Consider the following 72,089-nt stretch of genomic DNA (forward strand, 5'->3'; position numbering starts at 1 on the left):
AACAGCCGTGGGTGGAGCGGTGTTAACCAGTTAGATTCCACTGCCAATCAAGACAGCGAGATTTAACACACACAGGCCCGGAAGTGTGTCATTTGTCCCACCCATCAGCACCCCTGTCATGTGACCTCAGGGTGCCAATGGGTTGTAATGAGAGGCGGGGGTCTGCTGATGACCCCCATGCCTGTCATTATGATATACAGTATGTATAGCACAAGTGATCAGACGATCACAGCTTCATTTCTCCAAAGGAGACAAACAGTAAAATGTGATTAAAAAAAAGTTTTAAAAAATGCAAAAAACTCAAATGTTCAAATCACCTTAGCTTTTGCCTAATTACAAATAAAACAATTAAAAAATACACATATTTGATATAGCTGCTATCATAAAAGTTTGATCTATCAAAATATAAAATAAATTTATCCGATTGATAAACAGCGTAAAGAGAAAAAATAAAAACAATAGCATAATGTTATTTTGAACGTAGCAATATTGCAATAAAATGCAATAAGACGCGATGAAAACATCACATCTATCACAAAATAGTATCAATAAAATCATCAGCTCAGAGAACAAAAAATAAGCCTCAACACAGCCTCAGATGCTAAAAAAAGAAAACGCTACAGGTCTCGGAAAATGGTGACTATTGCGAAAAAAATATTTCTTATAAATGTCTGATTTTTTTTCATCACATAAATAAAAAATCCCTATACATGTTTGGTATTCGGATACTCGTACTGACTGAGGGAGTCATATTGCCAGGTCAGGTTTACCATATAGCGAACATGGTAAGTAAAAAAAAACAAAAAGCAAATGTGGAATTGCACTTTTTTTGCAATTTCAATGCATTTGGATTTTTTTCCCACTTTCCAGTGCATCATGTGTTAAAATGAATAGTGTAATTCATTTCACTGGCACTGAAATCCCCTGACCTTTCATGTTGGGCCAGGTGTTCTGAATTTGGTGAAACCCAGGAAGACTCAACGTATGTGTCCACAAAGTCACGATGCACGTCATGACGTCATGATACCGTGACCTTTTGTGTGCTTGCACAGAATCTTCCCATTCCTCATCAAAGCTGGAATTCCTGATCCAACATGAGCGGCACAGGGTTTCAGTGTGAGTGTGGCTTTCTAAAGATTAGGTGAGGACTAGTGTTGAGCCACCCCCGTAGTGTTCGAGTTCGGTTCGGTTCGTCGAACACCCGTGTGTTCGCCGAACTGTTCGTTGAACTGTTCGTCGAACACCTTCGAACACCGTTAAAACCAATGGCAGGCAAACAAAAACACATAGAAACACATAGAAAACACCTTCAAAGGTGTCCAAAAGCTGACAAACTGCTCAGAAGACACAACTAACACATGGAAAAGTGACAAGTACATATAGTCATGCGAAAAGAAAAGAGGTGGAGGAGTAAAAGGAGGGGGAGACACAGATATAGGCATGTCATGCCCTTCTAAAATCCAAAAAGTGAGAAGCCGAGACGGCCAGTCCGCTCCTGCCCGTGCCACCTCCGTGTCGCCGGGTTTGTGCCAGAGCCGCGGTGAACCCTGACGGCCAGCCCCCCTCTCCCAATACTGGTGCCTGTCCGCTGGTGGGTCGAGAGAGCCCCCCTGTGGTGGAGGCAGCTCTAAGCTTTTTAATTTAAATTGTCCCTCTAATTTGAATGAATACACTTTAAATCCATTTACAAGGATCTATTGGAGGGCAAGTCTCATGCCAGCAGCCGCGTAATTCCAGCTCCAGTAGCGTCCACTAAAGCTGCTGCAGTTAAAAAGCTTTTATAAGGATCGAGCTCGGCTGTCCACCGCAAGGCATCCTAGTGCCAGTCCCAGCCCCTATGCCTTGGGGTGCCTCCTGATGCTCTTCACTAAGTATCCCGTGGTCCCGAAGCATTTCCTTTGAAAAAATTAAGTGTCCAAACTACAGGTGGTGTAGCTTGCTTAACAGCCGGGATAATCCGCTGACTAGCAGACACTGCTACTAGGCACAAAGTATTTCCTGGGCTAGATGCAGTTAAAAATTTGTAAGTAGATACTCTCGTTGGATGCTGAGAAAGCATTCCATAGAGTCTCCTGGCACGCCATATATGATTCTCTTAAAAAGCTTGGGGTAGGGGTCTAGGGGACCCTTTTATAGCCAAAATCACGGCCCTGTATCACAATACGTCACCTAGGCTGAAGATAAATGGAACTGTAGCACCGAGGGCTCGGTTGCTACAGACGTATTGCACCTCACCCAGAGGTGTGATATCTCACTCTCAGATAAGGATGGAGTGTGGATCAGGACCCGACACCTGCATGCATTACACCACATTGCCGTGGGGCAGGGCGACCAATATGCCCCTGAGATGGGCACGACAGTCCCTGTCCCTGGCTGGAGTGGGGGGAGGGAACACTGAGGAAGGGGAACCCTGCAGTGCAGGAGCAGGGAGGAAGCAGTTCCTCGGTGCATTGAGAAGGGAGTATAAAAGGTGGGCACCATCTTAGTTCAGTGCAGAGAAGTCTGAGCAGAAGTGGAAGGGAGCAGGGGCTCTGCATGAGCTCTGCTCCGGAGGCGGGCCTAGTAACAGAGGCCCAGGCCTGCAAGAGGGAGAAGGAAGGAAGAGGAGCGGAGAAGGCTCCAGGAACGAGGAATGAAGGGATCCCAGGGGTGCGGACGGGCGAGTCGCCACCGCACGCCCGAATCCACCTGCGTGGAGGGGTCAGGCCAAAGGGGGAGACCGGTCCCCGAACTAGTGGAGGCAGGAAACGACCCTCAGCTAGAAACCGGAGGCTCTGACATTTTATGTGGCGCAGCCCCTTGCTCCACCCGCTAGGAAGGCACCACATAGGGTCAGGGAAACTGGCGCCAAGTTTACCAAGAGGAGGCCCGAGGCAGCCGGACAGAAGTGTTGGTAAGAAAGGCCAGACAAAGGACACACAAAGGGGGTCCTGTGAAGCGCTCCAAAGTTATCTGGGAGTTGTCTGAGCCCCTCACCTGGTGAGCACAGTACGACGTGGGCAGCCGTTACCTGCAGACGTGGTCTGGATAATAAGAACTGTGAGTAAAGGCCCTGAACTGCATCACTGACTCCGTGTCGTTACTGCTGCTGCCCTGCACCATCACCCACATCCTCCGCATACACTGCCCTGAGGCTATACTCCTCCCGTGGGGAGTTATGCTACGCTCTGCTGCACCCACAACACCAGCCTTAGCGGTCTGCCCTGTAGCGGCGGTTCACTCTGACCGCAATCCACGGGTGGCGTAGTCGGACATTTAAACATCAAAACCACATAAATAGTTCCGCCACTGGTTTGACCGCCCTGAGCCACGGAACCGGATCGCCGCCACGAAGACTACAACCACCAGCATCCACCAAAAAGGGTCCGGCTCCGGGTGTCCCAAGGCCCAGGGGGTGCGTCAGAACATTTTCATCACCTTTCACAATCACCAATGGGACAAGGCAGGGATGTCCTCTGTCCCCTCTCTTATACATCCTAGTGACGGAGCACCTGCTCTCATCAATTCGCCATAACCCCAATATTAGGTGGATTGAGGTGGGAGGCACCGAGTACAAGTGCTCTCTATTTGCTGATGATGTCCTAGTATATATCACTCAATCACATATATCCATCCCTGCTGTTATGGCTGAAATAGATCACTTTGTTACATGGTAAAATTTTAAAATCAATGCAGCGAAGTCTGAGGCCCTCGATGTCTCCCTCCCTAAATCCATATAGGATTCCATCCAGTCCAACTTTCCCTTTGCCTGGCCCTCACAGGGTATCCAATACTTAGGAATTCCTATTCATAGAGACCTCTCCCATCTATGTTATCTTAATTTTGGGCCCTTTATTGAACAATTCCATACAGACCACGGTTGGCAAGTTAGAACTGTAAGATTCACTACGTGAACCACTGGTGTTTTGTGGAAAAGCACATGTACACCGCGTTCCAAATTATTATGCAAAAAGTGTTTAGGAGTGATAAGGGAAGAATTTGTTTGTTTGTCAGTTAAACTCATTGATGGTGATGTGTGTCAGGGCTCTTTATATCACTGTAAGCAATTGCAGTTTGGCAGGTGTGTCCAATGAAAGGCAAGACTACTTAAGAAGGCTCTCTCACATTATTAAGCAGCCTACATTTTCTGCCAAAATGGGAAAGAAAAAGGATGTGTCGGCTGCTGAGAAGCAACAAATTGTGGAGTGTTTAGGTCAAGGCATGACTACAATCAACATTGTGCGATGATCAGGATGAAGTGTCTTGGCAATCAAGAAGTATGTAGCTGATTCACAGTACACACGTGTGCGTGCTGATAAGGGCAAATTGAGGACTCTTTCCTACAGGCAATTACGTCAGGTTGAAACAGCAGCGGCAAAAAAGCCTTGTCATAGCAGCAGACAAGTTTTTGAAGCTGCTTGTGCCTCCAACGTCCCCCGAACAACAAGATGCAGGGTCCTTCAGAGGTTTGCAGCTGTGCATATGCCATCCTGTCGACCTCCTCTATCCACTTCACACAAGCAGAAACGGCTCCAGTGGGCCAAACATTACATGAAGACTGATTTCAAAACTGTTTTGTTCACGGATGAGTGCCGTGCAGCGCTCGATGGTCCAGATGAATGGAGTGGAGGATGGCTGGTTGATGGACACCCCATGCAAACACGGCTACAGCGCCAACAAGGAGGAGGTGGAGTAATGTTTTGGGCTGGAATCATGGGGAGAGAGATTGTCGGCCCCTTTAGGATCCCTGAAGGCGCTAAAGATGAACTCCATAATGTATTTGGATTTTCTCAAACAGCACTTCCTGCCATGGTTCAAGAAGAAGAACCGTGTATTTCACAGCAAGATCATTTTTCTGCATGATAATGCACCATCTCATGCTGCACATAAAACATCTGCATCTCTGGCTGATATGGGCATAAAAGGGGACAAACTTATGGTGTGACCCCCCATGCTCCCCTGACCTCTACCCCATTCAGAACCTTTGGAGCATCATTAAAAGGAGTGTCTATGATGGCGGGAGGCAGTTCACATCTAAGCAACAGCTCTGGGAGGGTATTCTGTCCTCATGCAAAACAATTGAAGCAGAAACCATCCAAAACCTGACAAATTCAATGGACGAGAGAGTTCAGAAGCTCCTTTCGAACAAGGGGTCCTATGTGAAAATGTAACATCACCTAGAATAAAGTTTTGAGTTGAAAACTGTTTGATTTCAGTTTCTAACAACCTGCTAATGCTTATAATTTCAAAAATGACCATTTTTTTGGTCTTTATTAAAATGAAAAGGTTGATCGAAAAGTTTGGGGGATCTAAGAGTGTGGCAACCCAGTAGTCATGATTACTTCGAATTCTGACAATATGAGGGTCATGCTGCAGGTAGTGCAGCAAGAAGGCACTTATGTGTCTTGCGCATCTCGGAGCCCCAAAATTATTTTCCGGGCTAGATGCAGCTAAAAATTATTTTTAATTTTAAATCTGGTGAAGCTTATTATAGATGGCCTAATAGGATCAGTGCTGCACACTGCTACAAAACCCAAATTATTTTCCAGTCAAGATACAGATAAACATGATTAGTAATTTGAAAGCTTAAAACGGTTGGTAGGGTGATTTTAACCAATCATCAAGCTTTTACTCTCCCCAGGATGACACAGGGGTAGAAAAGTCGTTTCGGATCCATGATTTGTTCATCTTTATGAACGTGAGTCTGTCTACATTATCAGTGGAGAGCCGCGTGCGCTTATCTGTCAGCACACCACCAGCAGCGCTGAACACACGTTCAGACAGAACGATGGCTGCGGGGCATGACAAGATCTCCAAGGCGTAAGTGGCTAGCTCCGGCCATTTATCCAGATTGGAAGCCCAAAAAGAGCAAGGGTCCAGTGACACAGTCGTGGCTTCAATGTTTACTTGGAGATACTCCTGTACCATCGTCTCTAGGCGTTGACTATGTGTCAGACTTCTTGTCTCCTGTGGCCTTGCAAAGGATGGGCTAAAAAAGTGGTGAAATGATTCCGCAAAATTAATGTTACCAGCAGATACTGTGGTTCTGTTACGGTTTGAGTGCTGAACACTTGACGGTCCCACGGTTGGCAAGTTGGAACTGTGAGATTCACTACGTGCACCACTGGTATTTTGTGGAAAAGCACATGTAAGATTCTGCAACAGTCTCTGCTGATACTCCTGCATGCGTGCATCCCTTTCTATGGCAGGAATAATTTCTGCAAATTTACTTTTGTACCGGGGATCTAACAGTGTGGCAACCCAGTAGTCAGGATTATTTCTAATTCTCACAATTCGAGGGTCATGTTGCAGGTAGTGCAGCAAGAAGGCACTCATGTGTGTTGCGCATCCAGGAGCACCAAGTCCCTGTTGTGTTGGTGGCGAGGTAACAATCATGCTTCCTTCCTCTGTCCTCTCCCCCCAACCTCGCACAACAGAAATGTGATCAAGGTCTCCCTCATCTGATGAGTCTTCCATCAGTTCGTCCTCCACTTCTTCCTGGGCTCCTGCACCTTCCTCACTAGTTTGGCTGCTACCATGCGCCCTGGTAAAACCATCTCCCCCACCCTCACATGCCTGCCGCCTTGGTGCTGCCGACCGTCTGTACCTTGCAGATGTTAGCCCTTCCGCATACAACTCCTCCTCCTCTACTTCCTCCACTTCCTCTTGTGCCACCACCTGACTCCGAATTCTGTTTAACATGTGCTCCAGCATGTAAATCACCGGAATAGTCATGCTGATAATGGCATCGTCAGCACTAAACATCTTCGTCGCCATTTCAAAACTGTGCAGAAGGGTGCATAGGTTCCTGATCTGAGACCACTCCTCCAGCGTGATTTGCCCCACCTCTGAATCTCGTTGGCCCAGGCTATATGTCAGAACGTATTGCACCAGGGCTTGTCGGTGCTGCCACAGTCGCTGCAACATGTGCAGAGTTGAATTCCACCGGGTAGGCACATCGCATTTTAGCCGGTGAAGTGGCAGGCCCAACGACTTCTGTAGAGATGTAAGTCGCTGAGCTGCGGGATGCGAACGGCGGAAGTGAGCACACAGCGACCGTGCCCTCTGCAGAAGGCCATCTAGTCTGGGATAGTGGGCTAAAAATTGCTGCACAACCAGGTTCAACACGTGAGCCATACAAGGCACGTGTGTGACATTGCCCCGGCGAAGGGCCGCACCCAGGTTTGCAGCATTGTCGCACACGGCCTTCCCTGGTTTCAGGTCCAGTGGAGACAACCATTCATGAAATTGGTTCTCCAGAGCTGACCACAACTCCTCAGCTGTGTGACTCACATTTCCCAGACATTTCAATGTAAAAACCGCCTGATGACGTTGAGCCCTACTGCCTGCATAGTAAGGAGGTGTGCAGGATCCCTTCTACGCAGTTAGAAAGCTTGTGGCATGACCAGACAGGCTTTGGGTGCAGGTGGAAGACCGAGAGGAGGTTGAGGAGGCAAAAGCAGTGGAGGAACTTTGACATAAAGAGGATTGACGCACAACTCGTGGGGACGGCAAGACTTCGACAGCAGCCCCTTGTCCTGCTGTCACCATAGTTACCCAGTGCCCAGTCAGCGACATGTAACGCCCCTGTCCATGCCTACTCGTCCAAGTGTCTGTGGTGAAATGCACCCTGTCACACACAGAGTTTCTCAAAGAAGCGGTGATGTTGTGTGCGACATGCTGGTGGAGCGCAGGCACACCTTTCTTTGAGAAGTAGTGCCGACTGGGCATCTGGTACTGGGGCACTGCGACGGACACAAGGTCTCGAAAATCCTCTGTGTCCACCAGGCGGAAAGGCAGCATTTCTGTAGCCAAGAGCTTGCAGATGGTGAAATTCAACCTCTTAGCTTTCTCATGGCTAGGAGGAAATGGTCTTTTACTTGTCCACATCTGAGGGACCGAGGGCTGGCTATTGTGCTTAGACGGGGTTGATAAGGGTGTCCCCGGCAAACTGCCGGTCTGTGAGGAAGATGCAGGCGGACATGTTAGGTTGCCTTGATCCAAAGGTGGTGCTATCGATGTCGGACAGCGCTCAACACCAGCTGGTGTTACCACCTCCAAAGAAAATGATGACCTGCCAATCACGCTGGCTGTTGCGGGTAAAGAGGTGGCAGGTCTGCGCCCCAAAACAGGTGTGACTGCTGTCCCCCCAGTCACAGAGGATGAAGAGGCCGCGGATGCACAAGATATGGCAGACGGTGATTGGCCCGGCCGGCTAGGCCGCATTGTAGCACACTGAGCTTCCCACTGCAACTTATGCTTCATGTCCATGTGCCGGTTCATGCATGAAGTACTCAAACTATGTATTTTTTGGCCTCTACTTAGCTTTTGCTGACAAATGTTACAGATAACACGAGTTGGGTCATCTTTATCGATCTGAAAAAATGCCCAGGCTATGCAAGGCTTAGCACCCATGCGACCTGAAGAGCCACCACGACTTGTGGTGAGAGGCAGAGTTGTGTTTGAGGATGCAGTTGTTGACGTGCTTCCAGTACTACGTCTCTGTCCAGGAAGGCGCAACCTGACCTCGTCGTCACTAGCATCTTCCTCCACCTCCTCTGCTGACCTCATCTCTTGGCTGACTGTGGGTTGACAGTAAGTGGGATCTCCGACCTCATCATCATCACCCTGTGCGTTATCACACCCGTCGTCCTCAGAGCAAACCTGTTCCTGCCCTGACAAAAAACTAAAGTTGTCGCTCCAATCAGGTATTTGAGTCTTATCATCGTCTTCCTCATTGTCTCCACCAACAGGAGTTACAGTTTGGGAATGAGGGTCTACATTATGGTCAGAACCTTCTGCGTCTGGTTCTGGATCCGACTCATAAAACATTCTGGGCATCAGTGCAGATCATTTCCTCGTCTGGATTCACAGAAGCGCTGGAGTCGACCTCTGATTCCCAGGCTATAGTATGAGTAAACAGCTCTGCAGACTCAACCATCTGTTCTACCTCATACTCAGACGGGCAGCTGGAGATTTGGGAGCTGTGAGGAAGCAAGTGCGATTTGGGTGACACCTTTGAGGACTGGAGTATTTGTGATGTTGAAGTTGATGTGGAGGAGAGCCCACTTAAAGGAGCACTTGATATCCGTTGAAGCACCTGCTGTTTTTGTGCCTCATCTGGAATTTGTAGCGATTGGCGTGGCCGTAAGAAAGGGATCTTATCACATTGTCCGCTAAAAGAAGTAGACATTTTAGTTTGGCTGGAAGATGGTCTTTCTTCTGCACCTACCCCACGGACACAACCTTTTTTCCCCTTCCCAACACTCCTATTCCCCTTTCCACCAGCAGCAGGCCTTTTTCCACTCATTTTGGTGGTTAACTAATTCACAACTCTGGAGTTGTTTGCACAAAAAAACAATGGATGGTAACCGAGCAGAGCTGAGTGGCCAAACTGTGGTATTAGGCCAAAACTATTGGCTGGGCTAGATGCAGAAAAAAATTATTTTTAATTTGCAACCCGATGGAGGTCAGTATAGATGGACTAATAGACCAAGTCCCACACACTGCTAGAAGCCCAAATATTTTTTCAGAGCTAGATGCAGAAAAAAATTATTTTTAATTTGCAACCTGATGGAGGTCAGTATAGATGGACTAATGGACCAAGTCCCACACACCGCTAGAAGCCCAAATATTTTTTCAGAGCTAGATGCAGAAAAAAATTATTTTTAATTTGCAACCTGATGGAGGTCAGTATAGATGGACTAATAGACCAAGTCCCACACACTGCTAGAAGCCCAAATATTTTTTCAGAGCTAGATGCAGAAAAAAATTATTTTTAATTTGCAACCTGATGGAGGTCAGTATAGATGGACTAATAGAACAAGTCCCACACGCTGCTAGAAGCCCAAATATTTTTTCAGAGATAAATGAAGAAAAAAATTATTTTTAATTTGCAACCTGATGGAGGTCAGTATAGATGGACTAATAGACCAAGTCCCACACACTGCTAGAAGCCCAAATATTTTTTCAGAGCTAGATGCAGAAAAAAATTATTTTTAATTTGCAACCTGATGGAGGTCAGTATAGATGGACTAATAGACCAAGTCCCACACACTGCTAGAAGCCCAAATATTTTTTCAGAGCTAGATGCAGAAAAAAATTATTTTTAATTTGCAACCTGATGGAGGTCAGTATAGATTGACTAATAGACCAAGTCCCACACACCGCTAGAAGCCCAAATATTTTTTCAGAGCTAGATGCAGAAATTTTTTTTATTCAATTTGCAACCTGATGGAGGTCAGTATAGATGGACTAATAGACCAAGTCCCACACACTGCTAGAAGCCCAAATATTTTTTCAGAGCTAGATGCAGAAAAAAATTATTTTTAATTTGCAACCTGATGGAGGTCAGTATAGATGGACTAATAGACCAAGTCCCACACACTGCTAGAAGCCCAAATATTTTTTCAGAGCTAGATGCAGAAAAAAATTATTTTTAATTTGCAACCTGATGGAGGTCAGTATAGATGGACTAATAGACCAAGTCCCACACACCGCTAGAAGCCCAAATATTTTTTCAGAGCTAGATGCAGAAAAAAATTATATTCAGTTTGCAACCTGAAGGAGGTCAGTATAGATGGACTAATAGAATGATGCTATGCCCAAAAGATTTTACTTCACTAGGTGCAGTAAAAAAATTGGTATTCTATACACAGGTGGTATATCTTGCAACACAGATAGGCTACTCCACTGACTAACACACTCTGCAATAGGCCAAAAAGGATTAGCTTTGCTAGATTCAGCCAAATGCTGTGAAAAAAACTTGCACAGCACTGGCACAGACCTGCCTGGCAAAAACTGATAGGAACTGATGTAACCTAGTCCTGAAAAGGACTCCAATTACAATTAGTCTTTACTCCCACAATCTATCTATTTAAGAGCACAGACCTGCCTGATAAAAGTCGTAGGAAATGCTGTAACCTAGTCCTTAAAAGGACTGCAATCACAACTATTCCCTACTCCCAAGCTATCTGTAGATTTGTGCGAAAATTGGCTTGAAATTAACAAGGTATAGCGCACACAGCAACAGCGGTGTCGTCTAACACGCAGCTGCAGCAGTGAGAAAATGGTGGCGACGGGGAAAATGGCTTGGTCTTATAGGGCAAGGACATGTGACATACACTGCCAATCACACATGCCCTTGCTTGTGTGAAAAAAAGCACTTCGCTCCGTGTGTGCGCTGCTGATAGGCTGACAGATTGCACCTCCCCACTGCAAATGCGGGAAAGAGAAAAAAAAATGGAGATCTTCATTGTTCCTGCAGAGATCCATCCCCTGCCCCTCCCCCCGCCCCGCTGTACACTCAAACTGCGTATTAACATTAATTTTCATCATTACTGAGAAAAAATCCAGTTATGATTTTGGTGCACGAACAGTTATCGAACATAACCTCGAACAGCCGAATTTTTCTCAAATTGTTCGTGTTCGCCGACCGGCTCGAACACCGCCCAAAACAGCTCGAATTTGAGATTGGCGAACAGTTCGAGTAGAACAACGCTCATTTCTAGTGAGGACCAGACGTGACGCAGAGGTGCTGGAGAGATGAGCGATAAAGGTGAATGTAAGATTTGTTTCTAATTTTTAACATTTTGATGGCCTCTTATGGTTTATAAAAATGGTGGCTATCGGCCACCATTTTGCTAACTCTGCATAGAAGCAAATAACAAGAACATACACATTTTGGTAAAAGCAGGGTTTTTGTAAAATTTGAGCAGAATTCAATTCCAATCAAAATTATTAACTCATCTCTAATATAGGGATATTCTCAGGCTATGAAATTTAAAGAAATAAAAAACAAGAGGCGCTCCTTGTGTAACACTGTGAGCAACAGGTAAGGATGAGCTGGACACTCACCTGAACAGGTTGTGCACGGCACAACTGCGTAAGGAGTGAAGTATATTCCATACGGCAGCACCTGGGATCCACAGCATTTTTCTTTCCTTCACTTGTGATGAAATGGGTATTGTTAGGTAGACAGCATGGAAATAAGCAAGTTTGCATGTGACCTGCTTTCTCTAGCTGCTGATATTCTCAAGCTATGAGAGCTTTTATCTTACATAATGCGCAGCTTGTTGCCAAGGCGATCGACTACCAGACCTTTCCAAGTATGTGCACTAGGCTAAGGAGTTAAATCCTCAGATACCTGCCACATCTTTCTAGCCCATTGATTTCTATACAGCATTTAGGTGCTCATCTCTTTCCCCATATCTTTCAGCTCTTGACCTGTTATAAGTCCTGCAAAATAACGAGACCCCAACCCCCATCATTGAAAGTTTCAGTTTCCAGGGCAGTTTTCCTAATCACTTTCCCAAGCCATGTGTTTGTCCAAAGAACCCATTATCTCTACATGTGTATATATAGTGATAGACTTCAGAAAAAAACAAATAAATGCCATTAATATTAGTGTTGAGCCACCCCCGTAGTGTTCGAGTTCGGTTCGGTTCGTCGAACACCCGTGTGTTCGCCGAACTGTTCGTCGAACTGTTCGTCGAACACCTTCGAACACCGTTAAAACCAATGGCAGGCAAACAAAAACACATAGAAACACATAGAAAACACCTTCAAAGGTGTCCAAAAGCTGACAAACTGCTCAGAAGACACAACTAACACATGGAAAAGTGACAAGTACATATAGTCATGCGAAAAGAAAAGAGGTGGAGGAGTAAAAGGAGGGAGAGACACAGATATAGGCATGTCATGCCCTTCTAAAATCCAAAAAGTGAGAAGCCGAGACGGCCAGTCCGCTCCTGCCCGTGCCACCTCCGTGTCGCCGGGTTTGTGCCAGAGCCGCGGTGAACCCTGACGGCCAGCCCCCCTCTCCCAATACTGGTGCCTGTCCGCTGGTGGGTCGAGAGAGCCCCCCTGTGGTGGAGGCAGCTCTAAGCTTTTTAATTTAAATTGTCCCTCTAATTTGAATGAATACACTTTAAATCCATTTACAAGGATCTATTGGAGGGCAAGTCTCATGCCAGCAGCCGCGTAATTCCAGCTCCAGTAGCGTCCACTAAAGCTGCTGCAGTTAAAAAGCTTTTATAAGGATCGAGCTCGGCTGTCCACCGCAAGGCATCCTAGTGCCAGTCCCAGCCCCTATGCCTTGGGGTGCCTCCTGATGCTCTTCACTAAGTATCCCGTGGTCCCGAAGCATTTCCTTTGAAAAAATTAAGTGTCCAAACTACAGGTGGTGTAGCTTGCTTAACAGCCGGGATAATCCGCTGACTAGCAGACACTGCTACTAGGCACAAAGTATTTCCTGGGCTAGATGCAGTTAAAAATTTGTAAGTAGATACTCTCGTTGGATGCTGAGAAAGCATTCCATAGAGTCTCCTGGCACGCCATATATGATTCTCTTAAAAAGCTTGGGGTAGGGGTCTAGGGGACCCTTTTATAGCCAAAATCACGGCCCTGTATCACAATACGTCACCTAGGCTGAAGATAAATGGAACTGTAGCACCGAGGGCTCGGTTGCTACAGACGTATTGCACCTCACCCAGAGGTGTGATATCTCACTCTCAGATAAGGATGGAGTGTGGATCAGGACCCGACACCTGCATGCTTTACACCACATTGCCGTGGGGCAGGGCGACCAATATGCCCCTGAGATGGGCACGACAGTCCCTGTCCCTGGCTGGAGTGGGGGGAGGGAACACTGAGGAAGGGGAACCCTGCAGTGCAGGAGCAGGGAGGAAGCAGTTCCTGGGTGCATTGAGAAGGGAGTATAAAAGGTGGGCACCATCTTAGTTCAGTGCAGAGAAGTCTGAGCAGAAGTGGCAGGGAGCAGGGGCTCTGCATGAGCTCTGCTCCGGAGGCGGGCCTAGTAACAGAGGCCCAGGCCTGCAAGAGGGAGAAGGAAGGAAGAGGAGCGGAGAAGGCTCCAGGAACGAGGAATGAAGGGATCCCAGGGGTGCGGACGGGCGAGTCGCCACCGCACGCCCGAATTCACCTGCGTGGAGGGGTAAGGCCAAAGGGGGAGACCGGTCCCCGAACTAGTGGAGGCAGGAAACGACCCTCAGCTAGAAACCGGAGGCTCTGACATTTTATGTGGCGCAGCCCCTTGCTCCACCCGCTAGGAAGGCACCACATAGGGTCAGGGAAACTGGCGCCAAGTTTACCAAGAGGAGGCCCGAGGCAGAAGTGTTGGTAAGAAAGGCCAGACAAAGGACACACAAAGGGGGTCCTGTGAAGCGCTCCAAAGTTATCTGGGAGTTGTCTGAGCCCCTCACCTGGTGAGCACAGTACGACGTGGGCAGCCGTTACCTGCAGACGTGGTCTGGATAATAAGAACTGTGAGTAAAGGCCCTGAACTGCATCACTGACTCCGTGTCGTTACTGCTGCTGCCCTGCACCATCACCCCCATCCTCCGCATACACTGCCCTGAGGCTATACTCCTCCCGTGGGGAGTTATGCTACGCTCTGCTGCACCCACAACACCAGCCTTAGCGGTCTGCCCTGTAGCGGCGGTTCACTCTGACCGCAATCCACGGGTGGCGTAGTCGGACATTTAAACATCAAAACCACATAAATAGTTCCGCCACTGGTTTGACCGCCCTGAGCCACGGAACCGGATCGCCGCCACGAAGACTACAACCACCAGCATCCACCAAAAAGGGTCCGGCTCCGGGTGTCCCAAGGCCCAGGGGGTGCGTCAGAACATTTTCATCACCTTTCACAATCACCAATGGGACAAGGCAGGGATGTCCTCTGTCCCCTCTCTTATACATCCTAGTGACGGAGCACCTGCTCTCATCAATTCGCCATAACCCCAATATTAGGTGGATTGAGGTGGGAGGCACCGAGTACAAGTGCTCTCTATTTGCTGATGATGTCCTAGTATATATCACTCAATCACATATATCCATCCCTGCTGTTATGGCTGAAATAGATCACTTTGTTACATGGTCAAATTTTAAAATCAATGCAGCGAAGTCTGAGGCCCTCGATGTCTCCCTCACTAAATCCATATAGGATTCCATCCAGTCCAACTTTCCCTTTGCCTGGCCCTCACAGGGTATCAAATACTTAGGAATTCCTATTCATAGAGACCTCTCCCATCTATGTTATCTTAATTTTGGGCCCTTTATTGAACAATTCCATACAGACCACGGTTGGCAAGTTAGAACTGTAAGATTCACTACGTGAACCACTGGTGTTTTGTGGAAAAGCACATGTACACCGCGTTCCAAATTATTATGCAAAAAGTGTTTAGGAGTGATAAGGGAAGAATTTGTTTGTTTGTCAGTTAAACTCATTGATGGTGATGTGTGTCAGGGCTCTTTATATCACTGTAAGCAATTGCAGACACCTGTGCTAATTAGTTTGGCAGGTGTGTCCAATGAAAGGCAAGACTACTTAAGAAGGCTCTCTCACATTATTAAGCAGCCTACATTTTCTGCCAAAATGGGAAAGAAAAAGGATGTGTCGGCTGCTGAGAAGCAACAAATTGTGGAGTGTTTAGGTCAAGGCATGACTACAATCAACATTGTGCGATGATCAGGATGAAGTGTCTTGGCAATCAAGAAGTATGTAGCTGATTCACAGTACACACGTGTGCGTGCTGATAAGGGCAAATTGAGGACTCTTTCCTACAGGCAATTACATCAGGTTGAAAGAGCAGCGGCAAAAAAGCCTTGTCATAGCAGCAGACAAGTTTTTGAAGCTGCTTGTGCCTCCAACGTCCCCCGAACAACAAGATGCAGGGTCCTTCAGAGGTTTGCAGCTGTGCATATGCCATCCTGTCGACCTCCTCTATCCACTTCACACAAGCAGAAACGGCTCCAGTGGGCCAAACATTACATGAAGACTGATTTCAAAACTGTTTTGTTCACGGATGAGTGCCGTGCAGCGCTCGATGGTCCAGATGAATGGAGTGGAGGATGGCTGGTTGATGGACACCCCACGCAAACACGGCTACAGCGCCAACAAGGAGGAGGTGGAGTAATGTTTTGGGCTGGAATCATGGGGAGAGAGATTGTCGGCCCCTTTAGGATCCCTGAAGGCGCTAAAGATGAACTCCATAATGTATTTGGATTTTCTCAAACAGCACTTCCTGCCATGGTTCAAGAAGAAGAACCGTGTATTTCACAGCAAGATCATTTTTCTGCATGATAATGCACCATCTCATGCTGCACATAAAACATCTGCATCTCTGGCTGATATGGGCATAAAAGGGGACAAACTTATGGTGTGACCCCCCATGCTCCCCTGACCTCTACCCCATTCAGAACCTTTGGAGCATCATTAAAAGGAGTGTCTATGATGGCGGGAGGCAGTTCACATCTAAGCAACAGCTCTGGGAGGGTATTCTGTCCTCATGCAAAACAATTGAAGCAGAAACCATCCAAAACCTGACAAATTCAATGGACGAGAGAGTTCAGAAGCTCCTTTCGAACAAGGGGTCCTATGTGAAAATGTAACATCACCTAGAATAAAGTTTTGAGTTGAAAACTGTTTGATTTCAGTTTCTAACAACCTGCTAATGCTTATAATTTCAAAAATGACCATTTTTTTGGTCTTTATTAAAATGAAAAGGTTGATCGAAAAGTTTGGGGGATCTAAGAGTGTGGCAACCCAGTAGTCATGATTACTTCGAATTCTAACAATATGAGGGTCATGCTGCAGGTAGTGCAGCAAGAAGGCACTTATGTGTCTTGCGCATCTCGGAGCCCCAAAATTATTTTCCGGGCTAGATGCAGCTAAAAATTATTTTTAATTTTAAATCTGGTGAAGCTTATTATAGATGGCCTAATAGGATCAGTGCTGCACACTGCTACAAAGCCCAAATTATTTTCCAGTCAAGATACAGATAAACATGATTAGTAATTTGAAAGCTTAAAACGGTTGGTAGGGTGATTTTAACCAATCATCAAGCTTTTACTCTCCCCAGGATGACACAGGGGTAGAAAAGTCGTTTCGGATCCATGATTTGTTCATCTTTATGAACGTGAGTCTGTCTACATTATCAGTGGAGAGCCGCGTGCGCTTATCTGTCAGCACACCACCAGCAGCGCTGAACACACGTTCAGACAGAACGCTGGCTGCGGGGCATGACAAGATCTCCAAGGCATAAGTGGCTAGCTCCGGCCATTTATCCAGATTGGAAGCCCAAAAAGAGCAAGGGTCCAGTGACACAGTCGTGGCTTCAATGTTTACTTGGAGATACTCCTGTACCATCGTCTCTAGGCGTTGACTATGTGTCAGACTTCTTGTCTCCTGTGGCCTTGCAAAGGATGGGCTAAAAAAGTGGTGAAATGATTCCGCAAAATTGATGTTACCAGCAGATACTGTGGTTCTGTTACGGTTTGAGTGCTGAACACTTGACGGTCCCACGGTTGGCAAGTTGGAACTGTGAGATTCACTACGTGCACCACTGGTATTTTGTGGAAAAGCACATGTAAGATTCTGCAACAGTCTCTGCTGATACTCCTGCATGCGTGCATCCCTTTCTATGGCAGGAATAATTTCTGCAAATTTACTTTTGTACCGGGGATCTAACAGTGTGGCAACCCAGTAGTCAGGATTATTTCTAATTCTCACAATTCGAGGGTCATGTTGCAGGTAGTGCAGCAAGAAGGCACTCATGTGTGTTGCGCATCCAGGAGCACCAAGTCCCTGTTGTGTTGGTGGCGAGGTAACAATCATGCTTCCTTCCTCTGTCCTCTCCCCCCAACCTCGCACAACAGAAATGTGATCAAGGTCTCCCTCATCTGATGAGTCTTCCATCAGTTCGTCCTCCACTTCTTCCTGGGCTCCTGCACCTTCCTCACTAGTTTGGCTGCTACCATGCGCCCTGGTAAAATCATCTCCCCCACCCTCACATGCCTGCCGCCCTGGTGCTGCCGACCGTCTGGACCTTGCAGATGTTAGCCCTTCCGCATACAACTCCTCCTCCTCTACTTCCTCCACCTCCTCTTGTGCCACCACCTGACTCCGAATTCTGTTTAACATGTGCTCCAGCATGTAAATCACCGGAATAGTCATGCTGATAATGGCATCGTCAGCACTAAACATCTTCGTCGCCATTTCAAAACTGTGCAGAAGGGTGCATAGGTCCCTGATCTGAGACCACTCCTCCAGCGTGATTTGCCCCACCTCTGAATCTCGTTGGCCCAGGCTATACGTCAGAACGTATTGCACCAGGGCTTGTCGGTGCTGCCACAGTCGCTGCAACATGTGCAGAGTTGAATTCCACCGGGTAGGCACATCGCATTTTAGCCGGTGAAGTGGCAGGCCCAACGACTTCTGTAGAGATGTAAGTCGCTGAGCTGCGGGATGCGAACGGCGGAAGTGAGCACACAGCGACCATGCCCTCTGCAGAAGGCCATCTAGTCTGGGATAGTGGGCTAAAAATTGCTGGACAACCAGGTTCAACACGTGAGCCATACAAGGCACGTGTGTGACATTGCCCCGGCGAAGGGCCGCACCCAGGTTTGCAGCATTGTCGCACACGGCCTTCCCTGGTTTCAGGTCCAGTGGAGACAACCATTCATGAAATTGGTTCTCCAGAGCTGACCACAACTCCTCAGCTGTGTGACTCACATTTCCCAGACATTTCAATGTAAAAACCGCCTGATGACGTTGAGCCCTACTGCCAGCATAGTAAGGAGGTGTGCAGGATCCCTTCTGCGCAGTTAGAAAGCTTGTGGCATGACCAGACAGGCTTTGGGTGCAGGTGGAAGACCGAGAGGAGGTTGAGGAGGCAGAAGCAGTGGAGGAAAAATGACATAAAGAGGATTGACGCACAACTCGTGGGGACGGCAAGACTTGGACAGCAGCCCCTTGTCCTGCTGTCACCATAGTTACCCAGTGCCCAGTCAGCGACATGTAACGCCCCTGTCCATGCCTACTCGTCCAAGTGTCTGTGGTGAAATGCACCCTGTCACACACAGAGTTTCTCAAAGAAGCGGTGATGTTGTGTGCGACATGCTGGTGGAGCGCAGGCACACCTTTCTTTGAGAAGTAGTGCCGACTGGGCATCTGGTACTGGGGCACTGCGACGGACATAAGGTCTCGAAAATCCTCTGTGTCCACCAGGCGGAAAGGCAGCATTTCTGTAGCCAAGAGCTTGCAGATGGTGAAATTCAACCTCTTAGCTTTCTCATGGCTAGGAGGAAATGGTCTTTTACTTGTCCACATTTGAGGGACCGAGGGCTGGCTATTGTGCTTAGACGGGGTTGATAAGGGTGTCCCCGGCAAACTGCCGGTCTGTGAGGAAGATGTAGGCGGACATGTTAGGTTGCCTTGATCCAAAGGTGGTGCTATCGATGTCGGACAGCGCTCAAGACCAGCTGGTGTTACCACCTCCAAAGAAAATGATGACCTGCCAATCACGCTGGCTGTTGCGGGTAAAGAGGTGGCAGGTCTGCGCCCCAAAACAGGTGTGACTGCTGTCCCCCCAGTCACAGAGGATGAAGAGGCCGCGGATGCACAAGATATGGCAGACGGTGGTTGGCCCGGCCGGCTAGACCGCATTGTAGCACACTGAGCTTCCCACTGCAACTTATGCTTCATGTCCATGTGCCGGTTCATGCATGAAGTACTCAAACTATGTAGTTTTTGGCCTCTACTTAGCTTTTGCTGACAAATGTTACAGATAACACGAGTTGGGTCATCTTTATCGATCTGAAAAAATGCCCAGGCTATGCAAGGCTTAGCACCCATGCGACCTGAAGAGCCACCACGACTTGTGGTGAGAGGCAGAGTTGTGTTTGAGGATGCAGTTGTTGACGTGCTTCCAGTACTACGTCTCTGTCCAGGAAGGCGCAACCTGACCTCGTCGTCACTAGCATCTTCCTCCACCTCCTCTGCTGACCTCATCTCTTGGCTGACTGTGGGTTGACAGTAAGTGGGATCTCCGACCTCATCATCATCACCCTGTGCGTTATCACACCCGTCGTCCTCAGAGCCAACCTGTTCCTGCCCTGACAAAAAACTAAAGTTGTCGCTCCAATCAGGTATTTGAGTCTTATCATCGTCTTCCTCATTGTCTCCACCAACAGGAGTTACAGTTTGGGAATGAGGGTCTACATTATGGTCAGAACCTTCTGCGTCTGGTCCTGGATCCGACTCATAAAGATTCTGGGCATCAGTGCAGATCATTTCCTCGTCTGGATTCACAGAAGCGCTGGAGTCGACCTCTGATTCCCAGGCTATAGTATGAGTAAACAGCTCTGCAGACTCAACCATCTGTTCTACCTCATACTCAGACGGGCAGCTGGAGATTTGGGAGCTGTGAGGAAGCAAGTGCGATTTGGGTGACACCTTTGAGGACTGGAGTATTTGTGATGTTGAAGTTGATGTGGAGGAGAGCCCACTTAAAGGAGCACTTGATATCCGTTGAAGCACCTGCTGTTTTTGTGCCTCATCTGGAATTTGTAGCGATTGGCGTGGCCGTAAGAAAGGGATCTTATCACATTGTCCGCTAAAAGAAGGAGACATTTTAGTTTGGCTGGAAGATGGTCTTTCTTCTGCACCTACCCCACGGACACAACCTTTTTTCCCCTTCCCAACACGCCTATTCCCCTTTCCACCAGCAGCAGGCCTTTTTCCACTCATTTTGGTGGTTAACTAATTCACAACTCTGGAGTTGTTTGCACAAAAAAACAATGGATGGTAACCGAGCAGAGCTGAGTGGCCAAACTGTGGTATTAGGCCAAAACTATTGGCTGGGTTAGATGCAGAAAAAAATTATTTTTAATTTGCAACCTGATGGAGGTCAGTATAGATGGACTAATAGACCAAGTCCCACACACTGCTAGAAGCCCAAATATTTTTTCAGAGCTAGATGCAGAAAAAAATTATTTTTAATTTGCAACCTGATGGAGGTCAGTATAGATGGACTAATAGACCAAGTCCCACACACCGCTAGAAGCCCAAATATTTTTTCAGAGCTAGATGCAGAAATTTTTTTTATTCAATTTGCAACCTGATGGAGTTCAGTATAGATGGACTAATAGACCAAGTCCCACACACTGCTAGAAGCCCAAATATTTTTTCAGAGCTAGATGCAGAAAAAAATTATTTTTAATTTGCAACCTGATGGAGGTCAGTATAGATGGACTAATAGACCAAGTCCCACACACTGCTAGAAGCCCAAATATTTTTTCAGAGCTAGATGCAGAAAAAAATTATTTTTAATTTGCAACCCGATGGAGGTCAGTATAGATGGACTAATAGAACAAGTCCCACACGCTGCTAGAAGCCCAAATATTTTTTCAGAGATAAATGAAGAAAAAAATTATTTTTAATTTGCAACCTGATGGAGGTCAGTATAGATGGACTAATAGACCAAGTCCCACACACTGCTAGAAGCCCAAATATTTTTTCAGAGCTAGATGCAGAAAAAAATTATTTTTAATTTGCAACCTGATGGAGGTCAGTATAGATGGACTAATAGACCAAGTCCCACACACCGCTAGAAGCCCAAATATTTTTTCAGAGCTAGATGCAGAAAAAAATTATATTCAATTTGCAACCTGCTGGAGGTCAGTATAGAAGGACTAATAGAACAAGTCCCACACACTGCTAGAAGCCCAAATATTTTTTCAGAGCTAAATGAAGAAAAAAATTATTTTTAATTTGCAACCTGATGGAGGTCAGTATAGATGGACTAATAGACCAAGTCCCACACACTGCTAGAAGCCCAAATATTTTTTCAGAGCTAGATGCAGAAAAAAATTATATTCAGTTTGCAACCTGATGGAGGTCAGTATAGATGGACTAATAGAATGATGCTATGCCCAAAAGATTTTACTTCACTAGGTGCAGTAAAAAAATTGGTATTCTATACACAGGTGGTATATCTTGCAACACAGATAGGCTACTCCACTGACTAACACACTCTGCAATAGGCCAAAAAGGATTAGCTTTGCTAGATTCAGCCAAATGCTGTGAAAAAAACTTGCACAGCACTGGCACAGACCTGCCTGGCAAAAACTGATAGGAACTGATGTAACCTAGTCCTGAAAAGAACTCCAATTACAATTAGTCTTTACTAGTGTTGAGCCACCCCCGTAGTGTTCGGGTTCGGTTCGGTTCGTCGAACACCGGGATGTTCGAGGAACTGTTCGTCGAACTGTTCGTCGAACACCTTAGAACACCGTCGAACACCGTTAAAACCAATGGCAGGCAAACAAAAACACATAGAAACACATAGAAAACACCTGCAAAGGTGTCCAAAAGCTGACAAACTGCTCAGAAGACACTCTCTTTAAAAAAGCCGGCCGGCAAATTCAGCAGCGGCATACACCGGTACCCGACAATTTAGACAAGAAGGAATAGAGCATCACACATAGATTAGATAGATAGAAACATGTCAGTCACACATATAAGAAGCACAGTGACAGTGTTGGTTACTGCACTTGTCATTTAGTGTAAAGGATTTATTAAAAAAAATAATAGTGTTTTCATGCACCGTCTCTTTAAAAAAGCCGGCCGGCAATTCAGCATCTGTACCCGACAATTTAGAACAGAAAGAATAGAGCTTCACACATAGATTAGATAGATAGAAACATGTCAGTCACATATATAATAAGTACAGTGATAGTGTTGCTTACTGTACTTGTCATTTAGTGTAAAGGATTTATTTAAAAAAATAATAGTGTTTTCATGCACTGTCTCTTTAAAAAAGCCGGCCGGCAATTCAGCAGCGGTACCCGACAATTTAGAACAGAAAGATAGAGCATCACACATAGATTAGATAGATAGAAACATGTCAGTCACATATATATGAAGTACAGTGATAGTGTTGGTTACTGTACTTGTCATTTAGTATTAAAATAAAGGATTTATTATTTAAAAAATTGGCGTGGGGTTCCCCTTAATTTTAGGCTCTAGCGGAGGTTAAGCAGACGGCTGGGGCAGATGTTTGAAGCCTGGGAAGGGGGTAATACCCACGTAGCTTCCCAGGCTACTAATATCAGCCCCCAGCTGAATACATAGCCTTTACTAGCTATTAAAATGGGGGACCCCCCAAAAAAAATGACGTGGGTCCCCCCTAATTTAATAGCTAGCAAAGGCTAGGCAGACAGCTGGGGGCTGATATTAATAGCCCAGGAAGGGAGCCATGAATATTGGCCCCCTCCCAGGCTAGAAACACCAGCCGTCAGCCGCCCCAGAAATGGCGCATTCATAGGATGCGCCAATTCTGGCACTTAGCCTCGCTCTTCCACGCTGCCCTGGTGCGGTGGCAGGGGGTAATAGGGTTGGGGTTGATGTCAGCTTATAATGCCAGCTGACATCAAGCCCAGGTTAGTAATGGAGAGGCGTCTATAAGACACCCCGATTACTAACCCCATAGTCAAAGTTAAAAAAAACACAAACACCCAGAATAAAGTCCTTTAATTGAAATAAAGACACAATCCTTTATTGTTCTAAATTAAACCATACTTACCATCACGCCCATTCCAGCTGAAGCCAACGAACTCCTGCAATAAAAGAAAAATAATAAAGCAACCTCATCCTTACCTTTCCATGGTTCCCACGACAGCTTCAGCTCTGCTACATCGAGATGACAGGCTGGACCGCAGCAGAACGCTGCCATCCAGCCTGTCATCCCGCAGACACTGAGAAGCGCAGGCTTGCTTGCGCTGCTCAGCGTCTCTCTGTGACGACATCCAGATGAGCCGAGTTCATGTCCAATGAACTCAGCTCACCTCATGCACGTCACTGACAGCGTGGGAAAATTCTCACGCTGAAGCGCTGATTGCAGGAGAATTTTCCCACGCTGTCAGTGACGTGCAGGAGGTGAGCTGAGTTCATTGGACATGAGCTCACCTCATGCACATCACTGACAGCGTGGGAGAATTCTCCTGCACTCAGCACTTCAGCGTGAGAATTTTCCCACGCTGTCAGTGACGTGCATGAGGTGAGCCGAGTTCATTGGACATGACCTCGGCTCATCTGGATGCCGTCACAGCGAGACAGTGAGGAGCGCAAGCATGCCTGCGCTTCTCAGTGTCTGCGGGATGACAGACTGGATGGCAGCGTTCTGCTGCGGTCCAGCCAGTCATCTCGATGTAGCAGAGCTGAAGCTGTCGTGGGAACCATGGAAAGGTAAGGATGAGGTTGGTTTATTATTTTTCTTTTATTGCAGGAGATCGTTGGCTTCAGCTGGAATGGGTGTGATGGTAAGTATGGTTTAATTTAGAACAATAAAGAATTGTGTCTTTATTTCAATTAAAGGACTTTATTCTGGGTGTTGTGTTTTTTTTAAATACTTTACTAGAAATTCATGGCGGTCATGTCTAATACTGGCGTGACCCCATGAATTTTGGGCTTGGGGCCAGCTGATAATACCAAGCTGGCCCTAACCCCTTTATTACCCAGTGAGCCACCGCACCAGGGCCCTGGATGAGTTGGGTACAGCGCCAGAAGATGGCGCTTCTATGAACGCGCCATTTTCCGGGGTGGCTGCGGACTGCAATTTGTAGCGGGGGGGGGGCCCAGAAAGCTTGGGCCTCCCTGCGCTGCAGATTCCAGCCCCCAGCTGCCTAGTTGTACCTGGCTGGACACAAAAATAGGGCGAAGCCCCACGTACTTTTTTTTTTATTATTTCATGAAATTCATGAAATAATTAAGAAAAAAAGGCCTTCCCTATATTGTTGTGTCCGGCCAGGTACAAATAGGCAGCTGGTGGTTGGGGGCAGCCCGTTCCTGCCTGCTGTACCTGGCTGGACACAAATATTGTGCGAAGCCCCACTTCAATTTTTTTTAATTATTTCATGAAATTCATGAAATAATTAAAAAAAAATTGACGTGGGGCTTCGCACTATATTTGTGTCCAGCCAGGTACAGCAGGCAGGAACGGGCTGCCCCCAACCACCAGCTGCCTATTTGTACCTGGCCGGACACAACAATATAGGGAAGCCCTTTTTTTCTTAATTATTTCATGAAATAATTTAAAGAAAATTGACGTGCGGCTTCGCCCTGTTTTTGTGTCCAGCCAGGTACAACTAGGCAGCTGGGGGCTGGAATCCGCAGCGCAGGGAGGCCCAAGCTTTCTGGGCCACCCCCGCTGCAAATTGCAGTCCGCAGCCACCCCGGAAAATGGCGCGTTCATAGAAGCGCCATCTTCTGGCGCTGTACCCAACTCATCCAGGGCCCTGATGCGGTGGCTCACTGGGTAATAAAGGGGTTAGGGCCAGCTTGGCATTATCAGCTGGCCCTAAGCCCGAAATTCATGGGGTCACGCCAATATTAGACATGACCACCATGAATTTCTAGTAAAGTATTTAAAAAAAACACAACACCCAGAAAAAAGTCCTTTAATTGAAATAAACACACAATTCTTTATTGTTCTAAATTAAACCATACTTACCATCACGCCCATTCCAGCTGAAGCCAACGATCTCCTGAAATAAAAGAAAAATAATAAAGCAACATCATCCTTACCTTTCCATGGTTCCCATGACAGCTTCAGCTCTGCTACATCGAGATGACAGGCTGGACCGCAGCAGAACGCTGCCATCCAGCCTGTCATCCCGCAGACACTGAGAAGCGCAGGCTTGCTTGCGCTCCACAGTGTCTCTCTGTGAGGGCATCCAGATGAGCCGAGTTAATGTCCAATGAACTCGACTCACCTCATGCACGTCACTGACAGCGTGGGAAAATTCTCCTGCACTCAGCGCTTCAGCGTGGGAGAATTCTCACACTGAAGCGCTGAGTGCAGGAGAATTCTCCCACGCTGTCAGTGACGTGCAGGAGGTGAGCTGAGTTCATTGGACATGAGCTCACCTTATGCACGTCACTGACAGCGTGGGAAAATTCTCCTGCACTCAGCGCTTCAGCGGGAGAATTCTCACGCTGAAGCGCTGAGTGCAGGAGAATTCTCCCACGCTGTCAGTGACGTGCAGGAGGTGAGCTGAGTTCATTGGACATGAGCTCACCTTATGCACGTCACTGACAGCGTGGAAGAATTCTCCTGCACTCACCGCTTCAGCTTGAGAATTTTCCCACGCTGTCAGTGACGTGCATGAGGTGAGCCGAGTTCATTGGACATGAACTCGGCTCATCTGGATGTCGTCACAGAGAGACGCTGAGCAGCGCAAGCATGCCTTCCCTTCTCAGTGTCTGCGGGATGAGAGGCTGGATGGCAGCGTTCTGCTGCGGTCCAGCCTGTCATCTCGATGTAGCAGAGCTGAAGCTGTCGTGGGAACCATGGAAAGGTAAGGATGAGGTTGCTTTATTATTTTTCTTTTATTGCAGGAGATCGTTGGCTTCAGCTGGAATGGGCGTGACGGTAAGTATGGTTTAATTTAGAACAATAAAGGACTGTGTCTTTATTTCAATTAAAGGACTTTATTCTGGGTGTTTGTGTTTTTTTTAACTTTGACTATGGGGTTAGTAATGGGGGTGTCTTATAGACGCCTCTCCATTACTAACCTGGGCTTGATGTCAGCTGGCATTATAAGCTGACATCAACCCCAACCCTATTACCCCCTGCCACCGCACCAGGGCAGCGTGGAAGAGCGAGGCTAAGTGCCAGAATTGGCGCATCCTATGAATGCGCCATTTCTGGGGCGGCTGACGGCTGGTGTTTCTAGCCTGGGAGGGGGCCAATATTCATGGCTCCCTTCCTGGGCTATTAATATCAGCCCCCAGCTGTCTGCCTAGCCTTTGCTAACTATAAAATTAGGGGGGACCCCACGTCATTTTTTTTGGGGGGTCCCCCATTTTAATAGCTAGTAAAGGCTATATATTCAGCTGGGGGCTGATATTAGTAGCCTGGGAAGCTCCGTGGGTATTACCCCCTTCCCAGGCTTCAAACATCTGCCCCAGCCGTCTGCTTAACCGCCGCTAGAGCCTAAAATTAAGGGGAATTCCACGCCAATTTTTTTAATAATAAATCCTTTATTTTAATACTAAATGACAAGTACAGTAACCAACACTATCACTGTACTTCATATATATGTGACTGACATGTTTCTATCTATCTAATCTATGTGTGATGCTCTATCTTTCTGTTCTAAATTGTCGGGTACCGCTGCTGAATTGCCGGCCGGCTTTTTTAAAGAGACAGTGCATGAAAACACTATTATTTTTTTAAATAAATCCTTTACACTAAATGACAAGTACAGTAAGCAACACTATCACTGTACTTATTATATATGTGACTGACATGTTTATATCTATCTAATCTATGTGTGAAGCTCTATTCTTTCTGTTCTAAATTGTCGGGTACCGGTGTATGCCGCTGATGAATTGCCGGCTTTTCATGTTTCACTGTTGGCACTGTTCCCATCGATTTGGGCAATCACTGTAATGCCACAACCACCATGGCTGTGGCATTACAGTGAGTGGCAGACAATCCCTGCATGATTGGTGCTCTAAATAGCGCCAGACATGCAGGACACGCTTTTGGTGCACGAACAGTTATCGAACATAACCTCGAACAGCCGAATTTTTTGCAAATCGTTCGGGTTCGTCGAACAACTCGAACACCGCCCAAAACAGCTCGAATTTGAGATTGGCAAACAGTTCTAGTCGAACACCGCTCATCTCTAGTCTTTACTCCCACAATCTATCTATTTAAGAGCACAGACCTGCCTGATAAAAGTCGTAGGAAATGCTGTAACCTAGTCCTTAAAAGGACTGCAATCACAACTATTCCCTACTCCCAAGCTATCTGTAGATTTGTGCGAAAATTGGCTTGAAATTAACAAGGTATAGCGCACACAGCAACAGCGGTGCCGTCTAACTCGCAGCTGCAGCAGTGAGAAAATGGTGGCGACGGGGAAAATGGCTTGGTCTTATAGGGCAAGGACATGTGACATACACTGCCAATCACACATGCCCTTGCTTGTGTGAAAAAAAGCACTTCGCTCCGTGTGTGCGCTGCTGATAGGCTGACAGATTGCACCTCCCCACTGCAAATGCGGGAAAGAGAAAAAAAAATGGAGATCTTCGTTGTTCCTGCAGAGATCCATCCCCTGCCCCTCCCCCCGCCCCGCTGTACACTCAAACTGCGTATTAACATTAATTTTCATCATTACTGAGAAAAAATCCAGTTATGATTTTGGTGCACGAACAGTTATCGAACATAACCTCGAACAGCCGAATTTTTCTCAAATTGTTCGTGTTCGCCGACCGGCTCGAACACCGCCCAAAACAGCTCGAATTTGAGATTGGCGAACAGTTCGAGTAGAACAACACTCATCTCTAATTAATATGTTACAGTAGAAAGCAGAAACTCAGCAGTAGGACAAACTACTGAAACAGAATTCAGCACAATAATGTGGAGTCCCAAACAATACATAAACAAGTGAAAGGCTGTGCAGCAGTGGGCTACTGAATGCAAAAGTTGAGAATTTCCTTTAACCCCTTTCCGGCCCAAGGCAATCTAATACATATCTGTGCCCTGGGCCTTATGGGCCTGATACGTATTAGTACGCCTTGGCAATTTCGCCAGCACACAAGCTGTGGGGGCACGATCGCCGCCGGGTGTCAGCTAATTGTCACAACTGACACCCGGTGCTATACACAGGCAGTGGTCCCGCACCGCTCCCTGCTCATTAACCCCGGAAATGCTGCGATCAAAATCGATCGCAGCATTGTGGGAACAAGGGGGGAGGTAAGCGCCGATGCTTATCTCCTCTCCGGCGTCCCGCGGCATCTGAGTCCGGTCCCGGATGTTGTCATGGTGACCCGATGTCATCACGACAACATTCGGGTCACCAGAAGGCAAGAAGTGACTTTGATCATGTGCAGTGCGCGACCAAATTAACTTCTCCCCGTGCAGCTCTGACAGCCTGTATAGCACAGGGATGGTGCTGCATTCCTGTGCTATACAGCCAATCAGAATGTAAAAAGTGAAAGTCCCATAGTGGTACAATGTGTAAAAGTAAGAAAAATGTCAAAAAGTGAAAAAAAAAAAAAAAATTGTAAAAATATAAAAAAAAAATGAAAAAAATAATCCAAAAAAAAAAATATATATATTGTACCCATAAATAAATAATCTTATAAATAAAAAAAAAACAATAAAAGTACACATATTTGGTATCGCCGCATCCGGAACAACCTGACCTATAAAACTGTCCAACTAGTGAACACGGTAAAAAAAAAAAAAACTAATTAAAAAATGATGCTTTTTCATCATACCGCCAAACAAAAAATAGAATAAAATACTATCAAAATAAAAATGTAAATAAAAATGGTACCGCTGAAAACGTCATTTTGTCCCACAAAAAACAAGCCACCATACAGCTGCAAAAGCCCAAAAATTAGAAAGTTATAGCTCTCAGAATAAAGCGATACAAAAACAATTCTTTTTCCTATAAAATAGTTTTTATTGTGTAAAAGCGCCAAAATATAAAAAAATAATATAAATGTGGTACCGCTGTAAACGTACTGACCAGAAGAATAAAGCTACCTTATCAATTTTAACACACGCGGAACGGCATAAAAAAAAAATCCTGAATTTTTGTTTTTTGTTTATTTTGCTTCCCAAAAATCGGAATACAAAGTGATCAAGAAATGTCACGTGATCGAAAATGCTACCAATAAAAAGGTCAACTTGTCCCACCAAAAAAAATCCCTTACATAACTCTGTCGGCTATACATATATACATATATATGGTGATACAAAAACTAGTCTTTGCAAAAAAAAGGGTTTTTTAATGTGTGACAGCTGTCAATCATAAAAACCCGATATGAATCTGGTATCGCTGTAATTGCACCGACCCGAAGAATAAAGTCGTCTAATCACTTATACCACACTAGGAACTGCGTAAAAAATAAACTCTAGGGTTAGGGTTGTGCTAGGGTTAGGGTTGTGCTAGGGTTAGGGCTAGAGTTCGGCTAGGGTTAGTGTTGGGCTAGGGTTAGGGTTGGACTAGGGTTAGGGTTGGGCTAGGGTTAGGGTTGGGCTAGGGTTGGGGTTGTATTAGGGTTGGGGTTGTATTAGGGTTGGGGTTAGGGTTGTGTTGGGGTTGGGATTTTTTCAGAAGTAAAAAAAAAAAATGACGACGATATGGCGACTAGTGTTGAGCGCAAGTGCTCGCTACTTGAGTTTGCATTGGGTGCTTGGGTATGCACCAATACAGCCCAAAAAATCTTGCGGGGATTGACTGACATGCACAAGCGATCCCCACATGTTTTTTTTTGGGTGTATAATAACCATGAAACATGCGGGCGGGGACTCGAGCATGTCACTTGAGCACCCGCGATACTTGGTGCATACCTGAGTAACTAGTGCAAAATCAAGCAGCGAGCACTTGCACTCAAGACTAATGACAATACTAATTCAAAATGACAAACTTATTCAATATGATGACCTAATGTTATCAAATTCTGTGTCGTACCTCTGGGTTCAAAATGTTCACTATACCCCTTGACAAAATCCTTGAGGGGTGTAGTTTCCAAAATGAAGTCACTTGTGGGGGGTTTCCACAGTTTAGGCTCATCAGAGACTCTCCACACACAACATGGCGTCCGCTAATTATTCAAGCAAATTTTACATTCAAATAATCAAATGGCACCCCTTCCCTTCCGAACCCTGCCGTGCGCCCAAACAGTGGTTTTATCCCACATATGGGGTATCGGCTTGCTCAAGATAAATCGCCCAACAAATGGTATGGTGCAATTTCTCCTGTTACCCTTATGAAAATGCAAAATTGGAGGCTGAAAAACATTTTTGTTAGAAAAGTGTGAACATTTTATTTTTACGGCTCAATGTTATAAACTTCTGTGAAGCACCTGGGGGTTCAGGGTGCTCACCACACATCTAGATAAGTTCCCTGATGGGTCTAGTTTCCAAAATGGTGTCACTTGTGGGGGGTTTCCACTGTTTAGGCACCTCAGAGGCCCTCCAAGCGCAACATGGCGTCCGCTAATTATTTACGCAAATTTTACATTCAAAAAGTCAAATGTCGCTCCTTCCCATCCGAACACTGCCGTGCACCCAAACAGTGGTTTTCCCCCACATATGGGGTATCAGCATGCTCAGGAGGAATTGCACAACAAATTTTGGGGTTCATTTTTTAATGATACCCTTGCATAAATAAAAAAATGGGGTCTAAATAACATTTTTGTGAAAAAAATAAATGTTCATCTTTTTCTTCCACATTCCAAAAATTCCTGTGAAGCACTGAAGGGTTAATAAACTTCTTGAATGTGGTTTTGAGCACCATGAGGGGTGCAGTTTTTAGAATGGTGTCACTTTTGGGTATTTTCTGTCATAAAGGCCCCTCAAAGTCACTTCAAATGTGATGTGGTCCCTAAAAACATGGTTTTGTAAATTTTGTTGTAAAAATGAGAAATCGCTGGTCAAATTTTAACCCTTATAGCTCCCTAACAAAAAAAAAATTTGGGTTCCAAAATTGTGCTGATGTAAAGCAGACATGTTGGAAATGTTATTTATTAACTATTTTGTGTGACATATCTTTCTGATTTAAGGACATGGAAATTCAAAGTTTGAAAATTGCTAAATTTCTAAATTTTTGCCAAATTTTCATTTTTTTCACAAATAAATTCAAGTGATATCGAAGAAATTTTACCACTATCATGAAGTACAATATGTCTTGAAAAAACAATCTCATAATCAGTGGGATCCGTTGAAGCGTTCCAGAGTAATTACCTCATAAAGTGACAGTGGTCAGAATTGTAAAATTTGGCCTGGTCATTAATGTGCAAACCACCCTCGGGGGTAAAGGGGTTAAATGAATTGTAGCCTGAGTATCCCTTTGCTTCAATGTATGCACCATCAAGTACTGTTTCCTTTATCCTCTCTTGTAAAGTAAATATATATAAATAAGAGATAAAAGAACAGTGTAGAACCATGTGAGTTTATACAATGTGAGTTTACACAGCCAGTGCCTGATACATGCTGCCCACGGGTTGGGCAGCATGTATCAGGTGTCAGGTACTTTTTAAGCTTTTCTTAAATATGGTGACACAAAACAAAGGTATCATTATTTGACAGTACCTTAATTCTCCATGTAAACATAATTGTTTCAGATCCAGAACTCATAAAAGTCTCATCTAAAAATCAGGATTATACAGCCATTCATATGTGCATTAAAAAATAATTACACCAGTTTTATCAGGTTTGAGATATCTCTTTAATAATGTATGCAGATTGTACTGTGAAATTAAGAGATATATCCTCTTTAAACAGCTTAACACTGGCTGTGTCCATACTGATTCTGCTGCAAACAAATTTATCATTTATATGTGATTTGTTTTCTATCTTCAAGACCCATACATTCGGCCATGGAAAATAGGAAAAACAACCGAGATTATAGCAGGGGTTTCCACTTATCCAGCCTCCTTATTTTTTCTCAGACATAATCAAACTCTATTGTGACGTTCCTCTTTGGTAGATTTGAGGTTGAAGCTTCGCATATAAAGGAGTGCTGTGGAATACATGAGAACAAAGAAACTAATGCTACACCTACAGACTGAGCTGTAAAGAACAGCAGCAACTCCTGGAATATCACATAACTCTGATTTAAGCACATTGTATAGTTACATACAGGGCAATTTATGTATAGATTTATCTATTTATCTAATTATCTAGATACAGTAATATGCAAAAGTTTTAGGCAGGTTTGGAAAAAATGCTACAAGCTAAGAATGCTTTAAAAAATGGAAGTATTAATAGTTTGAATTTTGTTAATTGATAAAAACAAAGCAAATGCACAAAAGAGAAATTTAAATCAAACCAATATTTGGTGTGACCGCCCTTTGTCCTCACGAGATCATCAATTCTAGGTAGACTTTCACACAGTTTATGAAGGAACTCTTCAAAGAGATTGTTTAAAACGTCTTGGAGAACAAACCAGAGATTTGTAGCAGCAAGCTGGAGCAAATCCTTCTGTCAAAGTCTGTGGGGCAATCACATCACTTCCAGAACCAATTGTTCTTCTTTATTCTGAAGACAGTTCGTAATGACATTGGTTGCATGTTTAAAATTGTTGTTCTGCTGCAGAAAAAATTTGGAGCCATTCAGATGCCTCCCGGATGGTAATTTATGATGAATAAGTATCTGCCTGTATATGGAGGACAAAAATAAATGGACAATGTTGAAGTCTGTAGTCAGCCAAGGAAACTTAGTGCAGCAAGTGAAAGACCTATCAATGATCCATCATGCTTACTTCACTTTGAAACTAGAAGATGTCCAGCAGTGCCATCAGTTCATAACTGTTAAGGACCAGTGGGACCCACCTGTACTCGTCTACTGTTTGGGGAAGTGATCTTCATGGAATACTTTCGCAAGCCACTCTTTAGATAATATATATATATATATATATATATATATATATATATATATATATATACACATGTTTTTAAATATATTATATATATATAAATATATATATATATATATATATGTATACTGTAGAAAAATACAGGTGCCGCACCAGCGATATTATTAATAGGATAGTTGGGTGCAAAAAAAATGCCATCCAGGCAAAACCAAACCTCAATATATCCATAAAAGACAAAGGCAGCACTCCATAGTCCATTATATGGACTTGAAAAAGGTCTCCACTGTTGGACCGAAACGTTACCCTGACATGATGGGTCAATAAATAACCATATAATGGACTATGGAGTGCTGCCTTTGACTTTTATGGATATACAGTTAGGTCCATATATATTTGGACAGAGACAACATTTTTAAAATTTTGGTTCTAGACATTACCACAATGAATTTTAAACAAAATAATTCAGATGCAGCTGAAGATAAGACTTTCAGCTTTCATTTGAGGGTATCCACATTAAAATTGGAAGAAGGGTTTAGGAGTTTCAGCTCCTTAACATGTGCCACCCTGTTTTTAAAGGGACGAAAAGTAATTGGACAGATTAAATAATTGTAAATAAAATGTTCATTTCTAGTATTTGGTTGAAAACCCTTTGTTGGCAATGACTGCCTGAAGTCTTGAACTCATGGACATCACCAGACGCTGTGTTTCCTCCTTTTTGATGCTCTGCCAGGCCTTTGCTGCGATGGTTTTCAGTTGCTGTTTGTTTGTGGGCCTTTCTGTCTGAAGTTTAGTCTTTAACAAGTGAAATGCATGCTCAATTGGGTTGAGATCAGGTGACTGACTTGGCCATTCAAGAATATTCCACTTCTTTGCTTTAATAAACTCCTGGGTTGCTTTGGCTTTATGTTTTGGGTCATTGTCCATCTGTAGTATGAAATGACGACCAATCAGTTTGGCTGCATTTGGCTGCATCTGAGCACACAGTATGGCTCTGAATACATCATAATTCATTCGGCTGCTTCTGTCCTGTGTCACATCATCAATAAACATTAGTGACCCAGTGCCACTGGCAGCCATGCATGCCCAAGCCATCACACTGCCTCCGCTGTGTTTTACAGATGATGTGGTATGCTTTGAATCATGAGCTGTATCACGCCTTCGCCATACTTTTCTCTTCCATCAATCTGGTAGAGGTTGATCTTGGTTTCATCTGTCCAAAGAATGTTCTTCCAGAACTGTGCTGGCTTTTTTAGATGTTTTTTAGCAAAGTCCAGTCTAGCCATTTTATTCTTGATGCTTATGAGTGGCTTGCACCGTGCAGTGAACCCTCTGTATTTACTTTCATGCAGTCTTCTCTTTATGGTAGATTTGGATATTGATATGCCAACCTCCTGGGGAGTGTTGTTCACTTGGTTGGCTGTTGTGAATGGGTTTCTCTTCACCATGGAGATGATTCTGCGATCATCCACCACTGTTGTCTTCCGTGGGCTCCCAGGTCTTTTTGCATTGATGAGTTCACCAGTGCTTTCTTTCTTTCTCAGGATGTACCAATCTGTAGATTTTGTCACTCCTAATATTGTAGCAATTTCTCGGATGGTTTTTTTCTGTTTTTGCAGCTTAAGGATGGCTTGTTTCACCTGCATGGAGAGCTCCTTTGACCGCATGTTTACTTCAGAGCAAAACCTTCCAAATGCAAGCACCACACCTCAAATCAACTCCAGGCCTTTTATCTGCTTAATTGAGAATGTCATAACGAAGGGATTGCCCACACCTGCCCATGAAATAGCCTTGGAGTCAATTGTCCAATTACTTTTGGTCCCTTTAAAAACAGGGTGGCACATGTTAAGGAGCTGAAACTCCTAAACCCTTCATCCAATTTTAATGTGGATACCCTCAAATGAAAGCTGAAAGTCTGAACTTCAACTGCATCTGAATTGTTTTGTTTAAAATTCATTGTGGTAATGTCTAGAACCAAAATTAGAAAAATGTTGTCTCTGTCCAAATATATATGGACCTAACTGTATATACTGTATATATAATTTTTTATTCTTGTGTTATATATGTATATACTGTACACATACACTGTGAGCCGAATTATTAGGCAAGTTGTATTTTAGAGGATTATTTTTATTATGGATCAACAACTATGTTCTCAATCAACCCAAAAGACTCATAAATATCCAAGCTTAATATTTTTGGAAGTTGGAGTGTTTTTTTTTTAGATTTGGCTATCTTAGGAGGATATCTGTTTGTGCAGGTAACTATTACTGTGCAGAATTATTAGGCAACTTAATAAAAACCAAATATAATCCCACCTCACTTGTTTATTTTCACCAGGAAAACCAATATCAGTGCACAAAATTTAGAAATAAACATTTCTGACATGCAAAAACAAAAACCCAAAAAAATAGTGATCAATATAGCCACCTTTCTTTATGATGACACTCAACAGCCTTCCATCCATAGATTCTGTCAGTTGCTTGATCTGTTTTCGATCAACATTGCGTGCAGCAGCCACCACAGCCTCCCAGACACTGTTCCGAGAGGTGTACTGTTTTCCCTCCCTGTAGATCTCACATTTTATGATGGACCACAAGTTCTCTATGGGGTTCAGATCAGGTGAACAAGGGGGCCATGTCATTATTTTTTCTTCTTTTAGACCTTTACTGGCCAGCCACGCTGTGGAGTAGTTGAATGCATGTGATGGAGCATTGTCCTGCATGAAAATCATACCGACTTCTTCCTGTACCACTGCTTGAAGAAATTGTCTTCCAGAATCTGGCAGTAGGTCTGGGAGTTGAGCTTCGCTCCATCCTCAACCCGAAAAGGTCCCACAAGTTCATCTTTGATACCAGCCCATACCAGTACCCCACCTCCACCTTGCTGGCGTCTGAGTCGGAGTGGAGCTCTCTGCCCTTTACTGATCCAGCCTTTGGCCCATCCATCTGGCCAATCAAGAGTCACTCTCATTTCATCAGTCCATAAAACCTTTGAAAAATCAGTCTTAAGATATTTCTTGGCCCATTCTTGATGTTTTATGTTATGTTTCTTGTTCAAAGGTGGTCAACATTGCCTTAAAACATTCACTCTCTCTCAATATTCTGGCATTCGACAAATATTAAAAATTATGGTAATCCTAAGTGACCTAAAACGGGAAAGGTTTATTCTGATTTCATGTCAGTGATTGAGAAAAACATGCATATGTGTCTTTTAACCATATTTTTTGGACCATAAGACACACTTTTTCCCCCCAAATTTGGAAGGAAAATGGGGGGTGCATCTTATGGTCTGAACGTAAAGCTTACCTGATAGTTGCAGTGGTGGTGGAGCGGGATCGCAGGGCCCTCCATTCTCTCCCTCCTTCAGGAACCCAGCGGCGGAGGCAGCAGAAGAGGTGAGATGCTGTGGGCCAGGGTCGTTATCTGGCTGGGGCCAGGGCCAGTGTCTGGCTGGGGGCTGGTGAGTGGCGTGCGCTGGTTTCCGGTGTGTGCGGCCATCTTCCTGAAGCTGTGATCTACAGGAAAATGGCTGCTCAAACCGGCGCATGTGTAGACTGGTAGATTGGGCAGCCATTTTCCTGTAAATCACAGCTTCAGGAAGATGGCCGCGCACATCGGAAAGCCACACATGCAACTCTGCCACGCCACTCACCGGCCCCCAGCCAGACACTGGCCCCGGCCCCCTGTCAGACACCGGCACCAGGCACCGGCCCCCAGCCAGATACCGGCCCCAGGCTCCGGCCCCCAGCCAGACACTGGCCCCCAGCCAGGCACGGGTTCTCAGCCAGACACCGGCCCCCAGCTAGGCACCGAGCTTCAGCTAGGCACCGGGCCTTGGCCATCTCACCTCTTCTTCTGCAGTCGCCAGGTTCCTGAGGGAGGGAATGGAAGGCCCTGCGATACTGCTCCACCACTACCGCAACTCCCCGCTGCTAGAGCACTGGCTTCCTGAAGGACCCTGCCTCTTGTGTCCCTCGCTCCACCGCCCCCAGGTAAGATACCTATTCAGACTATAAGACAGGCCCCCATCTTATTAAAAAATATTTTTTTCCTATATTCCACCCCAAATTTGGGGTGCATCTTATGGTCCGGTGCGTCTTATAGTCCGAAAAATATGGTATATAGTGTATGTAAAGTTCTGGTTTCAACTGTATATATTAAAGAATATTAAAGGTAGGCCTCTAAAAATTGTTCATGCAGGCATCTTAAACACCCTTAAAAAAATTAATGAGGAGATGCATGATGATCACCCTGTTGATATGGTGGTAGAGGATGAGGAGAAGGAGATGGAGGAAGATGACATAAAAAAGACGAAATCCTGAAGCATATACCCATGTCTCGATGGGAAGGGGTGCATGGAAATGAACAGGAAAAAAAAATTACTGGATTTGTGTTTATATTCTGCTGCTGTCCTCTGGTGGTGTTGAGAAGTCTGCGCCAATCCAGCCCTTGTTCATTTCGATAAGAGTCAGCCTATCAGCATTTTCAGTTGACAAGCGGATGGGCCTATCAGTTTTAATACCCGTGGCGGCACTTAAAGCCAGCTCTGACAGAACACTGGTGGCAGGGTAGGTCAGGCCAGGACCTCCAAGGTGTAGAGAGACAGTTCATGCCATGTGTCCAGCTTGGATACCCAATAGTTGTAAGGCACAGAGGAATCACAGAGGACGCTGGTACAGTCGCCAAGGTATTCCTTCAGCGTCTTCCAAAAATTTCCCTCGTCAGAGTACCCCACGCATAAGGGCTTGGGCACTAGGCGGTTCTGAGAAAACTGTCCCATACCACTGTCTCTGCTGCATCTGTTATATACAGTACAGACCAAAAGTTTGGATACACCTTCTCATTTAAAGATTTTTCAGTATTTTCTTGACTATGAAAATTGCACATTCACACTGAAGGCATCAAAACTATGAATTAACACATGTGGAATTATATACTTAACAAAAAGTGTGAAACAACTGAAAATATGTCTTATATTCTAGGTTCTTCAAAGTAGCCACTTTTTGCTTTGATGACTGCTTTGCACAGTCTTGGCATTCTCTTGATGAGCTTCAAGAGGTAGTCACCAGAAATGGTCTTCCAACAATCTTAAAGGAGTTCCCAGAGATGCTTAGCACTTGTTGGCCCTTTTGCCTTCATTCTGTGGTCCAGCTCACCCCAAACCATCTCGATTGGGTTCAGGTCTGGTGACTGTAGAGGCCAGGTCATCTGGCATAGCACCCCGTCACTCTCCTGCTTGGTCAAATAGCCCTTACACAGCCTGGAGGTGTGTTTGGGGTCATTGTCCTGTTGAAAAATAAATGATGGTCCAACTAAACACAAACCGGATGAAATAGCATGCCGCTGCAAGATGTGTGGTAGCCATGCTGGTTCAGTATGCCTTCAATTTTGAATAAATCCCCAACAGTGTCACCAGCAAAGCACCCCCACACCATCACACCTCTTCCTCCATGCTTCACAGTGGGAACCAGGCTTGTAGAGTCCATCCGTTCACCTTTTCTGCGTCGCACAAAGACACGGTGGTTGGAACCAAAGATCTCAAATTTTGACTCATCAGACCAAAGCACAGATTTCCACTGGTCTAATGTCCATTCCTTGTATTCTTTAGCCCAAACAAGTCTCTTCTGCTTGTTGCCTGTCCTTAGCAGTGGTTTCCTAGAAGCTATTTTACCATGAAGGCCTGCTGCACAAAGTCTCCTCTTAACAGCTGTTGTAGAGATGTGTCTGCTGCTAGAGCTCTGTGTGGCATTGACCTGGTCTCTAATCTGAGCTGCTGTTAGCCTGCGATTTCTGAGGCTGGTGACTCGGATAAACTTATCCTCAGAAGCAGAGGTGACTCCTGGTCTTCCTTTCCTGGGGCGGTCCTCATGTGAGCCAGTTTCTTTGTAGCGCTTGATGGTTTTTGCAACTGCACTTGGGGACACTTTCAAAGTTTTCCCAATTTTTCGGACTGACTGACCTTCATTTCTTAAAGTAATGATGGGCACTCGTTTTTCTTTACTTAGCTGCTTTTTTCTTGCCATAATACAAATTCAAACAGTCTATTCAGTAGGACTATCATCTGTGTATCCACCAGACTTCTGCACAACACAACTGATGGTCCCAACCCCATTTATAAGGCAAGAAATCGCACTTATTAAACCTGACAGGGCACACCTGTGAAGTGAAAACCATTTCCGGTGACTACCTCTTGAAGCTCATCAAGAGAATGCCAAGAGTGTGCAATGCAGTCATCAAAGCAAAAGGTGGCTACTTTGAAGAACCTAGAATATAAGACATATTTTCAGTCGTTTCACGCTTTTTTGTTAAGTATATAATTCCACATGTGTTAATTCATAGTTTTGATGCCTTCAGTGTGAATGTACAATTTTCATAGTCATGAAAATACAGAAAAATCTTTAAATGAGAAGGTGTGTCGAAACTTTTGGTCTGTACTGTATCTCCCTCACTTGTACTCCTTGGTTGTCCATGGAACTGTGATCTCTGTAACCAGAGTTGTACATTGGGAATTTTTTTAATAAGTCTTCATGTAGGGCCTTCTGGTACTGCAAAATTTTCACAGTCCTCTCCACCACAGGAATGTGAGATAGAAAGTTCTCTTTGTAGCAAGGGTTTAGAAGTGTAACCAACCAGTAATTAGTAATGACCAAAATGCTTTCAACACGAGGGTCACAGGAAAGGCAGTGAAACATAAACTCAGACATGTGTGCCAGACTCCAACAGCCAATACTTCCCTGTCCCCACCAAGAGGACGACCGTCCATGTTCTCTTCCTCATCCTCTCTCTTCTCTTCTTGTACAGGCCATCCAGGCTGAACAGACAGGATGAAGGTTATGTGGGTAGTATGGTTTGTAGCACAGGAAACCAGCTCCAGTTCCTCTTCCTCCTCTTCATTATCACCCAATCTGAGTTCAGAAGATGAGATGAGGCTAGACTTTATAGTATCATCCTGTATAGGCTCATCTCAACTTGTTCCGCCTGCAAAGCCTCCTCTTTATTTGTGAGTAGTGAGTATTTCAGTAGATAGAGAAGTGGGATGGTGATAGTGATTATGGTGTCATCGTCACTCTCCACTCTCCATCTTGGTGGAGTCCTCAACATTTTGGAGGAAGGCACAGATGTCAGACATCCATGCCCACTCATCAGCTCTTTTGTGCGGAGGCTGACCTAAATACAGACAGGCATGTTGGAGCTGGTACTCAACAATTGCCTTCTGCTGCTCACAAAGCCTTGCCAACATATGTAACGTTGAGTTCAAACTCGTGGTGACATCACAAACCAGTCGGTGAGCTGGAAGCTGCAAATGCTGCTGAAGGACTGCCAGGGCAGCAGAAGCTGTAGCTGAATTGTGGAAATGGGCACAGACGCAGCATTCTTTCACAAGCAGTTCAGGCAGATCTGGGTAGGTTTTGAGAAACCTCTGAACCACTAAGTTGAGCATATGGGCCAGGCATGGTACGTGTGCGAGGTTGCCGAGCTTCAGAGCCACCATCAAGTTAAGGCCATTGTCACACAAGACCATGCCTGGCTGTAGGTTCAGGGCTGAGAGCCACAGATCAGTCTGGTCTGTTAGAACTTTCATCAATCCTGTGGCGGTGTGCGGTTTGTCACCTAAGCAGATTAGCTTCAGCAGAGCCTGTTGCTGTTTGGCCGAGGCAGTGCTGCAGTAGTTTCAGCTTTCAACTGATGTTGTCATTTTGGACATGGAGGCTGAGGAGGAGGAGGAGGCGGTGCAGGAACTGCTGTAGAAGGTGGGGGCAACCAAGATTGAATCAGGCATCTCGTCGTCGGTAGCACGTGTTCCGTCCCAGGGTCCATCTTCCTCAATATTCATCCAGTGTGCCATCCGGGAAATGTAACGTCTCTGGCCACAAGCACTTGTCCATGTGTCCATGGTTAAGTGGACCTTCCCAGTAACTGCATTGGTGAAGGCATGTGTAATGTTATGGGAAATTTGCTTGTGAAAGGCAAGGATGACACACCGAGAGAAATAGCATAAGCTGGGGACCGAGTATCGAGAGATGTCCGATGCCATGAGGTTGTGGAAAGTTTCTAAACAGCAACATTTTCAGGGCAAGCAGTCTGAAAATATGGCCGATTAGTATTATGGCCTGTGCATTGGTTCCTGCATATTTGCGCTTGTGTTCCAAAGACTGGGGTAGGCACAACTGAATGCTTGCACCAGGACATGGCTTTGGACATGATTGCTGATGGTGGTTGCAAGTGTGCAACGACAGGTGCAGGGTGGGAGGCATCTTCATCTGCATCATAGACAGGGAATTGGAATGCCCATACAACAGGGTAAGAGTCAGTGGTACCACCCACAGACCCGGTTTCTGGACCCTAGTGTTCAGCCCAACTAGTAGAGTGCTTTGTTGTCATGTACCTGAGCATGCTGGTGTTGGTCAGGCTGGTAGATGTGCTGCCTCTGCTGATGCTGACATGGCACATGTTGAAAATGGCCATTTTGGGCTAACTGAACAGTCTTTAAAGGAGCGCCAGACTCTGGAAGACATCACTGTGGAATTGGCAACTTCCCTCGTGTTGGTGTTCTGGGGAACAGTTGGCCGCCTTGTGTCTCTAGTAACCCCACTGCTTCTTCCTGCCTGTTGCGGTCCCACGATACCTACCCCTCTGCACTGCATGTGACCTTCCCAGGTTGGGTCAGTGACTTCCACCACTTCGTGTTCCATTTCTGCAACCTGGTCCTCCTCCTGACTTGCTGGCAATTGTGTCTCATCATCATCCACGTCCTGCAGCAGTAATTGCAGTTTCCCCTTCTTGTAATCGTGGTTGCACAAATATTTGGGCATTGCTACATGCAATCTCCTCATGTCTTGATTTAAGCAGGCAGGGCGAGATGCCAAAATGTACAGAAATGTGAGTGTCAAAGTGTGGGATCACTTGTCTCCGGGCACTCTGCATGGTGGGAGGAAGAAGGATCAAGGTGAGGATTATGTGGTCCAGATTCACGGCTACTGAGACTGGACCGTGTGGAAGACAGGGTGGTGCTGGCAAACTGACTGGAAGAATTATCTCCTATCCAACCAACAACCTTTTCACACTGGTCTGGCTTCAAAAGTGGGGTTCCTCGTCCCCTACAAAATGGGACAGAAAGCTAGGTCAGCATGGTGTATTGTGTTTTATGTGCTTCCTCAGCAGGCATAGTTTCACCTAGCCCACAGCCTCAGCCTCTGCATTTTCCATCAGCATCACGTCCACTTCCCTGTCCCTTACCACGCGCCTTGCCTATTTTAAAGTATGTATGATATTTCCCTGCTGAGAAAACTGTGCAGTATTTTTAATGCAGTAACATTGGCCCACCTTAGATCAACTTATTACAGTGCAATAACAATATAGTGATGCTACGAGTTACCGGCCAAGTCTGGATTTATGTTTTAAATGGACAACAGCCGCAGTTTAAATAGCATAGAATTTTTTCATGCTGATAAAACTGAGAAAACTGTGCAGTATTTTTATCGCAGTAAAATTGGCTCACCTCAGATGGACTTGTTATAGTGCAATAGAAATATAGCGATACTACTGGTTACTGGCCAAGTCTGGATTTACGTTTTGAACGCACAACTGCTGTAGTTTCAATAGAGTAGAATTTTTAGATGCTGAGAAAACTGCAGTATTTTTAGCACAGAAAAATTTTCCTACATCAGATCAACTTGTTACAGTGCAAGAGCAATATAGCGATGTTACATGTTTAAAACTGGCGCAGTTTAAATAGCGTATACTTTTTTATGCTGAGAAAACTTTTCAGCATTTGTATCACAGAAAATTTAGCACACCTCAGATGGGCTCTTTTCACTCTTTACACTATATAGCGATGCTATTGCAACCAAACGAGTGTGCCTGTATGCTTTTAACGTGCAAATGGAGCAGTATTTTTGGTGTGGAAGATTTTGCAGCTGAGAACACTTTTCAATATTTGTATCACAGAAAATTTTCCACACCTCAGATGGACTTTTTGACTGCTTGCACTACATAGCGATGCTATTCCAGTCAACCAAGTCTGGCTATATACTTTTAGCGCACAACTTGATCAGTGTGAATGGAGTATATGTCTTTTCACAACAATTTGTAGGACTGAAAGCAAAAAGATTATTAGCAGCCTTCAGAAAGGCTATTAAATATGAGTTCCAGCAGCAAAAAGGATGTGCAATGAACCCTATCCTGTCCTACACTATCCCACCAAAATCTCTCCCTTATTACTGCCAACAGCAGTATTAATATTCAATGGAATGAGCCCTTAGAAGGGCTGTTGTTGCAAATAAAGCAAGTGTGGTATGGAATCTCTGCCTCTACATACGCTGTTAAAAATCTCTCCCTCACTCAGCAGCAGCTGTTGTCCCTACGATCCCTGTTTCCGGGGTAGACTGTGACAAGCATAGGGTCCCGGTCTTATATAGACCCGGTGATGCTATGCGGACAGCCAATCACAGTAATGCCATTGCAAACATGGCTACGGCATTACAGTGACTGGCAAGCAATCCCCACATATTTATTGGCTGTCTAGAAATCATCAAACATGCGGGACGGACCTCGAGCTTCCAACTGAGCTGTAAAAAAATACTCACCGAATAAACGAGCATCCCAAGAACAGCTATGCTCGAGCGAGTAACGAGTAGAGACCAGCACACTCGCACATCACTAATATACACTGCTCAAAAAAATAAAAGGAACACTCAAATAACACATCCTAGATCTGAATGAATGAAATATTCTCATTGAATACTTTGTTCTGTACAAAGTTGAATGTGCTGACAACAAAATCAAACAAAAATCATCAATGGAAACCAAATCTATTAACCAATGGAGGCCTGGATTTGGAGTCACCCCCAAAATTAAAGTGGAAAAACACACTACAGGCTGATCCAACTTTGATTTAATGTCCTTGAAACAAGTCAAAATGAGGCTCAGTATTGTGTGTGGCTTCCACGTGCCTGTATGACCTCCTTACAATGCCTGGGCATGCTCCTTATGAGGTTGCGGATGGTCTCTTGTGGGATCTCCTTCCATACCTGGAGTAAGGCATCCGCCAACTCCTGGATAGTCTGTGGTGCAACGTGACGCTGGTGGATGGAGCGAGACAAGATGTCCCAGATGTGCTCAATCGGATTCTGGTCTGGGGAACGGGCGGGCCAGTCCATAGCTTCAATGCCTTCATCTTGCAGGAACTGCTGACACACTCCAGCCACATGAGGTCTGGCATTGTCCTGCATTAGGAGGAACCCAGGGCCAACCGCACCAGCATATGGTCTCACAAGGGGTCTGAGGACCTTATTTCGGTACCTAATAGCAGTCAGGCTACCTCTGGCGAGCACATGGAGGGCTGTGCGGCCCTCCAAAGAAATGCCACAGAACACCAGGATTGGCAAAGTTGCCACTGGCTCCCTGTGCTCTTCACAGATGAAAGCAGGTTCACACTGAGCACGTGACAGACGTGACAGAGTCTGGAGACGCCGTGGAGAATGATCTGCTGCCTGCAACATCCATCAGCTTGACCGGTTTGGCAGTGGGTCAGTAATGGTGTGGGGTGGCATTTTTTTGGAGGGCCGATGTTTCTATAACGTACTGAGGATACAGGGGGTGTACTCACTTACGCTGAGCTCTGCATGTATAATGTAGAGAGAATACAGTAGGGTATACTCACTTACGCTGAGTGCTGTGTGTATAATGTACTGAGAATACAGGGGGTGTACTCGCTTACGCTGAGCGCTGTATATTTAACGAATTGAGTATACAGGGGTTGTACTCACATACACTGAGAGCTGTATTTATAACATTCTAAGAATACAGGGGGTGTACTCACTTACGCTGAGCGATGTATGTATAACGTACTGAGAATACAGGGGGTGTACTCACTTACGCTGAGCCCTGTATGTATAACGTACTGAGAATACAGGGGTTGTACTCACTTACTCTGAGCATTGTATGTATAACGTACTGAGAATACAGGGGGTGTACTCACGCTGAGTGCTGTGTGTATAATGTACTGAGAACACAGGGGTGTACTCACTTATGCTGAGCGCTGTATATATAGTGTACTGAGAATACAGGGGGTGTACTCACTTACGCTGAGCGCTGTATGTATAACATACTGAGAATACAGGGGGGCATACTCACTTACGCTGAGCGCTGTATGTATAACGTACTGAGAATACAGGGGTTGTACTCACGCTGAGCATTGTATGTTTAACGTACTGAGAATACAGGGGGTGTACTCACTTACACTGAGCGCTGTAGATGTAACGTGCTGAGTATACAGGGGGGTGTACTCACTTATGCTGAGCGCTGTATATATAACGTACTAAGAAGACAGGAGGGTGTACTCATTTACGCTGAGTGCTGTGTGTATAATGTACTGAGAATACAGGGGGTGTACTCGTTTACGCTGAGCGCTGTATATTTCACGATTTGAGAATACAGGAGTTGTACTCACATACACTGAGAGCTGTATTTATAACATTCTAAGAATACAGGGGGTGTACTCACTTACGCTGAGCGATGTATGTATAACGTACTGAGAATACAGGGGGTGTACTCACTTACGCTGAGCCCTGTATGTATAACGTACTGAGAAAACAGGGGGTGTACTCACGCTGAGTGCTGTGTGTATAATGTACTGAGAATACAGGGGTGTACTCACTTATGCTGAGCGCTGTATATATAGTGTACTGAGAATACAGGGGGTGTACTCACTTACGCTGAGTGCTGTATGTATAACATACTGAGAATACAGGGGGCATACTCACTTACCCTGAGCGCTGTATGTATAACGTACTGAGAATACAGGGGTTGTACTCACTTACGCTGAGCATTGTATGTGTAACGTACTGAGAATACAGGGGGTGTACTCACTTACACTGAGCGCTGTAGATGTAACGTACTGAGTATACAGGGGTGTGTACTCACTTATGCTGAGCGCTGTATATATAACGTACTAAGAAGACAGGAGGGTGTACTCATTTACGCTGAGTGCTGTGTGTATAACGTACTGAGAATAAAGGGGGTGTACTCACTTACGCTGAGCGCTGTATATTTATCATATTGAGAATACGGGGGGTGTACTCACTTACGCTGAGCGCTGTATTTATAATGTACTGAGAATACAGGGGGTGTACTCACTTACACTGAGCGCTGTATGTATAACGTACTGAGAGTACAAGGGGTGTACTCATTTATGCTGAGCACTGAATATATAACGTACTGAGAATACAGTGAGGTGTAGTCACTTACGCTGAATGCAGTTTGTATAACGTACTGAGAATACAGGGGTGTACTCACTTACGCTGAGCGCTGTATGTATAACTTACTGAAAATACAGGTGGGTATACTCGCTTACGCTGAGCACTGTATATATAACGTACTGAGAATACAGTGAGGTGTAGTCACTTACGCTGAATGCAGTGTGTATAACGTACTGAGAATACAGGGGTGTACTCACTTACGCTGAGCTCTGTATGTATAATGTAGAGAGAATACAGTAGGGTATACTCACTTACGCTGAGTGCTGTGTGTATAATGTACTGAGAATACAGGGGGTGTACTCGCTTACGCTGAGCGCTGTATATTTAACGAATTGAGAATACAGGGGTTGTACTCACATACACTGAGAGCTGTATTTATAACATTCTAAGAATACAGGGGGTGTACTCACTTACGCTGAGCGATGTATGTATAACGTACTGAGAATACAGGGGGTGTACTCACTTACGCTGAGCCCTGTATGTATAACGTACTGAGAATACAGGGGTTGTACTCACTTACTCTGAGCATTGTATGTATAACGTACTGAGAATACAGGGGGTGTACTCACGCTGAGTGCTGTGTGTATAATGTACTGAGAACACAGGGGTGTACTCACTTATGCTGAGCGCTGTATATATAGTGTACTGAGAATACAGGGGGTGTACTCACTTACGCTGAGCGCTGTATGTATAACATACTGAGAATACAGGGGGGCATACTCACTTACGCTGAGCGCTGTATGTATAACGTACTGAGAATACAGGGGTTGTACTCACGCTGAGCATTGTATGTTTAACGTACTGAGAATACAGGGGGTGTACTCACTTACACTGAGCGCTGTAGATGTAACGTGCTGAGTATACAGGGGGGTGTACTCACTTATGCTGAGCGCTGTATATATAACGTACTAAGAAGACAGGAGGGTGTACTCATTTACGCTGAGTGCTGTGTGTATAATGTACTGAGAATACAGGGGGTGTACTCGTTTACGCTGAGCGCTGTATATTTCACGATTTGAGAATACAGGAGTGGTACTCACATACACTGAGAGCTGTATTTATAACATTCTAAGAATACAGGGGGTGTACTCACTTACGCTGAGCGATGTATGTATAACGTACTGAGAATACAGGGGGTGTACTCACTTACGCTGAGCCCTGTATGTATAACGTACTGAGAAAACAGGGGGTGTACTCACGCTGAGTGCTGTGTGTATAATGTACTGAGAATACAGGGGTGTACTCACTTATGCTGAGCGCTGTATATATAGTGTACTGAGAATACAGGGGGTGTACTCACTTACGCTGAGTGCTGTATGTATAACATACTGAGAATACAGGGGGCATACTCACTTACCCTGAGCGCTGTATGTATAACGTACTGAGAATACAGGGGTTGTACTCACTTACGCTGAGCATTGTATGTGTAACGTACTGAGAATACAGGGGGTGTACTCACTTACACTGAGCGCTGTAGATGTAACGTACTGAGTATACAGGGGTGTGTACTCACTTATGCTGAGCGCTGTATATATAACGTACTAAGAAGACAGGAGGGTGTACTCATTTACGCTGAGTGCTGTGTGTATAACGTACTGAGAATAAAGGGGGTGTACTCACTTACGCTGAGCGCTGTATATTTATCATATTGAGAATACGGGGGGTGTACTCACTTACGCTGAGCGCTGTATTTATAATGTACTGAGAATACAGGGGGTGTACTCACTTACACTGAGCGCTGTATGTATAACGTACTGAGAGTACAAGGGGTGTACTCATTTATGCTGAGCACTGAATATATAACGTACTGAGAATACAGTGAGGTGTAGTCACTTACGCTGAATGCAGTTTGTATAACGTACTGAGAATGCAGGGGTGTACTCACTTACGCTGAGCGCTGTATGTATAACTTACTGAAAATACAGGTGGGTATACTCGCTTACGCTGAGCACTGTATATATAACGTACTGAGAATACAGTGAGGTGTAGTCACTTACGCTGAATGCAGTGTGTATAACGTACTGAGAATACAGGGGTGTACTCACTTACGCTGAGCGCTGTATGTATAACTTACTGAAAATACAGGTGGGTATACTCGCTTACGCTGAGCGTTGTATATATATAACGTACTGAGAATACAGAGGAGTGTACTCACTCTGAGCCTTGTATATGTATCGTACTGAGAATATTGGGGGATGTACTTGTGTCACCCTGGCCTGGATGCCACAAAATGTAATAAAGCTGTGTCTGAGAGCAAGGGGGGGGTTCTCTAGTCAGGGGAACATTAGCATGCAGTACCTCCTGTCTCAGGCCAGTAGGAGGAGCAGGCTGCCCCTATAAAAGCTGGTGCTGGGGGCAGGGTTAGAGAGAACTTGAAGGCCTGTCTCAGGACTGAGACTTGTCCCAGAGCAGAGCAGGGACAGACAGTTGTATTGCACCTAAGAGGAAGTGTGGCAGGAGCAGAGCCACAAGCCAGAGACAAGAGGCGAAGAGAGCCTGTCTTGGCAGATCACAGACTTAATTTACCAGACTTTGGTGTCTGAGGCTGGGAGGATTCCACATTCTCCAGCAGATAACCAGTTCACAGGGGACTGTATATTCCTTGGCCTAAGAAGCCTGGAGGCCCTGCCACAAGAGAAGGGACCAGCAAAGCCGTACAAGGCTGCGAGTAGAAAGGAACACACGTCACAGGCCATACAGGCGAGAATACACGGAAAGCTCGGGAACGTGGGCTGTTACCCTATAACGAGGAGATAGCCAGAAGGAGCACAGAAAGCACGGTAGGCCTACACCCTCACCCTAACCAGGGCCAATTTCCCCGTTGCTCTCAGACATCCAGGTCCCCTCCTAGCTGGGACTGTTTGTGGGTCAATTTACCTGTTCTAGTAAAGACCCTGGACTGCAACCTGTTGTCTGCGTGCTCCTTGCTCCTCCAGCATTATCAGCACCGGGACTCTCACTATCATCACTCCCAACATCCACTACACTGCCCTGGGGCCTCACTCTTCCTGTGGGGAGTCACACCATCCCAGCTGCATACATCATCAGCCCCAGCGGTCTGCCTTGCAGCGGCGGTTCCTAATGACCGCAAATCCACAGGTGGCGTAGTCGGACATAATCATCAGCACATAACGGACTACCACTGGCCTGACCACCCTGAGCCACAGAACCGGGTTGCCACTACTACTCCCATTGTTCCCCTATTGCCCGGATCCGAGTGCCCCACGGCCCAGGGGGCGAGTCAGCTTTGGCGTAGTCGGCAGGATTTCGTGCCCGCAACCACCGGGTACTGCGTGCATGAAAAAGACTCTTGTAACTTACCTGTGGCAAAGTTTCCCGCCATCCGGAGCCGATTCCCGCCATCAGACGCCATCTTGGACCGTTTCCCGCCGTCTTCTGCCGTCTTCCCGCCATCCGCAGCTGCTTCCCGCCATCTGACGCCATCTTCAGGACGCCGAGCAGGAAGAAGAGGGGCGTGGACGCCGAAAGCGCGCGAGACCCGAAGCTCCGCCCCACGCACCGATGCTGCGCAAGGTCCTGGAAGGGAGAGAGAGCGACGCTGACGTCATCAGGACGCGACGCAAGGTCCTCGTCCAGAGCAGCAGCAGCGGAGCCGCGGCTTACAGAAGAGGATCGTCGGAAGGTAGGCCACGCTTAACTAGGGGGGAGGAAGACGTCGGACACAGAGGCGCCCACTACCACCAAAGCAGCTGCAGCAGCGGTGATGCCCTTTTCCCTGCCCTACATCCCTGGAGCGGCCTGGCTGCCCAAGTACTCAGGGGAGCCCCAAGCCCTAACTGACTTTAAGGAAAGGCTGTACAGTTTGTTCCAGGTTTACCCCCTGACAGAGGAACAGAAGGTCAGCATATTGACAGGGCAGTTAATTGGCGCAGCCCAAAGGGAGGTAAAATCATGGCCCACTGAGGAGAAAAGGACCGTGAAGGGTATTCTGGCCCGGCTGCAAGGCACCTTTGACACCCGTACCTCCGCTGAAATTAAAATGAGGTTCTATGGATGTAAGCAGCGGGCACAGGACAGCATCAGAGACTATGTCCTAAATCTGCAGGAAGCCTTGAGGGCTATTCAACAAACTGACCCTGGCAGTGTGCAGGAAACAGATAAGCTGCTAACAGAACAATTCATAGAAGGTCTGCTGTCTAGCGCCCACAGGGCCCAACTGCGCCTCATGTTCTTCCAGAACCCTGACCTGAACTTTGCCCAATTTAAGGACAGGGCCATAAGGGTGCTCCGTGAACCCGCAACCAGTGGCGCTATAAACCCCCGGCGCCCTGCTCTCACCTACCACCAGGAGGCGGCGCCCTCCTCTATGGACCCCGTGGGGGCTGATAGACAGGCCCTGAACCAAGCCCCGTTGAAAGACCTGCACCACCAAGTCCAGGAGCTGACCAGGAGCATTGCGGTGTTGACCAGGACCGTCCAGGCATTGCAAGTGGACCCGTCAAGACCCATCGAGCTGGCTTCAAGTCCGGAGGATGTCCCGTGGAGTAGACAGAGGAGGATCCCGTCGTTCCGAGGGAGGCCCACAGACCACTACGCAGAGGATGGACAGCCCATTTGCCGTCGATGCAACCAGCCAGGACACATTTCCAGGTATTGTAATTTAAATGGGTCCAACCTGGGGCAGAGGGCCAACCCCCAGGCATAAGATCACCAGGCCCTTATAATTGGCGTGATAAGTACGTTGGGGGGCGCCCGGTTTTACCCGTGGTGTTGGACGGTATCCCCATGAGCGCCTTGCTGGATACTGGGTCACAAGTAACCACTATCCCTTATGTACTTCTTAAGCAGCATTGGACTGATGCTGATATCACACGGTATCCAGACAGTAACTTGAGCATCATCGCCAGTAATGGCTTACCCGTGCCGCAGATGGGGTTCAAGGAGATGACCATTAAAATCGGTAAAGTTGAACTGCCGGCACAGGGAGTAATTATTGTGGACATTGACCGTCGTGAAAGTCACCCTAAAATAACTGTGGGTACAGAGGTAATTGTAATTCTACAACAGGTGGCGGTGAATGCTAGTTCCAGCCAACAGAGAGTCCTCAACAAGGAGATAAAAGCCCTGATGAGACGGCAGCAGGTAGAACTGTCTGGTGGTGAGATCGGTAGCGTAAGAATGAGTGACCCATTCCCCATTTCCATGCCTCCCAAAAGTGAAATGATGATCTGGTGTCGGACTGCAATCGGGTTGAGAGGTAGAGACTACCAAGCCATGGTAGAACCCGTGTACTCAGACAGCAGGCCCACCATTTTGATAGCCCGGGGGGTGGTTGATGTCCTTCATGGGAGGGTACCCGTCCGAATCCTCAACATTGGGGAGAGGGAGGTACACTTACCCAGGTACGCTACACTCGCCAAACTGTTTGTTGTTGAACACAAAGCTATCAGGGCCGTGGAACCCTTGCCTCCATCTCCACAGGCGGAGGGTAATGGCTCCCAGAAACAAAAGGAGGACTGGTGCCAGAAACTCCATGTGGGTGCTGACTCCACTCCCCTGCACCAAAAACAAGGAGACTACCGGGTGGTACAGGAGTACGAGAGAGTCTTTAGTAAGCACCCGCTATACTTTGGCTGAGTAAAGGGGATAGAACACCACATCCCCACCGGGAGCCACCCACCGATAAAAGAAAGACACAGACCTGTACCCCCTGCACATTATCAGAACGCAAAGGGCATGCTAAAAGAAATGAAAGAAGCTGGGGTCATTAGAGACAGCTGTAGCCCCTGGGCAGCCCCCTTGGTTCTGGTCAAAAAGAAAGACGGCACCATGAGAATGTGCGTGGACTGTTGACAAATCAACCGTATCACCCACAAAGACGCATATCCGCTGCCTAGAATAGAGGAGTCTTTAGCCGCACTAAAATCAGCTAACTTCTTTTCTACTTCGGACCTTACTAGCGGGTACTGGCATGTTCCTGTGGCAGAGGCTGGCAAGGAGAAGACCGCCTTCACCACCCCGATGGGACTGAGTGAGTTCAACTGTATGCCCTTCGGGCTCTGCAACGCACCAGGGACCTTCCAGCGGCTGATGGAATGCTGTTTAGGGCACCGAAACTTCGAGACGGTCCTCCTTTACCTGGACGACGTGATCATCTATTCGAAGACCTACGAGGACCATCTCAAGCACCTGGCCGAGGTGTTCGAAGCCCTAGCAGGCTATGGCCTGAAGGTGAAACCATCGAAGTGTCACCTGCTGAAACCAAAGGTCCAGTACCTAGGGCACGTGGTAAGTGCGGAAGGAGTAGCCCCCGACCCTGACAAGGTCATGGCAATCAAGAGCTGGCCAAGCCCCTCGAACATCAAAGAGGTGAGACAGTTTCTCGGGTTGGTAGGCTACTACCGAAGGTTCATCCCCGGGTTCACTAAGATGGCAGCTCCTATGCAGGACCTCCTGATCAGACAGTCTAAGTCCAGAAGTCAAAAGCCACTCTTCAAGTGGGATAAACCGGAAGAGGAGTCCTTCCGCCAGCTAAAGATGGCCCTCACGGGGGATGAGATCCTGGCCTACCCTGATTATGGCCAGCCTTTCATTCTCCACACAGACGCCAGTAATGTGGGACTGGGAGCCGTACTGTCCCAAAACCAACAGGGCAGAGAACGGGTGATCGCATACGCCGGTCGGAAGCTGAGGCCCACCGAGAGGAACCCGGAGAATTACAGCTCCTTCAAGCTAGAATCCTTGGCGGTGGTGTGGGCCGTGACGGAACGCTTCAAGCATTACCTGGCCTCCGCAAAGTTCACCGTGTACACGGACAACAACCCGTTGACACACCTGGACAATGCAAGACTGGGTGCCCTAGAACAGCGGTGGATGGCCCGTCTCTCCAACTATGACTTCATGATCAAGTACCGGGCAGGCAAAACCAATGCCAACGTGGACGCCCTATCAAGAATGCCTCACTTACCTGAAGGTGACGAAGACCCAGAAGAGCTGGAGGAGGTAGAACTCCCCGCGTTTCACCGGTATGGAGCCACTCAACACTCTCACCGCGTGAAGGAGGAGGATCTAACAACTGTGATGATCAATCCCCTACCTCACCACAGCTGGGCCGAGACCCAAGATAGTGACCCTGCAGTCCGCCTAGTGAAAGATCTGCTGACCCGGGAAGACGCCCGCCTAGATCCAGATGCTCCAGAGGAAGCCAAGCAGCTATGGAAGGAGAAGAGCAAGCTGTTCCTCTACGAAGGCAAGTTGTGCAGAAGGATTGTTAACCACCGGACGCACGAGCTGACCTGGCAAGTCGTGGTCCCAAGGCGGGATGCAGCTATGGTCCTGGGGGCTTACCATGACAGAGCGGGACACTTCGGTTGGAAGAAACTTGAGTTCCTACTAAGAGGAAGGTTCTTTTGGGTCGGCATGAGAGGAGCTGTAGAAAAGTGGTGCAAAGACTGTGGCCCTTGTCACCTGAGGAGGAAGGACCGCACCAGCCAGAAGACACCCTTGAGGCCCATCGTCACCACGCAGTCTCTTGAGCTGGTAGCTCTGGACCACGTCAAAATGGCTCCAAGCCGGTCTGGATACATCTATGCCCTGACAATCGTGGACCACTATTCCCGTTTTCTAGTGGTGGTCCCGGTAAAGGACTTGACAGCCCAAACATTGGCCAGAGCCTTCCAGCAATACCTCTGCCATCCACACGGGTATCCGGAACAGATCCTGACAGACCAGTGTCCAGCGTTCGAGGCTGAAATCTTCCAAGAGTTCTGCAACCTCTATGGCTGTAAGAAGATTCGGACAACGCCTTACCATCCACAAACCAACGGGATGTGCGAGAAGATGAACAATATAGTCATTGATCTCCTGAAGACATTGCCCCTGGAGGAACGCAGCCTGTGGCCAGAAAAACTGCCGGACCTGATAGACTTATACAATCATATCCCGGTGAACGCTACCAACTGCACCCCGGCTTACCTGATGCGAGCCAGACCAGGTAAGCTGCCCGTAGACCTGGAGATGGGAGTCTTAACACCTGAGGACACCTCCCCGGATGCAGACTGGGATACGGAAAGGCAACTGCAGTACAAGAAGGTACAGGAGAGTGTGGAGAAGAGCCTAGCCCAGGTGAGAGAGAGGCAAGAAATCTCTTCAACCAACACGCCCCTGCTGGTCCCCTAGAACCTGGTGAGCAAGTCCTAAAGCGAAAAAGAAGGCTACATAAGTTGGACGACCAGTGTGAAAGGGAACCCTACACCGTACTGCAGTCTGATCACGACAACCCGAAGGTGTGCGTGATCACCAAGGACGGAGGAGAAACCACTAGTGTCGTCTCCAGAGACCACCTCAAAAGGTGCCCCGAGCAACTCCGTAGAGCAGAAGAGGATCTGAGTGACCTTGAACCCGCAGAGGACAAGGAAGAAATTATCAGCACCGTTCTTGGAGAGTTCCCTCAGTCCTGGACTCGCATACATGATGCCATAGTGGTACCTGTCCTGCATTTCCTGCAAACGGCACAGCAACAACCAACACCAGAGCTGGAAGGTGAAGAGGAGCAAGCGGTTCCAGAGGCAGAAGAGCCTGTATCAGCAGCCCAGGAGAATCAACCCTCTGCTGACAGTGAGCCTGCCATGCCTGCGGTAAGCCAAAGGACCCGCAGACAGCTGCCTGCCCTACCTGTCCACCCAGCTGGTAGCTGCACCCCTAACGCTAGTGGGGAAAGCCAGGTTGGTCCACCACCAGACAGTGGGCTACGTAGGCCAACCAGGAGCACAAAGGGGCAGATACCCGCTCGCTGGAGAATATAGAGTGTACTAAAATTGTAAATAATCCTGTTGCCAAATGTTGAAATGTTTGCCAAGTTACATGCTTGTTTGGTAATTCTATGTTTCAGTTTCTTGCAGCTACTGTAAGGACTCAAAGGTTATGGACTTTTAATAACCGGGACCTTGTATGGACTGCAAAGGACTTGGGGTAGGACAGACCCCCACCTGGTTAAGGCTCCCCGTTGTGCTGGTGATATGGACACCCAGTCACAGGCCACACTGTGACCTTAAGAACTCAAGCTGTGCGTCGTCTGTCTGTTAATGTTTTATGGTTATGCATATTGTCTTTGTTTATTGTTTAGTCCCGGAGTACTAAATTTCACTAGGGGGGAATGTGTCACCCTGGCCTGGATGCCACAAAATGTAGTAAAGCTGTGTCTGAGAGCAAGGGGGAGGTTCTCTAGTCAGGGGAACATTAGCATGCAGTACCTCCTGTCTCAGGCCAGTAGGGGGAGCAGGCTGCCCCTATAAAAGCTGGTGCTGGGGGCAGGGTTAGAGAGAACTTGAAGGCCTGTCTCAGGACTGAGACTTGTCCCAGAGCAGAGCAGGGACAGACAGTTGTATTGCACCTAAGAGGAAGTGTGGCAGGAGGAGAGCCACAAGCCAGAGACAAGAGGCGAAGAGAGCCTGTCTTGGCAGATCACGGACTTAATTTACCAGACTTTGGTGTCTGAGGTTGGGAGGATTCCACATTCTCCAGCAGATAACCAGTTTCCAGGGGACTGTATATTCCTTGGCCTAAGAAGCCTGGAGGCCTTGCCACAACAGAAGGGACCAGCAAAGCTGTACAAGGCTGGGAGTAGAAAGGAACCCACGTCGCAGGCCATACAGGCGAGAATACACGGAAAGCTCGGGAACGTGGGCTGTTACCCTATTACGAGGAGATAGCCAGAAGGAGCACAGAAAGCACGGTAGGCCTACACCCTCACCCTGACCAGGGCCAATTTCCCCGTTGCTCTCAGACATCCAGGTCCCCTCCTAGCTGGGACTGTTTGTGGGTCAATTTACCTGTTCTAGTAAAGACCCTGGACTGCAACCTGTTGTCTGCGTGCTCCTTGCTCCTCCAGCACTATCAGCACCGGGACTCTCACTACCATCACTCCCAACATCCACTACACTGCCCTGGGGCCTCACTCTTCCCGTGGGGAGTCACACCATCCCAGCTGCATACATCATCAGCCCCAGCGGTCTGCCTTGCAGCGGCGGTTCCTAATGACCGCAAATCAACGGGTGGCGTAGTCGGACATAATCATCAGCACATAATGGACTACCACTGGCCTGACCACCCTGAACCACGGAACCGGGTTGCCACTACTACTCCCATCGTTCTCCTATTGCCCGGATCCGAGTGCCCCAGGGCCCAGGGGGCGAGTCATACTCACTAGTGTTGAGCCACCCCCGTAGTGTTCGAGTTCGGTTCGGTTCGTCGAACATCCGTGTGTTCGCCGAACTGTTCGTCGAACTGTTCGTCGAGCACCTTCGAACACCGTTAAAACCAATGGCAGGCAAACAAAAACACATAGAAATACATAGAGAACACCTTCAAAGGTGTCCAAAAGCTGACAAACTGCTCAGAAGACATAACTAACACATGGAAAAGTGACAAGTACATATAGTCATGCGAAAAGAAAAGAGGTGGAGGAGTAAAAGGAGGGGGAGACACAGATATAGGCATGTCATGCCCTTCTAAAATCCAAAAAGTGAGAAGCCGACACGGCCAGTCCGTTCCTGCCCGTGCCACCTCCGTGTAGCCGGGTTTGTGCCAGAGCCGCGGTGGACTCTGACGGCCAGCCTCCCTCTCCCAATACTGGTGCCTGTCCGCTGGTGGGTCGAGCGAGCCCCCCTGTGGTGGAGGCAGCTCTAAGCTTTTTAAATTAAATTGTCTCTCTAATTTGAATGAATACACTTTAAATCCTTTTACAAGGATCTATTGGAGGGCAAGTCTCATGCCAGCAGCCACGTAATTCCAGCTCCAGTAGCGTCCACTAAAGCTGCTGCAGTTAAAAAGCTTTTAGAAGGATCGAGCTCGGCTGTCCACCGCAAGGCATCCTACCGCCAGTCCCAGCCCCTATGCCTTGGGGTGCCTCCTGATGCTCTTCACTGAGTATCCCGTGGTCCCGAAGCATTTCCTTTGAAAAAATTAAGTGTCCAAACTACAGGTGGTGTAGCTTGCTTAACAGTTGGGATAATCCGCTGACTAGCAGACACTGCTACTAGGCACAAAGTATTTCCTGGGCTAGATGCAGTTAAAAATTTCTAATTAGATACTCTCGTTGGATGCTGAGAAAGCATTCCATAGAGTCTCCTGGCACGCCATATATTATTCTCTTAAAAAGCTTGGGGTAGGGGTCTAGGGGACCCTTTTATAGCCAAAATCACAGCCCTGTATCGCAATACGTCACCTAGGCTGAAGATAAATGGAACTGTAGCACCCTGAGGGCTCGGTTGCTACAGAGTTATTGCACCTCACCCATAGGTGTGATATCTCACTCTCGGGTAAGGATGGAGTGTGGATCAGGACCCGACACCTGCATGCATTACACCACATTGCCGTGGGGCAGGGCGACCAATATGCCCCTGAGATGGGCACGACAGTCCCTGTCCCTGGCTGGAGTGGGGGGAGGGAACACTGAGGAAGGGGAACCCTGTAGTGCAGGAGCAGGGAGGAAGCAGTTCCTGGGTGCATTGAGAAGGGAGTATGAAAGGTGGGCACCATCTTAGAATCATAGAATCATAGAATGGTAGAGTTGGAAGGGACCTCCTGGGTCATCTGGTCCAACCCCCTGCTCAAAGCAGGATTCACTAGATCATCTCAGACAGATGTCTGTCCAGCCTCTGTTTGAAGACGTCCATTGAAGGGGAACTCACCACCTCTCGTGGCAGCCTGTTCCACTCATTAATCACCCTAACTGTAAAAAAGTTTTTTCTAATATCTAATCTGTGTCTCCTCCCATTTAGTTTCATCCCATTGCTTCTAGTCTTTCCTTGTGCAAATGAGAATAAAGATGATCCTTCTACAATGTGACAGCCCTTGACATATTTGTAGACAGCTATTAAGTCTCCTCTCAGTCTTCTTTTTTGCAAGCTAAACATTCCCAAATCCTGCAACCGTTCCTCATAGGACATGGTTTGCAGACCAGTCACCATTCTGGTCGCTCTTCTCTGAACTTGCTCCAGTTTGTCGATGTCTTTTTTAAAATGTGGTGCCCAAAACTGTACACAGTATTCCAGATGAGGTCTGACCAAAGAGGAGTAAAGACCGATAATGACTTCACGTGATCTAGACTGTATGCTTCTGTTAATACTAGTGTTGAGCCACCCCCGTAGTGTTCGGGTTCGGTTCGGTTCGTCGAACACCGGGATGTCCGAGGAACTGTTCGTCGAACTGTTCGTCGAACACCTTAGAACACCGTCGAACACCGTTAAAACCAATGGCAGGCAAACAAAAACACATAGGAACACATAGAAAACACCTTCAAAGGTGTCCAAAAGCTGACAAACTGCTCAGAAGACGCTTTCTTTAAAAAAGCCGGCCGGCAATTCAGCAGCGGCATACACCGGTACCCGACAATTAAGACATGAAGGAATAGAGCATCACACATAGATTAGATAGATAGAAACATGTCAGTCACATATATATGAAGTACTGTGACAGTGTTGCTTACTGTACTTGTCATTTACTACAAAGAATTTATTTAAAAAAATAATAGTGTTTTCATGCACCGTCTCTTTAAAAAAGCCGGCTGGCAATTCAGCATCTGTACCCGACAATTTAGAATAGAAGGAATAGAGAATCACACATAGATTAGATAGATAGAAACATGTCAGCCACATATATACGAAGTACAGTGACAGTGTTGCTTACTGTACTTGTCATTTAGTGTAAAGGATTTATTAAAAAATATAATAGTGTTTTCGTGCACCGTCTCTTTAAAAAAGCCTGCCGGCAATTCAGCAGCGGTACCCGACAATTTATAACAGACAGAAGAGAGCTTCACACATAGATTAGATAGATAGAAATATGTCAGTCACATATATATGAAGTACTGTGACAGTGTTGCTTACTGTACTTGTCATTTACTGCAAAGGATTTATTAAAAAAAATAATAGTGTTTTCATGCACTGTCTCTTTAAAAAAGCCGGCCGGCAATTCAGCATCTGTACCCAACAATTTATAACAGACAGAATAGAGCTTCACACATAGATTAGATAGATAGAAACATGTCAGTCACATATATAATAAGTACAGTGACAGTGTTGGTTACTGTACTTGTCATTTAGTATTAAAATAAAGGATTTATTATTAAAAAAAATTGGCGTGGGGTTCCCCGTAATTTTAGTCTCTAGCGGAGGTTAAGCAGATGGCTGGGGCAGATGTTTGAAGCCTGGGAAAGGGGTAATACCCACGGAGCTTCCCAGGCTACTAATATCAGCCCCCAGCTGAATACCTAGCCTTTACTAGCTATTAAAATGGAGGACCCCCCCAAAAAAATGACGTGGGGTCCCCCCTAATTTAATAGCTAGCAAAGGCTAGGCAGACAGCTGGGGGCTGATATTAATAGCCCAGGAAGGGAGCCATGAATATTGGCCCCCTCCCAGGCTAGAAACACCAGCCCTCAGCCGCCCCAGAAATGGCGCATCCATAGGATGCGCCAATTCTGGCACTTAGCCTCGCTCTTCCACGCTGCCCTGGTGCGGTGGCAGGGGGTAATAGGGTTGGGGTTGATGTCAGCTTATAATGCCAGCTGACATCAAGCCCAGGTTAGTAATGGAGAGGCGTCTATAAGACACCCCCATTACTAACCCCATAGTCAAAGTTAAAAAAAAAACACAAACACCCAGAATAAAGTCCTTTAATTGAAATAAAGACACAATTCTTTATTGTTCTAAATTAAACCATACTTACCATCACGCCCATTCCAGCTGAAGCCAACGATCTCCTGCAATAAAAGAAAAATAATAAAGCAACCTCATCCTTACCTTTCCATGGTTCCCAGGACAGCTCCAGCTCTGCTACATCGAGATGACAGGCTGGACCGCAGCAGAACGCTGCCATCCAGCTTGCCATGCCGCACACACTGAGAAGCGCAGGCTTGCTTGCGCTCCTCAGTGTCTGACTGTGACGGCATCCAGATGAGCCGACAATGAACTCGGCTCACCTCATGTACGTCACTGACAGCGTGGGAAAATTCTCCTGCACTCAGCGCTTCAGCGTGAGAATTTTCCCACGCTGTCAGTGACGTGCATGAGGTGAGCCGAGTTCATTGGACATGACCTCGGCTCATCTGGATGCCGTCACAGCCAGACACTGAGTAGCGCAAGCATGCCTGCGCTTCTCAGTGTCTGCGGGATGACAGGCTGGATGGCAGCGTTCTGCTGCGGTCCAGCCTGTCATCTCGATGTAGCAGAGCTGAAGCTGTCGTGGGAGCCATGGAAAGGTAAGGATGATGTTGCTTTATTATTTTACTTTTATTGCAGGAGATCATTGGCTTCAGCTGGAATGGGCGTGGCGGTAAGTATGGTTTAATTTAGAACAATAAAGAATTGTGTGTTTATTTCAATTAAAGGACTTTTTTCTGGGTGTTTGTGTTTTTTTTAAATACTTTACTAGAAATTCATGGTGGTCATGTCTAATATTGGCGTGACCCCATGAATTTCGGGCTTAGGGCCAGCTGATAATGCCAAGCTGGCCTTAACCCCTTTATTACCCAGTGAGCCACCGCACCAGGGCCCTGGATGAGTTGGGTACAGCGCCAGAAGATGGCGCTTCTATGAACGCGCCATTTTCCGGGGCGGCTGCGGACTGCAATTTGCAGCGGGTGGGGCCCAGAAAGCTTGGGCCTCCCTGCGCTGCAGATTCCAGCCCCCAGCTGCCTAGTTGTACCTGGCTGGGCACAAAAATAGGGCGAAGCTCCACGTATTTTTTTTTTAAATTCATGGAATAATTAAGAAAAAAAGGGCTTCCCTATATTGTTGTGTCCGGCTAGGTACAAATAGGCAGCTGGTGGTTGGGAGCAGCCCGTTCCTGCCTGCTGTACCTGACTGGACACAAATATAGGGCGAAGCCCCACATCAGTTTTTTTTTCATTATTTCATGAATTTCCTGAAATAATTTAAAAAAAATTCATGTGGGGCTTCGCCCTATATTTGTGTCCAGTCAGGTACAGCAGGCAGGAACGGGCTGCCCCCAACCACCAGCTGCCTATTTGTACCTGGCCAGACACAACAATATAGGGAAGCCCTTTTTTAAAAAAATTATTTCATGAAATAATTAAAAAAAAATTGACGTGGGGCTTCGCACTATATTTGTGTCCAGCCAGGTACAGCAGGCAGGGACGGGCTGCCCCCAACCACCAGCTGCCTATTTGTACCTGGTTGGACACAACAATATAGGGAAGCCCTTTTTTTCTTAATTATTCCATGAATTTCATGAAATAATTTAAAAAAAAAATGCGTGGGGCTTCGCCCTATTTTTGTGCCCAGCCAGGTACAACTAGGCAGCTGGGGGCTGGAATCTGCAGCGCAGGGAGGCCCAAGCTTTCTGGACCCCACCCGCTGCATATTGCAGTCCGCAGCCGCCCCGGAAAATGGCGCGTTCATAGAAGCGCCATCTTCTGGCGCTGTACCCAACTCATCCAGGGCCCTGGTGCGGTGGCTCACTGGGTAATAAAGGGGTTAAGGCCAGCTTGGCATTATCAGCTGGCCCTAAGCCCGAAATTCATGGGGTCACGCCAATATTAGACATGACCACCATGAATTTCTAGTAAAGTATTTAAAAAAACACAACACCCAGAATAAAGTCCTTTAATTGAAATAAACACACAATTCTTTATTGTTCTAAATTAAACCATACTTACCGTCACGCCCATTCCAGCTGAAGCCAATGTCTTCTGCAATAAAAGTAAAATAATAAAGCAACCTCATCCTTACCTTTCCATGGTTCCCACGACAGCTTCAGCTCTGCTACATCGAGATGACAGGCTGGACCGCAGCAGAACGCTGCCATCCAGCCTGTCATCCCGCGGACACTCAGAAGCGCAGGATGCTTGCGCTCCTCAGTGTCTCGCTGTGACGGCATAAAGATGAGACAAGCTCATGTCCAATGAACTCGGCGCACCTCATGCACATCACTGACAGCGTGGGAGAATTCTCCTGCACTCAGCACTTCAGCGTGAAAATTCTCCCACGCTGTCAGTGACGTACATGAGGTCAGCTGAGTTCATTGGACATGAATGAGCTCACCTCATGCACGTCACTGACAGCGTGGGAAAATTCTCACGCTGAAGCGCTGAGTGCAGGAGAATTTTCCCACGCTGTCAGTGATGTGCATGAGGTGAGCTCATTCATGTCCAATGATCTCAGCTCACCTCATGCACGTCACTGACAGCGTGGGAAAATTCTCCTGCACTCAGCGCTACAGCGTGAGAATTCTCCCATGCTGTCAGTGACGTGCATGAGGTGAGCTCATTCATGTCCAATGAACTCAGCTGACCTCATGCACGTCACTGACAGCGTGGGAGAATTCTCACGCTGAAGTGCTGAGTGCAGGAGAATTCTCCCACGCTGTCAGTGACGTGCATGAGGTGCGCCGAGTTCATTGGACATGAACTCGTCTCATCTTTATGCCGTCACAGCCAGACACTGCAGAGCGCAAGCATGCCTGCGCTTCTCAGTGTCTGCGGGATGACAGGCTGGATGGCAGCGTTCTGCTGCGGTCCAGCCTGTTATCTCGATGTAGCAGAGCTGAAGCTGTCGTGGGAACCATGGAAAGGTAAGGATGAGGTTGCTTTATTATTTTTCTTTTATTGCAGGAGATCGTTGGCTTCAGCTGGAATGGGCGTGACGGTAAGTATGGTTTAATTTAGAACAATAAAGGAATGTGTCTTTATTTCAATTAAAGGACTTTATTCTGGGTGTTTGTGTTTTCTTTTAACTTTGACTATGGGGTTAGTAATGGGGGTGTCTTATAGACGCCTCTCCATTACTAACCTGGGCTTGATGTCAGCTGGCATTATAAGCTGACATCAACCCCAACCCTATTACCCCCTGCCACCGCACCAGGGCAGCGTGGAAGAGCGAGGCTAAGTGCCAGAATTGGCGCATCCTATGGATGCGCCATTTCTGGGGCGGCTGACGGCTGGTGTTTCTAGCCTGGGAGGGGGCCAATATTCATGGTTCCCTTCCTGGGCTATTAATATCAGCCCCCAGCTGTCTGACTAGCCTTTGCTAGCTATTAAATTAGGGGGGACCCCACGTCATTTTTTTGGGGGGTCCCCCATTTTAATAGCTAGTAAAGGCTAGGTATTCAGCTGGGGGCTGATATTAGTAGTCTGGGAAGCTCCGTGGGTATTACCCCCTTCCCAGGCTTCAAACATCTGCCCCAGCTGTCTGCTTAACCTCCGCTAGAGACTAAAATTACGGGGAACACCACGCCAATTTTTTTTAATAATAAATCCTTTATTTTAATACTAAATGACAAGTACAGTAACCAACACTGTCACTGTACTTATTATATATGTGACTGACATGTTTCTATCTATCTAATCTATGTGTGAAGCTCTATTCTGTCTGTTATAAATTGTCGGGTACAGATGCTGAATTGCCGGCCGGCTTTTTTAAAGAGACGGTGCATGAAAACACTATTATTTTTTTTAATAAATCCTTTGCAGTAAATGACAAGTACAGTAAGCAACACTGTCACAGTACTTCATATATATGTGACTGACATGTTTCTATCTATCTAATCTATGTGTGAAGCTCTATTCTATCTGTTATAAATTGTAGGGTACCGCTGCTGAATTGCCGGCCGGCTTTTTTAAAGAGACGGTGCACGAAAACACTATTATATTTTTTAATAAATCCTTTACACTAAATGACAAGTACAGTAAGCAACACTGTCACTGTACTTCGTATATATGTGGCTGACATGTTTCTATCTATCTAATCTATGTGTGATTCTCTATTCCTTCTATTCTAAATTGTCGGGTACAGATGCTGAATTGCCGGCCGGCTTTTTTAAAGAGACGGTGCATGAAAACACTATTATTTTTTTTGATAAATCCTTTACACTAAATGACAAATACAGTAAGCAACACTGTCACTGTGTTTCTTATATGTGTGACTGACATGTTTCTATCTATCTAATCTATGTGTGATTCTCTATTCTTTTTGTTCTAAATTGTCGGGTACCGGTGTATGCCGCTGCTGAATTGCCGGCTTTTCATGTTTCACTGTGAGCACTGTTCCCATCGATTTGGGCAATCACTGTAATGCCACAACCACCATGGCTGTGGCATTACAGTGAGTGGCAGACAATCCCTGCATGATTGGTGCTCTAAATAGCGCCAGACATGCAGGACACGCTTTTGGTGCACGAACAGTTATCGAACATAACCTCGAACAGCCAAATTTTTTGAAAATCGTTCGGGTTCGTCGAACAACTCGAACACCGCCCAAAACAGCTCGAATTTGAGATTGGCGAACAGTTCTAGTCGAACACCGCTCATCTCTAGTTAATACATCTCAGAATTGTATTTGCCTTTTTTGCTGCTGCATCACACTGTTGACTCATGTTCAGTCTATGATCTATTAGTATACCTAAGTCTTTTTCACATGTACTGTTGCTTAGCTCTATTCCTCCCATTCTGTATATGCTTTTTTCATTTTTATTGCCCAGATGTAGTACTTTGCATTTTTCCCTGTTAAAAACCATTCCGTTGGTTGCTGCCCACTGCTCCAGTTTATTTAGGTCTTTTTGAATCCTCTCTCTCTCTTCTCTAGTATTAGCTATCCCTCCTAGCTTTGTGTCATCAGCAAATTTAATCAGTTTACCCTCAATTCCTTCATCTAAATCATTGATAAAGATGTTGAACAATACAGGTCCCAGGACGGAGCCCTGTGGTACCCCACTTGAGACATTCATCCAGCTGGATGTGAAGCCATTTACAACCACCCTTTGAGTCCGATCACTAAGCCAGTTATGAATCCACCTAACAGTTGCCTGGTCCATTGCATACTTGGTCATTTTTTCAATAAGGATGATGTGAGATACTTTGTCAAATGCTTTGCTGAAGTCAAGATATACTATATCTACAGCATTTCCCTGATCCACCCAGTCAGTGATTTTGTCATAGAAGGAAATTAAGTTAGTCTGACATGACTTGTTAGTTATAAACCCATGCTGACTCTGGTTAATCACTTCATTCTTATCCATGTACTTACATACATGTTGTTTAATAATTTGTTCAAAGATCTTTCCTGGTATAGAAGTCAGACTCACCGGCCTATAGTTCCCTGGGTCCACCTTCTTCCCCTTTTTGAAGATAGGAACAACATTTGCTCTTCTCCAGTCTTCTGGTACTTCTCCTGTTCTCCAAGAATTTTCAAAGATTATGGAGAGTGGTTCTAAAATTTCTTCTACAATCTCCTTCAGTACTCTGGGGTGTAATTCATCTGGACCTGGAGACTTGAACTCATTTATGTTAGCTAAATATTCCCTCACAATCTTTCTGTTTACTGATAACTTGGATTCCTCTATTCCTTTAAAAGGACAGTGAAGATCAGTTGATGTTACATTTTCTTTCTGAGAGAAAACAGATGCAAAATAGGAATTAAAAAGTTCGGCCTTCTCAACATCCTCTCTTACCTTTTCTCCATTTTAATCCTGTAAAAATCCTATAGCATCTTTGACTTTTCTTTTACTTTTGACATACCCCCAAAATCCTTTTTTATTGCTTTTGACATCTCTTGCAAGCCTTAATTCATTGTCAGCTTTAGCTAACCTGATACGTGCCCTACAGGATCTGCAGACTGCATTATAATCTTCTTTAGATATGCCTCCCTCTTTCCATTTAATAAACATTTCTTTCTTTCTTTTTAGCATGTGTTTAAGTTCTGTGTTCATCCATCCTGGTTTCCTTAAATGCTTCCCATTCTTCCTACTTTTCGGGATTGTTAACGATTGTGCTTTGAGAATCTCATTTTTAAAAATTTCCCATCCTTCCTGGACATTTTTGTCCTTAAGGACATCTAGCCATTGGATCCCTCCTATTCTCTTTCTGAGTCTCTTAAAATCTGCCTTTCTAAAATCTAACATTGAAGTTTGAGTCTTCACATGTCTTCCTCCTCTAGTTATCCAAAATTCTATAATAGCATGATCGCTGCGTCCTAGGGTCCCAACCACCTTTACCTCCTCAACCATTTCCTCCCTGTTTATAAGGATTAGATCCAAAGTAGCAGATCCCCTTGTTTTCTCCCCTACCTTTTGGAAGATAAAGTTGTCAGCAAGAGAGGATAAGAATTTGCTTGACCTGTTAGTTTTACTTGAGAGAGATTCCCAACAAATGTCTGGATAGTTGAAATCTCCCATGACCACTACGTCATATTTTTTGGAGAACTTGGTCATTTGATACATAAAGAGTTCATCCATATCTTCAGCTTGCCCAGGTGGCCTGTAGTAAATGCCTACAATGGTGTCCTTTCCGTTGTTCTCTCCTTGTATTCTTACCCAAACAGTTTCCACAGAACTCCCAGTCTCTGAAGCTTCAATCTCTGTGCAGATATACGCTTTTCTAACATACAATGCAACACCTCCTCCTCTTTTATCAAGTCTGTTTCTTGCAAATAAGTTGTATCCTTTTAGCCTTTTATTCCAATCATGTGTATCGTCCCACCAAGTTTCAGTGATTCCAATGACATCATATTCCTTTTCCTGCATTAGTAGTTCCAATTCTCCTTGTTTGTTGCCCATGCTTTGTGCATTTGTATAAAAACATTTTAGTTTGTGATTGGTTTCTCTTCCTCCCATATTTTTATTATTTAGATTTTTTTGTCTTTGTTCTTCTTTTCCACTTCCAGTAGCAGAGATCTCAATAGTATTTGTCAGCTGTATGGCTTTTTCTGGCCTTTTGCTTCCCTTCCCACATTGTTCTAGTTTAAAGCTCTTCTGATGAGTGTAGCAAGGCGACTTCCAAATACATGTTTTCCAGTCTTCGTAAGGTGCACCCCATCTCTAGCAAGTAGTCCATCGTATAGGTAATTCATTCCGTGATCCAGAAATCCAAATCCTTGTTGACGGCACCATTGACGTAGCCAGTTGTTCACCTGTAGAATCTTATTCCACCTCATTGTTCCATGGCCATCCACTGGGAGGATGGATGAGAAGACCACCTGCGCTCCCAATTCTTTCACTTTCTTGCCTAAGTCTTCAAAGTCACTGCAGATGGTTTCCAGGTCCTTTCTTGCGGTGTCATTTGTCCCCACATGTATTAGCAGGAATGGGTAGTGATCTGTAGGTCTGAAGAGTCTTGATATCCTGTCAGACACATCTTTAATTTTTGCTCCTGGAAGACAGAACATTTCTCTTGAGGTTATGTCTGGTCTGCAGATAGCGGCCTCTTTTCCTCTTAACAGGGAATCCCCCATGACCACCACTCTCCGTTTTTTCTTCACAACATTCTTCTTTCTCCATCCAGGAGGATTCTGAGGGCTTACAAGGTTATTCATTGCTGGCAAAGTCTTATCTTGCTGTATTTCTTCATGGTTCTCCTGTGTGAGAGCCTGGTACTGGTTCCTGAGCAGTATGGGTGCTGACTGCCTCTCGATCCTCCTGCTTCTGTGGGTCACATGCTTCCATTCCTCTGTTTCGTCAGGTGCAGTTCGAATTTCTTCTCTTTCTGAATCATGAAGAGATAATTCTGCTCTGTCTAAGAACTCTTCACCTTCCTTAATGATTTTCAAGGTAGTTAACCTCTCTTCTAGATTTCGCAACTTTTCCTCCAACAGGGACACAAGCTTGCATTTCTGGCATGTGAAGTCTGGCTTTTCCACTGGCAAGTCTGTGAACATGTAGCAGGATATGCAGCTCACCAAATGGCTCCTGGACTCTTCCATGTTCTTATTGTTAATGTTCTGAAAACAGTGAAAAAAGCTTAAAAAAAAAGCTTCAAAAGGCGCGCGCCGGTAGCCGCGCGGTTTACCGATGTCCTCTTTTCAGCTCCAACAGCCAAAATCCAGTGTTCTTTGAGCTTGCGGAGACTCTTCACTTACCCCAAAATGCAGTGGGAATATGCAAATTATCTCCTGAGGACTCCTCCCCTGGTTTACCGATGTCCTCTTTTCAGCTCCAACAGCCAAAATCCAGTGTTCTTTGAGCTCGCGGAGACTCTTCACTTACCCCAAAATGCAGTGGGAATATGCAAATTATCTCCTCAGGACTCCTCCCCTGGTTTACCGATGTCCTCTTTTCAGCTCCAACAGCCAAAATCCAGTGTTCTTTGAGCTCGCGGAGACTCTTCACTTACCCCAAAATGCAGTGGGAATATGCAAATTATCTCCTCAGGACTCCTCCCCTGGTTTACCGATGTCCTCTTTTCAGCTCCAACAGCCAAAATCCAGTGTTCTTTGAGCTCGCGGAGACTCTTCACTTACCCCAAAATGCAGTGGGAATATGCAAATTATCTCCTCAGGACTCCTCCCCTGGTTTACCGATGTCCTCTTTTCAGCTCCAACAGCCAAAATCCAGTGTTCTTTGAGCTCGCGGAGACTCTTCACTTACCCCAAAATGCAGTGGGAATATGCAAATTATCTCCTCAGGACTCCTCCCCTGGTTTACCGATGTCCTCTTTTCAGCTCCAACAGCCAAAATCCAGGTTTCTTTGAGCTCGTGGAGACTCTTCACTTACCCCAAAATGCAGTGGGAATATGCAAATTATCTCCTCAGGACTCCTCCCCTGGTTCTTAGTTCAGTGCAGAGAAGTCTGAGCAGAAGTGACAGGGAGCAGGGGCTCTGCATGAGCTCTGCTTCGGAGGCGGGCCTAGTAACAGAGGCCCAGGCCTGGAAGAGGGAGAAGGAAGGAAGAGGAGCGGAGAAGGCTCCAGGAACGAGGAATGAAGGGATCCCAGGGGTGCGGATGGGCGAGTCGCCACCGCACACCCGAATCCACCTGCGTGGGGGGGGTCAGGCCAAAGGGGGAGACCGGTCCCGGAAACTAGTGGAGGCGGGAAATGACCCTCAGCTAGAAACCAGAGGCTGTGACATTTTATGTGGCGCAGCCCCTCGCTACACCCGCTAGGAAGGCACCACATAGGGTCAGGGAAACTGGCGCCAAGTTTACCAAGAGGAGGCCCGAGGCAGCCGGACAGAAGGGTTGGTAAGAAAGGCCAGACAAAGGACACACAAAGGGGGTCCTGTGAAGCGCTCCAAAGTTATCTGGGAGTTGTCTGAGCCCCTCACCTGGTGAGCACAGTACGACGTGGGCAGCCGTTACCTGCAGAAGTGGATAATAAGAACTGTGAGTAAAGGCCCTGGACTGCATCACTGACTCCGTGTCGTTACTGCTGCTGCCCTGCACCATCACCCCCATCCTCCGCATACACTGCCCTGAGGCTATACTCCTCCCGTGGGGAGCTATGCTACGCTCTGCTGCACCCACAACACCAGCCTCAGCGGTCTGCCCTGCAGCGAAAGTTCACTCTGACCGCAATCCACGGGTGGCATAGTCGGACGTTTAAACATCAAAACCACATAAATAGTTCCGCCACTGGTTTGACCGCCCTGAGCCACGCAACTGGGTCGCCGCCACGGAGACTACAACCACCAGCATCCACCAAAAATGGTCCGGCTCCGGGTGTCCCAAGGCCCAGGGGGCGCGTCAGAACATTTTCATCACCTTTCATAATCACCAATGGGACAAGGCAGGGATGTCCTCTGTCCCCTCTCTTATACATCCTAGTGATGGAGCACCTGCTCTCATCAATTCGCCATAACCCCAATATTAGGTGGATTGAGGTGGGAGCCACCGAGTACAAGTGCTCTCTATTTGCTGATGATGTCCTAGTATATATCACTCAATCACATATATCCATCCCTGCTGTTATGGCTGAAATAGATCACTTTGTTACATGGTCAAATTTTAAAATCAATGCAGCGAATTCTGAGGCCCTCGATGTCTCCATCCCCAAATCCATACAGGATTCCATCCAGTCCAACTTTCCCTTTGCCTGGCCCTCACAGGGTATCAAATACTTAGGAATTCCTATTCATAGAGACCTCTCCCGTCTATGTTATCTTAATTTTGGGCCCTTTATTGAACAACTCCATACAGACCGCGGTTGGCAAGTTAGAACTGTAAGATTCACTACGTGAACCACTGGTGTTTTGTGGAAAAGCACATGTACACTGTGTTCCAAATTATTATGCAAAAAGTGTTTAGAAGTGATAAGGGAAGAATTTGCTTGTTTTTCAGTTAAACTCATTGATGGTGATGTGTGTCAGGGCTCTTTATATCACTGTAAGCAATTGCAGACACCTGTGCTAATTAGTTTGGCAGGTGTGTCCAATGAAAGGCAAGACTACTTAAGAAGTCTGTCCCACATTACTAAGCAGCCTACATTTTCTGCCAAAATGGGAAAGAAAAAGGATGTGTCGGCTGCCGAGAAGCAACAAATTGTGGAGTGTTTAGGTCAAGGCATGACTACAATCAACATTGTGCGATGATCAGGATGAAGTGTCTTGGCAATCAAGAAGTATGTAGCTGATTCACAGTACACACGTGTGCGTGCTGATAAGGGCAAATTGAGGACTCTTTCCTACAGGCAATTACGTCAGGTTAAAAGAGCAGCGGCAAGAAAGCCTTGTCATAGCAGCAGACAAGTTTTTGAAGCTGCTAGTGCCTCCAACGTCCCCCGAACAACAAGATGCAGGGTCCTTCAGAGGTTTGCAGCTGTGTGTACCCCATCCTGTCGACCTCCTCTATCCACTGCACATAAGCAGAAATGGCTCCAGTGGGCCAAACAATACATGAAGACGGATTTCAAAACTGTTTTGTTTACGGATGAGTGCTGTGCAACGCTCTATGGTCCAGATGGATGGAGTGGAGGATGGCTGGTTGATGGACACTCCACGCAAACACGGCTACAGCGCCAACAAGGAGGAGGTGGAGTAATGTTTTGGGCTGGAATCATGGGGAGAGAGATTGTCAGCCCCTTTAGGATCCCTGAAGGGGTAAAGATGAACTCCATAATGTATGTGGAGTTTCTCAAACAGCACTTCCTGCCATGGTTCAAGAAGAAGAACCGTGTATTCCACAGCAAGATCATTTTCATGCATGATAATGCACCGTCTCATGCTGCACATAACACATCTGCATCTCTGGCTGATATGGGCATAAAAGGGGACAAACTTATGGTGTGACCCCCATGCTCCCCTGACCTCTACCCCATTCAGAACCTCTGGAGCATCATCAAAAGGAGTGTCTATGATGGCGGGAGGCAGTTCACATCTAAGCAACAGCTCTGGGAGGGTATTCTCATGCAAAGCAATTGAAGCAGAAACCATCCAAAACCTGACAAATTCAATGGACGAGAGAGTTCAGAAGCTCCTTTCGAACAAGGGGTCCTATGTGTAAATGTAACATCACCTACAATAAAGTTTTGAGTTGAAAACTGTTTGATTTCAGTTTCTAATAACCTGCTAATGCTTATAATTTCAAAAATGACCATTTTTTTGGTCTTTATTAAAATGAAAAGGTTGATCGAAAGTGTGGGGGATCTAAGAGTGTGGCAACCCAGTAGTCAGGATTACTTCGAATTCTGACAATCTGAAGGTCATGTTGCAGGTAGTGCAGCAAGAAGGCACTTATGTGTCTTGCGCATCTCGGAGCCCCAAAATTATTTTCCGGGCTAGATGCAGCTAAAAATTATTATTAATTTTAAATCTGGTGGAGCTTAGTATAGATGGCTTAATAGAATCAGTACTGCACACTGCTACAAAGCCCAAATTATTTTCCAGCCAAGATACAGATAAACATGATTAGTAATTTTAAATCTGGTGGAGCTTAATATAGATGGCCTAATAGAATCAGTACTGC

The sequence above is a fragment of the Phyllobates terribilis genome, unplaced genomic scaffold (genome assembly GCF_046119375.1).
Source record: "Phyllobates terribilis strain yellow unplaced genomic scaffold, ASM4611937v1 Scaffold_4__5_contigs__length_816908805, whole genome shotgun sequence".
NCBI classification, from domain to species: domain Eukaryota; kingdom Metazoa; phylum Chordata; class Amphibia; order Anura; family Dendrobatidae; genus Phyllobates; species Phyllobates terribilis.